The 72,089-nt window shown below is 41.7% G+C and overlaps 1 protein-coding gene across 1 annotated transcript; it reads left to right on the top strand.

The window, feature by feature from the left end:
- Positions 1-17,362: 17,362 nt before the first annotated feature.
- il17ra1a (interleukin 17 receptor A1a) lies at positions 17,363-71,555 on the top strand. The gene is made up of 13 exons (XM_060839421.1): positions 17,363-17,640; positions 25,116-25,140; positions 33,554-33,700; positions 41,144-41,268; positions 43,742-43,868; positions 47,763-47,810; positions 48,756-48,913; positions 50,522-50,596; positions 54,233-54,308; positions 60,525-60,563; positions 66,215-66,319; positions 68,500-68,529; positions 69,689-71,555. Exons 1-13 carry the CDS (start codon positions 17,548-17,550, stop codon positions 71,113-71,115), a joined length of 2,475 nt encoding a protein of 824 aa, XP_060695404.1. The 5' UTR covers positions 17,363-17,547; the 3' UTR covers positions 71,116-71,555.
- The last annotated feature ends 534 nt before the right edge of the window (positions 71,556-72,089 follow it).

Raw genomic sequence — 72,089 nt, 5'->3', positions numbered from 1 at the left:
GGAAATCCACAGCCTCAGGAGAGAAATGCCTGCTCCTCCAGAAGCTACCTCCCCAACCTTTGAGGACAAGAATTCTGAGGCCTCAGAGAAAGTACCAGCAAAGCTGCCTCTTGCTGTCTCTTCCCCCAGCAATTCAGATACAGACACATCTGTGAAAATCGTGGTTAAAGATGCCCTCCAACGCATCTCATCCACATCTCCGCCCTCAGACCCCACCCCTCCAACCGTAACAAGGACAGAACGCCCCTGGTGCTCACCTTTCACCCTACCAACCTTCGCATAAACCAAACCATCCGCCGACATTTCCGCCACCTCCAAAAAGACCCCACCACCAGGGATATATTTCCCTCCCCACCCCTTTCCGCCTTCCGCAAAGACCGTTCCCTACATGATTACCTGGTCAGGTCCACGCCCCCCCCTACAACCCACCCTCCCATCCTGGCACCTTCCCCTGCCACCGCACCTCCTCCCTCACCTCTATCCAAGGCCCTAAAGGAGCCTTCCACATCCATCAAAGTTTTACCTGCACATCCACTAATATCATTTATTGTATCCGTTGCTCCCAATGCGGTCTCCTCTACATTGGGGAGATTGGGCGCCTCCTAGCAGAGCGCTTTAGGGAACATCTCCGGGACACCCGCACCAATCAACCACACAGCCCCGTGGCCCAACATTTCAACTCCCCCGCCCACTCTGCCGAGGACATGGAGGTCCTGGGCCTCCTTCACCGCCGCTCCCTCACCACCAGACGCCTAGAGGAAGAACGCCTCATTTTCTGCCATGGAACACTTCACCTCCAGGGCATCAATGTGGACTTCAATAGTTTCCTCATTTCCCTTCCCCCACCTCACCCTAGTTCCAAACTTCCAGCTCAGCACTGTCCCCATGACTTGTCCGGACTTGTCCTATCTGCCTATCTCCATTTCCACCTATCCACTCCTCCCTCTCCTCCCTGACCTATCACCTTCATCCCCTCCCCCACTCACCTATCGTACTCTATGCTACTTTCTCCCCACCCCCACCCTCCTCTAGCTTATCTCTCCACACTTCAGGTTCTCTGCCTTTATTCCTGATGAAGGGCTTTTGCCCAAAACGTCGATTTCGCTGCTCCTTGGATGCTGCCTGAACTGCTGTGCTCTTCCAGCACCACTGTGGAAATGTCAGGCTGAGAAAGTTTGGCAGCACAAGCTGATGAAACCTCACCTCGATTGCTCTGCAACTGACTGAGGATGAAACATCCCAGACCACCGACTCGACAGGCTGTGGAGACCGTGCAGCTGCTCAGTCCCATGCAGGAGTGAATTCCAACATATCAGAAATCAGCGATGTCACCCGCACGTATAGGTAAGGACAGGAGCAGCAAACAGGAATGTGGGAGGCAATGTCCACCCCCAACACTGAGACTCCACCATGTGGATCCAACTGCCTCAAACATGAGACTGCCTGGTGCCTCTGTGGGCAGGTTGGTGGCTGGCATGAGGAGCCAGGTCCATTGCCCTCAGTGTCTGCTGGAGAAGGTTAAACACCTGCACTCCATCTGCCCAGCCATTATTCCCAAATATTAAAGGCACAACAACAGTGGTAGGGAACATGTTGCACATTGCAGGTGTCCCTTCCTCATAAGGAAGCTCCCAAATTTCCACTCAGGACACTCCCAAAGTGAATGGGCCCTCAACCTCAAGCCTGTCTGTACTCTGTAGCACGAGCTTTGGAAACTGCCACAAATGGGTCACTTGCCTCTGCAAGAAAACCTCAGTGTTATTGGGCTATAGGAAACAAACACCACCAGGATCAGCTGACAAATCTTTCAAGGCTAAAGGCCTCCATTGTTGCGTAGTTTCGCTCCACCCCAGCTGTGGAACTTGACAGAATACTGAGATGTAGTGGGAGGAAGAGGAAGAAGAAAACTTACTGAGGATACTTTGGTGGCACAAAGGACAGCACATTGCATACAAAATGCTCAATTCTGTATAAGTTTGATTCATTTTTATGAGATTCATTTAGTTCAGTCTCTGTGTGGCCCCAAATGTAACTTTGCCAGGAGGTGCCATGGGTCTGTGTTGAGATGCAGCTGCAGCATGTGGAAGTTAGATTAACCATTCTGATTGTATAGCATTGCTCTTCATCCTGTAATGTCCCTCGCTGCAACATCCTGCAGCCTGGCTGAACTGGAGCAGTTCATCAACTTCACCCACAACTTCAATCCCGCCCTCAAATTCACTTGGTTCACCTCCCTCCCCTTTCTTGACCTCTCCATTTCCACCTCCAGCAGCAGTCTTCAGACAGATGTTTACTATAAACCCACAGACTCCCATAACTACCTGGACTACACCTCTTCCCACCCAGTATCCAGCAAGAACTCCAGCCCGTTCTCCAAATTCCTCCAACTCCACCACACCTTCTCAGACGAGAACAGCATGCGTCTCCCCCATTGCACTTCCTCCATTCCTCAATCCCCCCACAAAATTCAATAAAAACAGAAATCCCCTTGTCCTCACCTGTTACCCCACCAGTCTCCACATCCAACATATTCCACCAACTCCAACTAGACCCCATCACCAAGAACATCTTCCCCTCCCCACCCCTCTGCCTTCCACAAGGATCGTTCCCGTCGCCAATCCTTGGTTCATGCCACTCTCCCCATCAATCCCACCAAGCCCCCAGGTACCTTCCCCTGCAACTGAAAAGATGCAAAACCTGCTGGTACACTAACCCACCCCCCCCCCCCCTCCCCCATCCAGCGTCCCAAACAGTCCTTCCAGGTGTGACAGTGGTTCACTGTATCCGGTGCTCCTGATATGGTCTTCTCCACATCAGGAAGACCAAGCGTAAACTCAGAGGACATTTTGCTGAGCATCTCAGGCAGGCCTGCAGGGGCCGACCTGATTTCCCAGTCATTGCCCGTTTTAATTCCCCTTCCCATTTCCTTTCTGACATGACCATCCTCTGCTTCCTCCATTGCCACAGTGAATCAGGCAGCAAATTAAAGGAACAACACCTCATCTTCCACCTGGGCAGCCTACAACCCAAAGGACCCAACACTGAGTTCTCCAATTTTAAGTAACCTCCCTTCCCATCTCTTAACTCCCTTCCCTCCTCCCCCTCCTGATGCTGCCTGGCTTGCTGTGATCTTCCAGCCCTCCTCTTGTCTACCTTGGATTCCAGCATCTGCAGTTTTTTTGTCTCAACCTATTCTTCCCCTGGACTCTGTGTCTAAGCAGGATAGGGGAATGAAGTGGCCAGTAATGTGGGGGCAGGGGAGGTGTATAGCACATAATGCCTTAGGATTAGGGGACCCACCAGTCTGTGCCCTCCACACTGTGTGAGTTTGAGTGTAATGCTGCTGCTTCCTAGAGACCGTCACATAGGTTGGATCTTACAGACCCCTCCTTCAAGTTCAAGTCACTCTGGGTGTGGGCATAGCCATTTCCTTCCACGTTACATGCTTTTTATTTCCAGCACAATGGGAGGTGACAGTGAATGCTCCTCGACCAATAGTTTCCAGCCTCCAGTTTCATTTGTCAATGAGGCACTCAACCTCCACAGCCCCTTTGTAACAGACCTTTTTGTAAACCCCACAGAACTCATACCTCTCCACATCTTCACTCAACCTGTCTACATGAGGTGTACGTGTCCACCTTTCCCCCACCCCAACACCCCCTTCAACCCCACACCCAAGTCCATTCCATAAGTGAATCATGCCAGTTGTGGTCATACACTCCCCCGCACCCCTCCCCCCTCCCACCCCAAAGCTAAGTGCTTCTGACCGTGGACAAAGCCCCCTCCAATGTTACCCCATTCCCATTCACGCTTTACCATAGTTCCCTTTGAAAATACAGTTGACCCCTCCCCTCCCCTTTATGACTGTCATCTTGCATCCTCCCAGCCTTCAACCCCTAACTTTCACAAATAGGTTCCCAAGTCCCCTTCCCATCATCTTGATCCCAACCCTTTTTCCCCTTAGTTTCCCCTTCATTAAACCTATTCCCTCCAGTCTGGCCGCTATTGAGCCTCAGAACTTTCTGAGGCCCACTCCCTGGATCGTCAAGGCTCAGATCCCCTGATTGGGATCACCACGACCTGATGCCTGAGCCACATAAACTGCTGGCAAAATGGTGCAGGAGTGAGATTGATATAGCAGACTGCCTTTTATAACAGCATCCAACTTCCATTTGTAATCCAAAAAGAAACAATTGTGCGCCCTTTCATTCTGCTAAAGCAAACCAGCGACCTCCTGTGTATTTCAAAAATCTCACTATTGGGACCAAATGGGAATCCTGAGTGTGCACGTGCCAGGGAACAGAAGGAGACAACCATTTTCCCAAAGGTAGATTTCTAATTGGCTGACTCTACACACTCAGTCCAAACAAAAGATAGAAATTAGCTTTGTAAATCAGTGAACTGCAGCTCTCAAGGTTTGTCAGCCCAATAGAAAAGAAGAAGCTGCTCAGCTGTGTAAAGGACATCAGGGGTATAAAGTTAAAGTAAATATAGATCGAACCTGGCAGGCCCCTTGGACATTGGGGAAGTCCTTCTGGTGGTGGCTGTTAGACCAAAGGTACAATCTTGACTGCTGGCATCCTGCCACCTGGCATGGAGACCCTAGCTCTGACTCCTCCCCTACACAATCCCACCCCATCCAGGTGCTCGGTGTCTCTTTCATCAATGTGGCAATCATCCCACGCAACAGAGAACTTCCACACTGTTGCCAAAATGGCAGTAGGCCTTTTAAATCATCCTAATCAGGACTTGGTTAATTTCAGCAAACGGTTAAAAAACACAACCATGACAAGACACAGTCTTTCCAAAGAATGGTCCTAAAACCAGGATTGCTGCATGTTTTTGAAAGCAAGTGACCTGACATTCATTGCAAGTTTTGTGTACACAGCTGCTGGGTTAAGTAGTTGTGGGAGAAGATTCCATTCAAACTGGAACTGAAGATTGTATACAAATGGAGCTTTGTTTGGCAACACATTGTGGATTGATTTCTGGACTAGTGACCATTTACCAGTGACAAAGTTCTTCTGCTTGCCAACAATTATGTGATTGGTTCTCAAATCACTGAACAACATGGGACTGTGAGCAAGTTACTGAGAAGCCTTTGGATCACCATCATATTGGAAGCTTTCACTCTGCACTCTGCAGTAAGCCACAATAAATCTGAAGAAAATAGCTTATCTTTCATTTGGTAGTTGCTGTGAGCTGAGACTTTTTAAACGTGAACTATCCACTCTGTACTACTTGCAAATCATTGAAAGAATCTGCAGAAGGAAGTCTGAGAAGCAGCATTCTGATCAGCACAAGATCATTAGACTCATCTTAGCAATCCTACTAACAGAAATACTGACCTGTTTTCTTAGTTTTTCCTTCCATTCGTTACCCATGTGATTTTTTTCTCCCTGTGTGTGCATGTGTATGTGTGTACAAGGAGGACTTATAAGGGGATTAGAGTTTTAATTAATAGAGTTATATGCCAACGGGTCATAACTGAGAAGATGGAAGTGAGATGCCTCCTTGAAATGCTGCAGTTGATTTGGTGTCGGTGTATCCACACTGCTGGGAAGAAGAGACATACCGGCGTATTTATTTCATTTTGATTTCTGCACATGTCAGCGATATCATGTGATCCTGCTTATAGGTTCCTAAGTTTGCATTTATATTTGTGTATACTGCCCATTAGTGAAATGCTTTCCAGTTGTCTGAATTCATAACTGTGTCTTATGCTTACTCACTGAATCATTCCTAATGACTTGTGCACATATGGCATCTTACTCATACAGGTTCGGTATGGCATTTTGTGTGGTCCTTCCATATGCTTTCTGAACCACTCTTACTCTAAACCCAGAAAAGTAATCAAGAGTCTTTCTAAAAGTATGAGTTCAGAATGGTTTCTTCATAGTAACCTGCATGGGACTATTGCGACATGTCAGAACAAAGCCCATGTAAATATAACATTATTGGACTGAAATGACAGACTGAACGTTGTACCCTGACTTTGCAGCAGCATTACAGAATAGTGATTATTCTCAGGAGGAGAAACCTGATTTATTGTTTCCCTTGATTACAGTGTTCTGCTGATTTTCCCTCGTTGTTTTCTCAAAGGCAATAATTTCTGCTTAAGTATATTGCTTGGTGCAGTTGCTGTTTTCTTAACCATGTCAGGATGAGATTTGTGTCTGAATCACAGACTATTTAACCAAAACTAATCCTGACAGTGGCCCTCTTGCATCATTCCACATTCACAATCCAGTACACAAAATTCCTTACTGTACCCTCTGCCCTGATATGGTTGTCTACTGCATTGATTTCTTCACTGTTACTTCCCTCCTCTCTACCCTTCCCCGCCTTCACCCTTTTTGCCTTACATTCCACTTCCTCCATCCTTCTTTCGCATTAATGCTTTCCTCCACACCTTACTATCTCCTTCATATGGATGGATAATTGAATGACAGAGTTAATGGGTACAGGAATGTCGAGCTGAGGATGCAGGATCAATCAAGATTGGGAGCAGACTTTAGAGGCCAAATGTCACATACTTGCTCTCAATTTATATGTTTGTGTTTTCTTTTCCCAGGTTTCTCTCATCTTGCTCAGTTTTCCCCATCCTGCTCAGGTGAGGAGGCGATGGCCCAGTATTATGATCACTGGACTGTTAATCCAGAAACTGAGGTGATGGTACCAGGGACCCAGGTCAAAACCCACCAAGGCAGATGGTGGAATTTGAATTCACAAATTATCTGGAATTAAGAATCTAATAACTACTATAAATCCATTGCCAATTGTCAGGAAAAACCCATCTGTTTCACCAAAGTCCTTTAGGGAAGGAAACTGTCATCCTTACCTGATTTGGCCTACATGTGACTCCAGACCCACACCAATGAGGTTGACCCTCAATTAGGGATGGGCAAAAAATGCTTCCACTCCAATAAATGCCCTCGTTCTGTTACAGAATAAAGAAAAATAAATCTGTTGCTTCCATCTTCCCTTCCTCGTTTTCCTTTACAACTTCCTTTTCTCCTTCCACTACCCTCATCGTCTCTTTCCTTTCTCTTTCCCCTTTCCAAGAGCCCATTAATTCATTCCAATGTTTTCCAGTTATCCCAATACCTACTTCTGCTTCATTTGAAAAGTGCTATTGGTTTGAACCCTGCAGGAGAGAAACTAATACGCATTTTAAAAATACAGACCTTTGTTCAAACAGTGGGTGTTTTTGCTCATGACAAGAAAAGGCTGCTTGAGGAACTAATCCTGGAAGAGTATCTGCCCAACTACTTTACATAGACGTTCAGAATCATCGTTCCCTTTGCACGGCTGTATCACCATATAACATAGAAGGATGAGGGTCAGTATCCCTTTAACATAGAGAGGGGTATCAGGGTCACTGCACACTTTATACAGGGGGAGGCGCATCAGGGTCACCATGCACTTTATACAGGGGGAGGGGCATCAGGGTCACCGTGCCCTTTATACAGGGAAAGGGGCATCAAGGTCACCGTGCCCTTTATACAGGGGGAGGGACATCAGGGTCACCGTGCACTTTATACAGGGAGAGGGGCATCAGGGTCACCGTGCCCTTTATACAGAGGGAGGGGCATCAGGGTCACCGTGCCCTTTATACAGATGGAGGGGTATCAGGGTCACCGTGCCCTTTATACAGGGGGAGGGGTATCAGGGTCACTGTGACCTTTATACAGATGGAGGGGCATCAGGGTCACCGTGCCCTTTATACAGGGGGAGGGACGTCAGGGTCACCGTGCACTTTATACAGGGAGAGGGGCATCAGGGTCACCGTGCCCTTTATACAGGGGGAGGGGTATCAGGGTCACCGTGCCCTTTATACAGAGGGAGGGGCATCAGGGTCACCGTGCCCTTTATACAGATGGAGGGGTATCAGGGTCACCGTGCCTTTTATACAGGGGGAGGGGTATCAGGGTCACTGTGACCTTTATACAGATGGAGGGGTATCAGGGTCACCGTGCCCTTTATACAGGAGGAGGGGTATCAGGGTCACTGTGACCTTTATATAGGGAGAGGGGTATCAGGGTCACCGTGCCCTTTAATCAGGGGGAGGGGTATCAGGGTCACCGTGACCTTTATACAGGGAGAGGGGTATCAGGGTCACCATGCCCTTTATACAGGGGGAGGGGTATCAGGGTCACTGTGACCTTTATACAGGGGAAGGGGCAGTAGGGTCACCGTGCCCTTTATACAGGGAGAGGGGCATCAGGGTCACCGTGCCCTTTATACAGGGAGAGGGGTATCAGGGTCACTGTGACCTTTATACAGGGAGAGGGGTATCAGGGTCACCGTGCCCTTTATACAGGGAGAGGGGCATTAGGGTCACCATGCCCTTTATACAGAGGGAGGGGCATCAGAGTCACCGTGCCCTTTATACAGGGAGAGGGGCATTAGGGTCACCATGCCCTTTATACAGAGGGAGGGGCATCAGAGTCACCGTGCCCTTTATACAGGGAGAGGGGCATCAGGGTCACCGTGCCCTTTATACAGGGGGAGGGGTATCAGGATCACCGTGCCCTTTATACAGGGAGAGGGGCATCAGGGACATCGTGCCCTTTATACAGGGAGAGGGGCATCAGGGTCACCGTGCCCTTTATACAGAGGGAGGGGTATCAGGGTCACCGTGCCCTTTATACAGGGAGAGGGGTATCAGGGTCACTGTGACCTTTATACAGGGAGAGGGGCATCAGGGTCACTGTGACCTTTATACAGGGGGAGGGGTATCAGGATCACCGTGCCCTTTATACAGGGAGAGGGGCATCAGGGACATCGTGCCCTTTATACAGGGAGAGGGGCATCAGGGACATCGTGCCCTTTATACAGGGAGAGGGGCATCAGGGTCACCGTGCCCTTTATACAGAGGGAGGGGCATCAGGGTCACCGTGCCCTTTATACAGGGAGAGGGGTATCAGGGTCACTGTGACCTTTATACAGGGAGAGGGGTATCAGGGTCACTGTGACCTTTATACAGGGAGAGGGGCATCAGGGTCACTGTGACCTTTATACAGGGGGAGGGGTATCAGGGTCACTGTGACCTTTATACAGGGGGAGGGGTATCAGGGACACTGTGACCTTTCTACAGGGGGAGGGGTATCAGGGACACTGTGACCTTTATACAGGGGGAGGGGTATCAGGGACACTGTGACCTTTCTACAGGGGGAGGGGCATCAGGGTCACTGTGCAGGATTCGAGATCACCTTCCCCCTTACACAGGAAAATCATATTCCCCTCCTTTAAAAAGAGGGAAATCAGGGTCAATACCCCCTTTCCACAGAAGTGGTCAGGATCACAGTGCCTTCACACACCGGGATCAGGATTACCATCCCCTTTACATTTAGACAGTAAAGTGAGCAGCTTAAGGTTGTGGTTCATAAATGTACCATCAACATTGATAAACAGGATGCAGGTTCTGTAGGCAGTGTCTCTCGATAACTCAATGTAATATTGTTAACTTCAGAACTTTAATAACTGTTCATAGATTACTCTGTCTAGAATAAGCTGTTAAGAGACAAGGACAAACTGTTCTAGAGGAACTGAAAGCAATTGGCCATGTTGAAGCTACATAGAGAAAAAAATTTTAAGAACTACTTGATAACTGGCTGTCTTATGCCACAAAAACGAAATAAATATCGAATATAAATCAATGTTGGAGCAGCAGGCATCATTCAGACGAAGTTTCAAGGGGTTCAGAGGAAATATGTTCCCACCAGGCACCCTCTTGACATAAAGAATCACAGCAAAAAACGAAAAGCTTGTTTCAGACAAGAAACCCGAAAGGGTCTAGAAACGATTTGCAAAGATGTTGCTAGGGTTGGAGGATTTGAGCTACAAGGAGAGGCTGAACAGGCTGGGGCTGTTTTCCCTGGAGCATCGAAGGCTGAGGGGTGACTGATAGAGGTTTATAAAATCATGAGGGGCACGGATAGGATGATTAGACAAGATCTTCCCTGGTGTGGGGGAGTCAAGAACTAGAGGGATAGGTTTAGGGTGAGATGGAAAAAATTTAAAAGGGACCTAAATGTCAACTTGTTCATGCAGAGGGTGGTGCGTGTATGGAATGAGCTGCCAGAGGAAGTGGTGGAGGCTGGTACAATTAAAAGGCATCTGGATGGGCATATGAATAGGAAGGGTTTAGAGTGATATGGGCCGGGTGCTGGCAGGAGGGACTAGAGTACGTTAGGATATCTGGTCGGCATGGACGGGTTGGACCAAAGGGTCTGTTTCCATGCTGTACATCTCTATGACTCTATGACTCTAAATCAAGATGGCAGAAAGCCCAGAGAAGTATAAAAAGTCTAGTGGTGAAATCAAAGAAATCTAGGAAAGCAAAAAGAAGGCATAAAAAAATTGACAAGTAAAATAACTTTAGGTTCTCCTTGATTTTATCAGTGCATTAACAGTAAGGTGATAGCTAAGAGAAACGATAGGGTCCAAAAAAGACATAGAATCATACAATCCCTTGTTACGGGGAAAACCACCAGCCTCAGTGTCAGAGTCAGGGTTCAATAACAGAGTTTATTGCATGAGGAAATACCGGAGCTCCGGGGACAGAAAGACACCAACAACACAGTGGTCAGCTGTGAGTCTTCTCTCGACCCGAAATGCATGTCAAGATACTTTTATACACCTTGTGATACAATAGATCAGTGATGAGATTATGATCTTTGTAACATGGCTTGTTTATGGTAATCATTACAGAATAGCTGATATTTCAATAAGGTCATTGTCAGTTCCAGTGCAGCCTTTGTTAATTTCAGCATGGTCATTGTCAGTTTCATTGAGTCATTGTCATTGAGATGTACAGCACAGAAACAGATCTTTCAGTCCAACTAGCACAACCATTGTCAGTTCAATGTCTGTGCAGAAGTCCATTGCTGTAGTAATGGGTGCTAATCACTCTTCCTAAGAAGGACGATTACTGCAGCCCTGGCTATTAGCACTCTGTATTGAGTCTGCATCAAGTTGTTAGAATTTCTGTCAATGCTGGTGGCTGGACCCAGACACTTCAGCAGCAGTGTATGTTATTCATGTGTATTCCCCCCCTCCTCCTCACCAACCCCCCCAACCCCCCACCCCCCCACCATCCACCTTAAACTAATCAACTGGGTTGTGAGTGCATTGTGCTGGCATTCTGGTGGTCACAATCTTCGAGTAAAAAGTGAGGTCTGCAGATGCTGGAGATCAGAGCTGAAAATGTGTTGTTGGAAAAGCGCAGCAGGTCAGGCAGCATCCAAGGAACAGGAGATTTGACGTTTCGGGCATAAGCTCTTGTGTGTCCATGTGCCTAATGTCACCTATCCCGTCCCATCTCCTACTTCACCCTACAGTGTAGAAGCAGGCCATTCGGCCTATCAAGTCCTCTCCCTTACCCTATCTCTGTAACCCTGTATTTCCCATGGCTCATCCACCCAACCTGCACATCTTTGGGCTGTGGGAAGAAACCAGAGCACGCAGAGGAAGCCCACACAGACACGGGAGAACACGAAAACTCCACACAGTCCTCAGAGGTTGGAATCAAACCTGGGTCCCTGGTGCAGTGAGGTAGCAGTGTTGACCATTGAACCATTGTGCCATCCCTATAAGATAGCCTGTATCTAGAGATGGAACATATGGGTTTGCTTCAAGCAGAATCTTACCACATTTTGGCCAGGTGAGACTCAGGTTGAGTTTGGAGCCAAGAGTGTGGTGCTGGAAAAGCCCTGCTTTTGCCCGAAACATCGATGTTCCTGATCCTCAGATGCTGCCTGAAGGGCTGTGCTTTACCAGCGCCACACTCTTGGCTCTAATCTCCAGCAAATGTAGTACTCACTTTTGTCTTGTCAGGTCAAGTTTGGTGAAGTGATTCTCACCAAGAAGCCAAGCACGAAGGTGAGAACCTCTCTGTTCTTTATGTTCCCAACTTAGGTGGCTGCCAGCGGAAGCTACAGGTGAAATGCTGGTCACAGTGGTGGCCTTGCTAAGAAAATGAAGGTAAATGGAGGAAGAGCATCAAGCTGCCACAGACGACCCAGTGCAGCAGCTAAGTTTCCTGCCTGTATTTTACTCTACCTTTCACATTAAATGTTGTCTGAGCCTTTCTGGGAAGAATCATAGGGGATCTCCACCTTACCTTACAACATGCTACTCTTACAGCAACTCACCTCTCACAAAAGATCCTGAAATTGACCAACATGCCCAGCACTGGAGCCATACATGCACCTGATATGCACTGTCAATCTGGAGCTGCACTGAACAGTTCCTGACATTTGCTTCAGACCTAGCAAACAGGGAAAGCTTCGCCTTTCATTGTGGGTATGGTGCTGGAAATCCAGCTGGATGGGGTGAAATATAGGTTTGGACTTCCTCTTTCCCCAGGGGAGGCCTTGACACCAAACCATGCCAGTCTGGTCCGAGGTTGCAATTGGTGTTGAAGCAGTCTCAACCACCTTCAAGAATTCCCAGCCTGTAGGAAGAAGATCTATATTCTCCATGCTGGCAATGTAAGTGCCACTATTTCCATGCAATACATCACATTTGCTCTCTCTCTCTCTCTCTCTCTGCTACTGCATTCATCTCCTACCAAGGCTTGTGCACTATCACTCTCACCAGTCCGTGCAGCTTGTCCTCATTCACCCTCATCCACTCCAAATTGTGACACTACTAACATTACACTCTCTCTGCACTGCCTGTTCACTCACTGCAGTGAACACCTCCCTACCTGCAGTAACAGTAATAGTTGTGCCACCTACTATATTGTCTCTCTTTCATTCCAGCCCACAACAGGGAAAGAAATGGGCAAAGCAGGTGATGTATTAGCTGCCATTCAGTTCCTCTCCCCTAAAGAATAGAGGATACTGCCCCAAGTAAGTTCTTGACTGCAACCAGAGACCGTGCTTAACTTACTGTGCCAGGATCCCCATCACACCCGCACACACACTTTCTCAGTCTCTACTCTCTTTCTCTCCCTCAGACACACACACATTTAAGTCTATGGGGAATTTGCATATGTATATTCGCAGATAGATTCCATTTTCAGGTTGTAAGTTTGCTCACAGAGCTGGAAGATTTGTTTTCAGACATTTCATCACCATACTAGGTAACATCATCAGTGAGCATCCGGTGAATCACTGCTTTCTATTTATTTATGTGTCTTGGTCTCTTAAGGTGGGTGATATCATTCCCGCTTCTTTTTCTCAGAGGTGGGTAAATAGGGTCCAAATTGATGTGTTTATTGATGGAATTCCAGTTTGAATGCCAGGCCTCTAGGAATTCTCGTGAGTGTCTCTGTTTAGCTTGTCCTAGGATGGATGTATTGTCTCAGTCAAAGTGGTGTCCTTCGTTTGTGTGTAAGGATATTAGTTAGAGAGGGTCATGCCTTTTTGTGGCTAGTTAGTGTTCATGTATCCTGGTGGCTAGTTTTCTGCCTGTTTGTCCACAGATGCTGTCGGACCTGTTAAATTTCTCCAGCATTTTATACAATTAATCCATGGACAACGAAGGTACAAAAGACTATAATGACAACAACTAATACACTAACATAAAAGACCAACACATATACAAGTTGAGAACAACCAAGTGTGAAGTATAAATCTCTGGAAGTTTATCATGAGGTTTTGAGGATTGTTAAAACACTTGTGTGCTATATAGACTCTAAGGCAAGGGTAGGAAGAGTTTACAGTACATGGAACAATTCCAATATATTATTATATTGATCATCCAGACATTGCAGCAGCTTTATGTCTAAGCACCTTTAAGTAAACGGTTATCACACAGAGGGGGAAAGTGAGGACTGCAGATGCTGGAGATCAGAGTTGAAAAATGTGATGCTGGAAAAACACAGCAGGCCAGGCAGCATCCGAGGAGCAGGAGAATCGACGTTTCGGGGATAAGCCCTTGAGAACACAGAGTCTTGAGAACACTATAAATGATCCTCACTGTGTGTCCAGTTGTACAGAAGAATATATGATGAGAATATCAGCACTAGGTCACAGAGATGTACAGCACGGAAACAGACCTTTCAGTCCAGCTAGTCCATGCCGACCAGATATCCTAAATTAATTGTGTTCCATTTGCGAGCACTTGGCCCATTTCCCTCCAAACCCTTCCTATTCACATACCCATCCAGATGCCTTTTAAACGTTATAATTGTACCAGCCTCCACCACTTCCTCTGGCAGCTCATTCCATACATGCACAACCCTTTGTGTGAAAACGTTACCTCTTAGATCCTTTCTATATCTTGCCCCTCTCACCCTGAACATATGCCCTCTTGTTCTGGATTCTCCCAACCCCAGCTTCATCTATTTATCCTATCCATGTACCTCATGATTTTATAAACCGCTATAAGGTCACCCCTCAGCCTCCAACGCTCCAGGGAAAACAGCCCCAGCCTATTCAGCCTCTCCCTGTAGCTCAAATCCTTCAACTCTGGCAACATCCTTGTAAATCTTTTCTGAACCCTTACAAATTTCACAACATCCTTCCTATAGGAAGGAGACCAGAATTGCACGCAATATTCCAAAAGTGGCCTAACCAATGTCCTGTACAGCCGCAACATGACTTCCTAAACTCCTATACTCAGTACTCTGACCAATAAAGGAGAGCATGCTAAAGGCCTTCTTCACTATCCTAGCTACCTGAGATTCCACTTTCAAGGAATTATGTACCTGTACTCCAACATCTCTTTGTTCATCAACACTTCTTACCATTAAAGTGTATAAGTCCAGCCGAGATTTACCTTTCCAAAATGCAGCACCTCACATTTATCTAAATTAAACTTCATCTGCCACTCCTCGGCCCATTGGCACATCTCATCAAGATCCCGTTGTAATCTGAGGTAACCTTCTTCCTGTCCACTGCACCTCCAATTTTGGTGTCATCTGCAAAATTACTAACTATCCCTCCCATGTTCACATCCAAATAATTTAAGGTAAGAACCTCTCTGTTCCCAACATAGGTCTCTGCCAGCGAAAGCCACAGCTGGTCACAGTGGTGGCCTTGCTAAGAAGTTGAAGGCAATTGGAGGAGGAGCAGATGTGGATTAAGACCAGGAGTGACATCAAGCTGCCACAGAGGACCCAGCTGAAGCAGAGGTCATAGCTGCAAGGCCTGTTGGGATGCCTTGGGGCCTCAGGAATGCTAAAGTCCTTTACCTTTAATCCATTTCCTGAGGATCAGTGAGGCACAATGTCCATATGTCCTCCAATATTGTAAGAGAACAGTGCCAACAGTGAGACTGGAAGCAAAGGAGGCCATCCTCTCCTGGTGGCTGTGAAAGTGACAGCCCCTTTCAAATTCAATGTAACTGGCACTTTCCAGAGAGTAATGAGTGAGTTATGTGAGATTTCCTAGCAGCGCACTCACAAATGCATCAACAATAACTACTGTCATCTGTGCAAGATCAAACAAGTTGAGTTAGTTTCCCAATGACAAAGTCAGTGCTGCAGCCGGCACCTTGACCAGTGCGTGTTAGAAGCTGCTGTGCCAGTACATTGCTGGTGAAAGTTAACTCCAAAATGCCAATGTTTAACCAGATGTTTGGCCAGGGTTTAAATATGGCATGGGCACCAGGGTTGAGTCTATTCTGATGAATTCTTCCAGCTACAGAGAGTGGAAGAATCAAGCTACCATCGGGTGAGAGGGGCGTTGCAGGGGTTGGATAGGTAGTTAATGAGGAAATTTTGGGATTGATAGCTAGAGAATCTCTCCATGAAACTCAACAGAATTGATATGACCAAAATATAAAGATATAGCCCTTAGACTCTAGTAATTTTTATGATCCTTGTATCTGTGTAAGACGTTTTGCAACTACCTTATGTGTTTCATTCAGTATACCTTATATTTTTCTGGGGAAAAATTTGTAATCTTATTGAGTTCTTCAAAAAGGTGACAAAACAGATGGATGAAGGTAAAGTGGTTGATGTGGTATAAATGGACTTTAGTAAGGCGTTTGATAAGGTTCCACATGGTAGGCTATTGTACAAAATACGGAATTTCAGGATTGAAGGTGATTTAGTGGTTTGGATCAGAAGTTGGTTAGCTGAAAGAAGATATCGGGTGGTGGTTGATGGGAAATGTTCATCCTGGGGCTCAGTTACCAGTGGTGTGCCGCAGGGATCTGTTTTGGTGCCACTGCTGTTTGTGATTTTTATAAATGATCTGGATGTGGGCATAGAAGGATGGATTAGTAAATTTGCAGATGACACTAAGGTAGGCAGAGTTGTGGATAGTGTCAAAGGACATTGTGCAACATAGATAAGATGCAGAGCTGGACTGAGAAGCGGCAAATGGAGTTTAATGCAGAAATGTGTAAGGTCGTTCACTTCAGAAGAAGTAGCAGGAATGCAGACTACTGGGCTAATGGTAAAGTTCTAGGCAGTGTAGATGAACAGAGAGATCTCAGTGTCCAGGTGCATAAATCCCTGAAAGTTGCCACCCAGGTTGATAGGGTTGTTAAGAAGACATACAGTGTGTTGGCGTTTATTGGTAGGGGGATTGAATTTCGGAGCCATGAGGTCATGCTTCAGCTGAATAAGACACTGATAAGGCTGCACCTGGAGTATTGCATGTAGTTCTGGTCACTGCAATGTAGGAAGGATGTGGACGCTTTGGAAAGGGTTCAAAGGAGATTTACTAAGATGTTACCTGGAATGGAAGGAAGATCTTACGTGGAATGGAAGGTTGTTTTCGTTGGAGAAAAAAAGGTTGAGAGGTGACTTAATTGAGACGTATAAGATAATCAGAGGGTTATATAGGGTGGACAGTGAGAGCCTTTTTCATCGGATGGTGAAAGCTAACACAAGGGGACATAGCTTTAAATTGAGGGGTGATAGATTTAGGACAGATATTAGGGGTAATTTCTTTACTCAGAGAGTAGTAGGGGCATGGAATGGGCTGCCTGTGACAGTAGTTGACTCACCAATGTTAAGGGCATTTAAATGGGCATTGGACATACATATGGATAATAATGGAATGGTGTAGGTTAGATGGGCATCGTATTAATTTCACACATTTGGCACAACATTGAGGGCTGAAGGGCCTGTATTATGCTGTAACGTTCCATGTTACATTTATATGTAAATCCCAGAACCTTTTTTAAGGTTACATTCTCAAGTAAGCTTTAACAATAGGTGCTATGTTGACCCAGATAATGAACTGAAGGTGTGAGTTGCCCTGTGTGAGGCAGTCTGTGCCCCAATATTCTATTTCTTTAAAAAAAGGGATTTACAGAATCTCACATGGATTCACGCAGCTTTTGAGCGAAAGCTGGTGTAGGTGAAAATTGAACTCAGATCTACCTAACGCGAGAGTTTCGGGACACACCTACTGTAGCACAGGAACCTTCCCTTTTATGAAATGTGCGGAAACAGACTCAGCATCTGCTCTGGACGGGCGGCTCCGTCCTGGCTGTTCCAGGAAGCGGAGCGGCCTAGAGACCGGGACTGAGATGGGGATCTCCACTCCGGCCCTCCTGCTGGCTTGTTGAGATATTGGTTGCCCCCCAGGGAAAGTCCGTTTCCAACTTGTAGTCGGGCAGGTGTGGAGCAGTCGCATGGATCTCCGGGAATTCATCATCACCTTTGTATTTCTGCTCTGTCGAGCTGGACCTGGGAGGTTGGAAATTCTGGGAGACTGTTCACAGCCGGTAAGATGGAGGGGATTGGTTATCACTGAGGGGGTTAATCTGGTATTCCAGAGGGAAAACATAGTTTCAAAGTCATGAAAATACCGGAGCACCGTGCTGAGGTATAGGAGACCAGCAAGTTGATTGCATTTCCTTTTGAGATTTATTCTGGGACGGGTTTAAAACGAAACTAATCGGGACAGTGTACCTTTTAAACTTTAATATGAAGTGTCAGTTTTGGGTTAATATTTGTTTCTATCCCTAATTGCCTGGATGATCAGCTGCTCTAAGTGCTTTCGACACAGCAGGAAGTTACAAAACTTTTGACCCAGCCACAGTGAAGTAGCTCTCAGTCAGGATGTGGTTTATGTCCTCCATTGGTAACAAAGTTAAAAATCACACAACACCAGGTTATAGTCCAACAGGTTTAATTGGAAGCAGTAGCTTTTGGAGCGCCGCTCCTTCATCAGGTGGTGAACCTGATGTGATTTTTTTTAACTTTGTACACCCCAGTCCAAGACTGTCACTTCCGTATCATGTCCATTGATAACAGTCACCATTTGATGGCTGCCAATCTTCATTGGTGATGTTTGAAGATGTTGATTGTTAAGCAGTCAGGTGGATACTGTGAAGCTTCTTGTTGTTTGAGTCACCCTCATCTCAGCAGATGGGGAGTATTCCATCACACTCTTGACCTATGTCTTAGAGGTGGTGGACAGGCATAGGGGAGTGGAGAGGTGAGATACTTGCAGCAGAACTCCCAGTCTTTGACCTGGTCTTATAAGAAAAGTATTTGAAGTCCCCAGGCTGAGGTATTGGAGGATTTGGCAATAGTAATGCCATGCCCAATGTTGTTGTGAAGTGGTCACTGTCTGTCATCTTGGTCATATGAATATTGTATCACGGATGAAAAGAGTGGTGCTGGAAAAGCACAGCAGGTCAGGCAGCATCTGAGGAGCAGGAGAGTCGATGTTTCGGGCATAAGCCCTACTTCAGGGTGTGGAGGGATAAGGATCTGAGAGATAAATAGGAGGGTGGGGCTGGGAGAAGGTAGCTGGGAATGTGAGAGGTGGATGTAGGTGGGGGGGTAATTGTGGGGAGGGTGGAGTGTATAGGTGGAAAGGAACATGTAGGACAGGTGAAAAGGGTAGTGGAGGGTTGGATCTGAGTTGAGGTAGAGGGAAGGGAAAATTGGAAACTGGTGACGTTGATGCCTTGTGGTTGAAGGGTTCCAAGGTGGAAGATGAAACGTTTTTCCTCCAGTTGTCAGGTGGCTTGGATTTGATGGTGCAGGAGGCCCAGGACTTGCTACAGATGGAGTGTCCTTGATGGAGTATCCTCAGGGAGGAGGAGTTGAAGTGATCATCCGCAGGGTGGTGGGGTTGTTTTGTCCCGGAGATGTTCCCTGAAACGCTCTGAGTTGGCGTCCTGTCTCTCCAATGTAGAGGAGACCACATCCAGAGCAATGGACACAATAGATGAGGTGGGTGTGCCAGGAAATCTCTGCCAGATGTGCAAAGATCCTTTGGGGCCTTGGATAGAGGTGAGGGAGGAGGTGTGGGTGCAGGTTTTACACTTCTTGTGGTGGCAAAGGAAGGTGCTGGGTGTGAAGGGTGGGTTGGTGGGGAGGCATGGACCTAAAGAGGAGATCACTGAGGGAATGGTCTCTGTAGAATGCAGATGGGGTAGGGAGGAAAATGTATCTCCTAGTGGGATCTGATTGTGGTTGGTGGAAATGGCAGAGGATAATGCACTGTGTCCAGAGATTAGTGAAATGGATGAAGATCGGGAGGGAGTTCTATCCTTGATGTGTTTAGAAGGGTGGCGTTCGAGGGCGGAGGTGTGAGAAGTGGCGGAGATAGGCTGCAGGGCATTGTTGATCATGTGGGACGGGAAACTGTGGTCATTGAACTAGGGCATTGGAATGTTTTAAAGTGGAATTGCTTCTCCTATCCATCAAGTTCACGTACATCTTGTTGCTTTGAATATGAACTGCTTCAGTATCTGAGGAATTGCAAATGATGCTGAACACTGCAAACTCTCATGATCATCTTCACTTTAGCCCTTTTGATCGTGGGATAATGATTGATGAAGCAGCTGAATAGCTTTTGCTCTTTACCTCTCTTGAGCTAGTATCGACATGGACAGACCTTGGGAACCATTTGAGATTAAATAAAGGTTGAGATTTCTGTTACAACTTTTGCTAAAGTTACCCCTTCCATTGAAAACTTTAAAAGTACCTCTTGTTAACTATAAAAACAATTACTTATTAACTCCACATCAAACACATCTAATTCTTCCATGACTTCTTTGAGTTGTCAGTTTATATAGAAATCCCGATGTGGTCATTTGTAGCTTGTAGAAAGCAGCCAAATGTTAATCATGCAACAATGATCGTTCTTGTGATAATATCATTCAACAGCTATTATAAATGCTAGGTATCTTTTTAAAGCTCTCAGACAGACTTAGTTTTTTTTCTATTGTTATAGTACTGGAACTTAATTGCTTGAGAATTTCATGAACCTTTACATCTTCATAAATAAACTCCCTCATTAAACGTTAAGTCCCTTGCTACAGTAGAAATGGAATCTGTTTGAATTCAACACTGATTTGAAGTTGCCCTGTTAAGTTTGGATATCTGTCATATCCTTCTTCTCCCTATTCATTAAAAGATCAGGAAATCCATCCAGATCTTGCCCCTATCTACTATTTTTCAAAGATCTGCAAACTTGGGAAGGCATTGTAAATATTCTAACCAGTATCTCCATGTACCTCCGTGTCATACTTTGGTATAATACTCCTGTGTAATTCCTTTTGGATGATTTCAGTACATTAAAAGTACTGATTAGTCATGTTTTTGCTGAACTTGTGCCATGCTTGATCTCAGCAAGGTTCTAGTCCCTAGGTGGATGTACAGAGTACTCTGATGATGTACATTCTACAGCTGCTGAGACTCCTTGGCATTGTTTGCCTGAGATATACATAGATTTCATTTTTACTGCTTTGTGGTTGATCTGTTGAGATGTCCTAACTTATGATCACAGACGAAATGTGGTTTTATTTGGCTTCCTGTGTGTACACAACACAGCCGGAAACAATGAAACAAAACAGTGCTGGAGAAACTCAGCAGGTTTAGCAGTATCTGTACAGGGAAAAACAGAATTAATATTTCAAAATCCAATGACCTTTTCGGCTTTTGTTTCAGATTTCCAGTATTGCATTATTTTTAATTCACAGAAACGATGACTTTGATACAGCGGAGGATACAGGTGGTAGTTTGCATTTTGAGCCATAAAAAGATTTTTGTGGAAAATAGTACGTAGTGATTTGGTTAAAAATAACATTCATGACTCCTTTTGGGGTGCTATGTCCTGAATTGCTTATATACCTAAAATATCATTGTCAGTAATCTTTGTGAATTCTGCTTATGTATCAACCTGAAGTTACTAACTTCTAGCTAGGATGCTACGTATGGTATGTCACTGTTGTCTCTGGTGCCTTTTCCAAGTAATAATTAATATCCTCGTGTTTTTACTAAGAGATTATTTAATATGGATAAGAAATGGGAAGGCATGTTTTTATGAAAACATACAAATCTGCAAAGATAGGTCGAGTGAGTGGGCAGAATGTTCTGTGTGGAGTTTAGTGTAGGAAAGTGTGAGAGCATGCACTTCCATGGGAAGAATTAAAAGGCAGGCAATTATTGAAATGGAGAAAGACTTTTTTGAAAAAGTGTAGCAGAGAGGGGTCAGAATGTTCTTGTGCATGAGGCAAATTTAGAATGCAAGTACAGCAAGTAAATAAAAAAGTATGTGGAATTTTGGCCTTTTTTGCTAAGGAAGTCATGCTGCAGCTGTACCAGGTCCTGTATTGCCCCTGGAGAACTGTGCATAATTTTGATCCTGTATTTAAGGAAGGACGTACTGGCATTCTTAAGCAGTTCGAAGTCTGTAGGCTCATAACCAGGAGTGACAGAATTCACTTCTAGTTAAGTTAGGTCTTTACTCGTTAGAGTTTAGAAGGATGAGGGGTCATCTGATTGAAATGAGATTCTGAGGGAGCTTGACAGGCTAGATATTGAGAAGATGGGGGAATCTCAAACTAGGGAGCAAGCTTACCGAGTAAGTGTTCATTCATTTAACACTGAGCTGCAAGGAGAGTAATAATGCCTGGAATTCTCTACCCCATAGAAGGTAGGAAGGTAGATCCGTCTTTAATGAGGAAGTTGACTTTTGAAATATCAGGGAGTTGAGGATAGGTTGCCATGAATGAGGAGATGAAGTCTGGGGTTGATCAGCTATGATCTTATTGAGCGGCATTCAGGCTTAAAAGGTACAATGGCCTACTCCATGTCCTTATCATGGGTTGAGATGTAATTTATGCAGGGCTCAAGAAAGCAGTGATGATGTGGTTATATCAGAAAGTTTTCATTTTGGATTTCTAGAAGTAGAAGTGGAACTTACTCAGAACAATGAGGTACAGTTTAAAAGAAGATGGTTAGTGGGATGATGTGGTTTCTTCCTGTCCCACCAATAGTAGGTGTGAAGAATAACAGGTGTTACTGACTCTCTTTCAGTTGTGTCAACATTTTAATTAAGTAAAATTTCAGCAAGAAAATGTGACAGAAAATAAAAAAAATTATTTTGCTACGTTGCTTGGTAATCTTATGTGATTGCACGTGGCAGTTGAGAGCACGTATAAATTTCCAATGGAACAGGAATAGGAGAAAAGAGACCTGAAATTCGAGTTACTCCTGCTCAGTAGAGTCACAACATTCCTGAAGGAAAAATGGTATTTTCATCATTAGGAAACTGGCACTGTGTACTCCACTTCCACCAGCACAATATTCTGCTAACAAATGTCGTCGTCTTGTTTAATTCATGCATGGGGCAAAAGGGACCAAACTACCAGGATTTCTGTTCCATGACAATATCATATTAATCTTGCCTGGTTTGACATTGTCAGGGAAATCAGTACCTTATTTTTCTCTGTTGGACTTCTTTAATGTCACAGACCTGTTGAAATCCTTTGGTCAAAATTTTGGCTGTTCTTCCCTGGCATCAGGGTCTGCAAAACAGCTATGTATGATAAAAGGTACTTACTAGGTATGAGGAGGACAGAAACATGCTCATAGTTGATATATTTTAATTATTTTGACAGCGAAAGTATAATTTGGAAAGGATTGCATTCTTGCCCCTTTCTTTCACATTGGTGCTGCCCTTAGATGCTCCACAAAAGATGTCACGTACTCTTCAACAATAGTTCCTGTACAAATTGTCTCCACAGCAAACAACATACCAAGTATTATCGGGCACGTAGGCTCGATGTACTTTTTCCTGGTTGGATCTAGAAATGATTTAATTGTAATAAGTATCAAGTTAATTTTTTTTTCTTAAAAGCCATTTTTTATTAATTACCGGTAAGTGAGAATCGTGGTTGAGTGATGAGTTGAACAGTTGACTTATTGTCTCATACCTATATACAGTGAAAAGTTTTGTTCCGTGGGCAGTGTAAACAATGCATTCTTCACTCTGTGTTGCCCTAATGCACTTGATATGGAATGATCAAAATCCAGCTGCAGAGAAGGCGCACAAAGAGGGAGATTAACATTTTAAATGTAAAATTTGAGGTCCATTCCGAAGTCTAACAGCAGGGAAGAAGCTGCTCTTAGATCTGTTGGTATACATTTTTAAGCTTTTGCATCTTCTGCCGACTGGAAGAAGTAGGAAAAAGTTTATAACCAGGTTGGGAGGGATCTTTGATGTTGGTTGCCTTCCCAATGTAGCAAGAAGTATGGATGGAGTCAATGGATGGAAGGTTGGCTTGCGTGATGATTTAACTGTGTTCACAACTCTGTAGTTTCTTATGGTCCTGGGCACAGTAATATCGCCCAAGCAGCGATATATTCGGATAGAATCTTTCTGTTGTGCATCTATATATTAAAAAAACTGGCAAGTGTCTTTACAGATGTGCTGAATTCCCTTATTCTCATGAGGTGTTGTTGTGCTTTCTTGACCATGGCTTCAACGTGAGGGCACTGGGACAGTTTGGCGGTCTTCACTCTTAGGAACTTGTCGCTCTTGATAATCTCCTCCTCAGCACCATTGATGTGGACACGGATGTGCCCTCCACTGTATTTCTTGAAGGAAATGACCAGCTCTCCTTTGCTGACATTGTGGGAGAAATTGTTATTTTTACACCACACTATTCTGTCTCGTTATTGTTTGAGACTTGGCCACCATTATGGTATCGTCAGAAAACTTGTAGATGGAGTTAGGATGAAATTTGGCTACGTAATTGTGTATGAGCAGTATAGTAAGGGGTTGAGTACATGGCCTTGTAGGATGCAGATGTTGAGGATTACCATGGAGGGGTTGTTGCCTCATCTCCCTGATTGTGGTCTATGGGTCAGGAAGTAGAGGATCCAGAGGGTAAATTTGAGATTTAGTTTGGTTGGAATTATAGCGTTGAAGGTGCAACTGTAATCAATAAGTAGGAGCCTGATGTAGGTATCATCGCTTTCCAGATGTTCCAGGGAGATGGCATCTGCCGTGGACCTGTTACAATTTGGCTACAGATGCAAGGGATCAAGGCAAGCTGGTCCCTTATATTCAAGATTAGAGTGGTACAGGATATGCATAGCAGATCAGGCAGCATCTGAGAAGCAGGCATTCCTGATTAAGGGATCCTGCCCGAAACATCGATTTTCTTGCTCCTCGGATGCTGCCTGGCCTGCTGTGCATTTCCAGCACTACTCTAATCTCCAACACCTGCAGTCCTCTGTTTCATCTGGTCCCTTAAACTGTCATGCCAGAGCACTACTTCAACATGTGGGGAATTTCCAACACTCGCACTTTGTGTGTTAAAGATTAATATTGTACTTATTGTGCAACACTATTCCTAGAACATGGTGTTTTGTTGAGCTCAATTAAAACCTGCTCATCAAGAAGGTTTCAGATTCAGACATGAACGTCATAATTGACTTCCTTAATTCTCTTATTATTGTTTCAGGCTTGGTGAATAGCTCTCCCGTGTGTGGATCTGAAAGGTGTTGATTTGACCAGTAGTCCAGAACTTAGACACTGTCAAAACTGACCCCTAATACAGGATTGAGCAGGAAGTATTAAATCAAGGTTCAGTATTCCTGAGCTAGTGAGCATGATCAAAAGGCAAGAAAGGGGATTTCCCAGTGTTCCAGCCAACAGTCTCCTGTGAGCATTAGTATCAAAAGCTAGTCATTTGTCACTGAATTTGTTTGGCTTTCAGTATGCATACCTGGATTAATAATGCTCTACTCCATTGTTTGTAATGTATTGTATATGTCCTGTGAGCAAAAGGACACAAATGCATATCATATGGATACTGTAGCAAATGTACTTCCTGTTTAAGTATAAAGAGACCAATAAATACTCAGTGTATAACTCAGACCTATAATTACATTAAACAGTGTTGCATTTGCTCTTGGCTGAAATTTCTCATTTGTCTTTTTCAAACAGGGTTTGAATTGTACTGTTCATATTGGTAAGTACAGTTCTCATTTTTAAAAAATTATTGCTAATACCTATCCTTGAAAGGCTTTCAAATCAGAAGGTAGTGCTTCATAACAATACATTCAAATCTTATGGTCCCAGCTGTTTCATAGTTTACATGTTTTTGTTTTAAAATGAGGTGCTCCTTCACAGAAAGGAATCAACATAATGCTGCAGGTTTGGTTATTGTAGAATCCCTACAATGTGGAAGCAGACCACTGAGTCCACATGCACCTTCCAACGCCAACTCCCTACCCTATTCCTGTTACCTGCATTTCCCCATGGCTAATCCACCCAACTGTCCTGGATACTATGGGCAGTTTAGCATGGCCAATCGGCCTAGCCTGCACATCTTTGGATTGTGGGTGGAAATCCGAGCACCAGGAAGTGACAGACAGATACCTGAGGTGGAATCTAATCCAGGTCCCTGTGCTATGAGGCAGCAGTGCTAACCACTGCCACCATACTGAAGTGAAGATAAAATGGATTAAACCAAGCTATTTACAGAATATGCTTTGGAAGATTGAAACATGACAAAATGCAATCCTGCCTATCACAACTCTATCAAGTTATAGTACTCAAACACCAGGAAATTCCTTTCTCTATCACATCTATAGATTTACTTTGTTGTTTCTTTCTACTCCTGGTCTTGAGGGATTGAAAACCTTTTTCTTGTCACACACTAACCTTAAACTCTTCACTTTAAATAAACATGCAGGGTTCTACCCAAATACTTCTGGATCCTTCACATAAAACCGTGAATCTGCAGCACTTCTTGTACCTAGTGTCAGTCTTGTGTTATCCCTGCACACCATTTCTACTTAAATAATCATCCAAGTTCTCCTTGAATGCCTTAATTGAACCTGCCTCCACCACATTTCCAGGTGGTGCAATAGACATCCAAACTACTCACTGTGAGAAAGAATACTTTTTCTCAGCACCATAGCTTTGTTTAAACATCACTTCCTTGTTGTTATTTTTCTTTTAGAGAGCAGCTGTTCCTGCTTGAATCTACTGTTAAATCTGCTCATGATTTTGAAAACCTCAATCAAATCCCCTCTCAGCTACCTTCTGTCCAAGGATAACATTCCCAACACCTACAATCTAATCTCATTAGAAATGTTTTTTGTTCTGGCTTTCTATTAAAGAAAACACTCCAGAAATGCCAACAAGTTGAACATTAAAGTCACTGTTACACACAGACTAAAACAAGTAGTTCAAATCTAAACTGTAAAATAAATGGTAGAACGTATGTATATAATCACACCTTAAGTATCTGACTTGATAGGCTACTTAATTTTAAAGATTACATTAATGTGCTGCACTGCTTGTAAGCTTTGTGTTAAATGTGAAGGAAATGAAAGTGTGAGCCCGTTGTTTGTTTCAGTAAATTATTGTACTGGCCAACCTACTATTCAGTAAACTGAAAAAGCAGCAGTGATCAGTAAATTCGTAATATTGCTCCACAGTAACATGGAGTATTAAATGATATTATTCCAAACACCCATCATGGGTGTGCCAACAGGCTCATGAATGCACCATCATAAGCCGCAGCTTTTGTTGGCTTGTTCTCAACTCAGCTATATTCCTTTTGATACTGGCTCAGGTTTTTGATCTCATCTCTAAAACAATTACAAATGTCACAAGTTCCAATTCCCAATAGCATTAGCAGACATCCAGCTGCATTTAGGAGTGTGGCATTGAGCAGTTATTTAAATAATAATCTTTTTGGTCTTATTCCTTTTATGTTCTGTTGAATATGCCCTGTGCCCTCGCCATGATGTGTTTCCATGGGGGTTGTGGATTGTACTTCTAGGTCAGGCTGCAGGCTCTAATATCTGAATGTGCCTGAGCCAGCCATCAGTAGTTGCACAAAAGATGCTGGGATAACTATTTGTTTCTACTTTCTCCCTAATGAATGAAACTATTTAGAACAGCTGAATATGGAGGGTGCAGAGGAAAGATAGTGATAAACTGCCCTAACACAAAATGAATCCAAAGTTTGTTTGAATATATATTAAAAAATTGGAAAAATGTTAATTAAAAAATTGGAGTGGGCCTAAAGGGGACTGGTTCATAGAGACAGCTGAAGAACTATTTGAGCACTGTAGAATCCCGACAATATGGATCCAGCTCATTTGGCCCAATTGACTCCACACTGACTTTACAAAGATCATCTTAACCAGACATCCCTGGACACTATGGACAATTTAGCATGACTAATCCACCAAACCTACACAGCTTTGGACTGTGGAAGGAAACCGGAGCATCTGTAGGAAACCCACCCTGACACAGGCACATTTGCCTTGAGGGTGGAATTGAATCCAGGTTCCCGGCACTGCAAGGCAGCGGTGCTAACCACTGAGCCGCCAGACTGCTGCTTTAGTGCACACAAGCATCGGAGCCTGTAGCCCTACCTCTTAACTTTAATCCATGACCCCACTTGGAAGCAATCATGCCGAGGGTACAGGCCATGTTCAACAGACAGACAATGTAAAGGAATAAATACTCTTGAAGATGACATTGCCCAAGGTTTAGTGAAAGAAGGAGGAGTCGGGATGCTGTGGGCTAAAATAATTCTAAACAGGATCAATAGGCTACACATAAAGGGCTGATATGATACATCCAAGAATAGAGGGGAAAATTGTGGTGGTACTAGTCATTAATTAGGGACATGGTGCTAACAGACTGAAGAATTGCAAATGTTTGCACTGTCTGAACAGTGGTGTCAATAAGCCCATCAGCTACTGAAAAGACAGTTTAATCATGGTGATGGGAATGTTTTCAGAAATGATTATTCAGCACATTGTTAACAGTACATGAACAAAGAATTATCAAAAATCCAACATGGATTTGTCAAGGGTCAATCATGTTTACCCAATTTGCATGAAATTTTGGTGTGGTAACAAGTTGAAGAATGAAATGCAGGTGGATTCCCGAGAGATATTTGAAATGTACCACAAAAACTTTGCTTTATAAACAAAGTTATAACCCTTGGAATAAGCAGCATAGGTACACATTTGGCAGCATGTTAAGAAACAGAAGAAGTGGAGAGTAGTTTGTCAGACAGGAAAACTTTTAAATAGGGGGTCTTCCCAGAGTACAATTTTAGGACCACTGCTTTTTTTAAAAAATCTACTAGTTATGCAGGGCACAGTTTCAAAATTATGGATGATACAAAACTTTGGTTTATCAAAATGCAGAGAAGTGGGAAGAACCAGGAAGAGAAATAAATGGTACAGTACTGAAAATGAATGTCAAAACAAACTTTGGAGCGTGTGTACGATTAATTGAAGGTGGCAGCACAGGCTGAGAAAACAGTTAATGTCTTATGAAAGTCTGCACTTTATAAATGGAATGATAGAGTGCAAAAAAAAGATAAAGCTGCACAAAGCAAGCAAAGAAAACTGTGCAGAAAGTAGAGCGTGGGATTAAAAAGGGTCGTTCTCAGAGCGGCAGCCGGTGACAAGTGGTGTTTCACAATGCTCATTGTTAATGCGTAGAAAAGTTGAGGTCCCAACAATCTAGTTAAAAGAACTGAGGGCATTCTGGCAAGAATAGGTAGAGGGACAGGTAGCATTGAGGCAGCAGGGAGGCTGCAAAATGATTTGGCCGATTTAGGAGTGTGGACAAAGTGGCAGATGGAGTACAACATGGGAAAGTGAGGTCATGCCGTTTGGAGGAAGAATAGAGGCATGGACTATTTTCTAAATGGGGAGAAAATTCAGAAGTCTGAAGTGCAAAGAGATTTGGGAGTTCTGGTCCAGGATTCTCTCAAGGTAAACTTGCAGGTTGATTCAGTAATTAGCAAAAAGGGAGTGCAAACGCCCACACCCAATATATACGTGGTTCACAGACTCCACAGCACCGCAGAACAGGCAGTTAGGCTGAGAGTCCATGAACCACCGCAATCTGCGGTTGCAGGGCACCGCTGCGTGCAGCACCCTCCACCCCAGATCCCCAAGAGAAAGGGGGAGGAATAGGGATGGAAAAGGATAGACCAGATCCAAAGTTGAAGTTCTAAATTGGAGAAAGGTCAATTTTGACAGTATTAGGCAAGAACTTTCGAAAGCTGATTGGAGGCAGATATTCGCAGGTAAAGGGACGGCTGGAAAATGGGAAGCCTTCAGAAATGAGATAACAAGAATCCAGAGAAAGTATATTCCTGTCAGGGTGAAAGGGAAGGTTGGTAGGTATAGGGAATGCTGGATGATTAAAGAAATTGAGGGGTTGGTTAAGAAAAAGAAGGAAGCATATGTCAGGTATAGACAGGATAGATCGAGTGAATCCTTAGAGTATAAAGAAAGTAGGAGTATACTTAAGAGGGAAATCAGGAGGGCAAAACGTGGACATGAAATAGCTTTGGCAAATAGAATTAAGGAGAATCCAAAGGGTATTTACAAATATATTAAGGACAAAACGGTAACTAGGGAGAAAATGGTGTCCCTCAAAGATCAGCGAGGCGGCCTTTGTGTGGAGCCACAGAAAATGGGGAAGATGCTAAATGAATATTTTGCATCAGTATTTACTGTGGAAGATATAGACAGTAGGGAAATAGATGGTGACATCTTGTAAAATGTTCAGATTATAGAGGAGGAAGTGCTGGATGTCTTGAAACGGTTAAAGGTGGATAAATCCCCAGGTGTACCCAAGAACTCTGTGGGAAGCTAGAGAAGTGATTGCTGGGCCTCTTGCTGAGATATTTGTATCATCGATAGTCACAAGTGAGGTGCCGGAAGACTGGAGATTGGCAAACGTGGTGCCACTCTTTAAGAAGGGTGGTAAGGACAAGCCAGGGAACTACATAGACTGGTGAGCCTTTCCTCGGACAAGTTGTTGGAGGGAATCCTGAGGGACAGGATGTACATGTATTTGGAAAGGCAAGGACTGATTCAGGATAGTCAACATGGCTTAGTGCGTGGGAAATCATGTCTCACAAACTTGATTTGAGTTTTTTGAAGTAACAAAACAGATTGATGAGGGCAGAGCAGTAGATGTGATCTATATGGACTTCAGTAAGGCATTCGACAAGGTTCCCCATGGGAAACTGATTAGCAAGATTAGATCTCATGGAATACAGAGAGAACTAGCCATTTGGATACAGAACTGGCTTAAAGGTAGAAGACAGAACGTGGTGGTGGTGGTGAAGGGTTGTTTTTCAGACTGAAGGCCTGTGACCAGTGGAGTTCCACAAGGATTGGTGCTGGGTCCTCTACTTTTTGTCATTTACATAAATGATTTGGATGCGAGCATAAGAGGTACAGTTAGTAAGTTTGTAGGTGAACCAAAATTGGAGGTGTAGTGGACAGCGAAGAGGGTTACCTCAGATTATAACAGGATCTGGACCAGATGGGCCAATGGGCTGAGGAGTGTCAGATGGAGTTTAATTCAGATAAAGTGAGGTGCTGCATTTTGGGAAATCAAATCTTAGCAGGACTTATAGACTTAATGGTAAGGTCCTAGAGAGTGTTGCTGAACAAAGACCTTGGAGTGCGGATTCATAGTTCCTTGAAAGTGGAGTCGCAGGTAGATAGGATAGTGAAGAAGGCGTTTGGTATGCTTTCCTTTATTGGTCAGAGTATTGAGTACAGGAGTTGGGAGGTCATTTTGCGGCTGTACAGGACATTGGTTAGGCCACTGTTGGAATATTGCGTGCAGTTTTAGTCTCCTTCCTATCGGAAAAACGTTGTGAAACTTGAAAGGGTTTAGAAAAGATTTACAAGGATGTTGCTAGGGTTGGAGGATCTGAGCTACAGGGAGAGGCTGAACAGGCTGGGGCTGTTTTCCCTGAAGCGTCGGAGGCTAAGGGGTGACCTTATAGAAGTTTACAAAATGATGAGGGACATGGATAGGATAAATAGACAGTCTTTTTCCTGAGGTCAGGGAGTCCAGAACTAGAGGGCATAGGTTTAGGGTGATTGGGGAAAGATATAAAAGAGACCTAAGGGGCAACTTTTTTACGCAGAGGGTGGTACGTGTACGGAATGAACTGCCAGAGAATGTGCTGGAGGCTGGTACAATTGCAACATTTAAGAGGCATTTGGATGGGTATATGAGTAGGAAGGTTTGGAGGGATATGGGCCAGGTGCTGACAGGTGGGACTAGATTGGGTTGGGATATCTGGTTGGTGTGGACGGGTTGGACCAAAGGGTCTGTTTCCATGCTGTACATCTCTGAAACTCTATGGCTGCCACATAAAGAGCCCTCCACTGGGATCTCTACGGCCCGGTGGCAAATGGGCACGCCAAGGCATGTCCAGACGGTGGATGAGGGATAAGAGTTGGACGGTGTGCAGCAGCAGTTGATACAGGGCCCGCCTTTTTACATCCTTAAGAGGGACAAAACTAAAATTCCGGAGGCGGCTCAGGTTGTGGGGCACAGGCTCCCACAGGAAGTACGGGACCTTGGGGCCGATGTGAAATTCCGTCCGGGCAGGGGTGAACGCAGACGGGATTCCACCGCACACCTGAGCATCCTCCAACTGGTGCATTACATTGGGTCTGAGCACCGCCGTTTTAAATCGTTTGGCGGTGGCCACGTACCAGACGTCTACTGCTGCCCTGCACGCTATATCCTGCGGCAGCGTCTAGCCCAGGCCCCTGCCACCCAGCATGTCCCCAAACCTGGTCACCCTCACTGCTACGGCCCTCCCCTCCGACAGCCACTCGAACCCGCAAGCACGGAGGTGCGGATTCCTAAGCAACGGCTCCCTGACGACAGCCGATACTCCTGACGGAGGGTAGGCGTGGCGCGATTCGACTATGTTCCAGACAGTGATCAGGTCCTGGTAAAAGACAGGCAGCACCTTGAGGGCGACCTCCAAACTGTCACGGTCGACGAACAGGAGCTGCATGTCGTAGTTGAGGTTACGCACCTGGCGGAAAAAATACATCGCCAGGGTGCACCACCTAGCAGGAGGCTCGACGTAAAGGTATCACTGCAAGATCTGAAAGAGGAAGGTCACGACCTGGGTGCAGATGCACACCAGCGACTGACCGCCTTCCAAGAGCTAGGTTTATACCACAAGTGATTCGGTGATGGGAAACAAGATCCAATGAGCATCACTTGCTCTCAAATTAACTCTGGAACTGTTCCATTTTACCCTTAAAGGAACTACATTTCTGATATTGTCATTGCATGCAGCATTTTTGGAAGGGTATGAAGGCATTAGGGAGTGTGCAGAAAAATTCACAAAAGTGCTTCTAAGAGCCCAAGTTGTGTGTGGGAAAGAGAAATTGGAGAAAATAAAGTGCAGATTTAGGAGCAGGTGTAATCATTTTTCATTGCTGAAAATGTGTTGTTGGAAAAGCGCAGCAGGTCAGGCAGCATCCAAGGAACAGGAAATTCGACGTTTCGTGCATAAGCCCTTCATCTTATGCCCGAAACATCGAATTTCCTGTTCCTTGGATGCTGCCTGACATGCTGCGCTTTTCCAGCAACACATTTTCAGCTCTGATCTCTAGCATCTGCAGACGTCACTTTCTCCTTTAATCATTTTTCATTGAAAGAGTTAAGAAATAAACTGAATTAAGGCCAGTAGCAAGAACTTTTTTTAAAACCTAGCAGATAAGAGCTGGAGTTCACTGCCCAGGAGCATGGTGGAGATAGATTCATACCAGATATTAAAATAGAATTGAATAATTATCTGAAGAATAAAAATTTGTAGGGAAACAAAAAAAAGACTAGTTACCGGAACTCTGAAATATTCTTGCTGAGAGCCAATAAACAGTCAGACCTTCCATGCTATAACTATTCTACATTCCATTCCCGGATCTGCACCCTGTTTGAGCACTCACTTGTTTAGATCTGTTTGCAGATTTTTTTTTCTTTTGTGTATTCCTCACAGCTAAGATTCCCACCAGCTCTATATCTACTGAAAATGTGAATAAATTACCCTTGGTCTCTTCATCCAAATCCTTAATATATTGTAACCAGTTGTAAGCAGCCAAGGCCCCTACACTATGTTAAGTGTAATTATAAATTGTTTGGTGTTACACATTAATTTGTCAGGATTTGCTAAAAGCATCTTCTTGAACTCATGTCATTGTCCTTCCATGATCAACTGACTGCAACACGGTTCCAACTACAACCTGACCAATTGGAATCAGGGGCAGCGCAAATAGTTTTCCCTTCAGTTTCATACCTTCAGTCTCTTGTGGCTGAGGACAACATGGGCAGCTGACATTGGCATCAATGCCTATCCTGAAATACTGACCAAAGATTTAAGTTTTCACCTGTGGAAATGTTCTAGACTGTGAGGAAAGACTGAACCTTTTTTAACTGTACCCATGTACCCTAGTAGCCCAATCAAAAACTAGAATGTGGCTTGTTTTTAAAAAGGTGATTAATTTTCCAGTTGGAATTTGCTGACAAAAAGTTATTTTCTTCTTCATTGCCATGATCAGGTGGCTGTTTGGATAGCAGTTGGTTGAGCTTTTCCCGTTGGACACCTTCATTTCCCAAGGAACTACACGTTAATCTTGCCAATCAAACAAATGCAACTGGAGTCTCAGTGCCTGTACTATCCATCAGCTGGAGATTAAGCACAGATGGTAAGCATGTAACATAAAAGTTTCTTATTTTAAAAGATAGCAGATTCTAGTGATCCTCTTTGTTGTCGTGTGTTAACTATCGGTCTTGTTACTAATAGTCTGAAGTCGCACGCCACCAGGTTGTAGTCCAACCAGTTTGTCTGAAATCACAAGCTTCTGGAGCACAGCCCCTTCGTCAGGTGTAATGAGAGAGAAGAAAACACAGACATAATTTATAGGCAGAGACATCAAAGGATGGTGCGAGTGGAGTGTTGAATGATAAGTCTCTGCAAGTGACCAAGAGTGTTAGACAGGGAGTCAAGTGTCATCAGCTAGCTGACTAACAAACAGGGATGACCTATAATCAGATTAGATGAGGCAGAGATAATTACAGGAAAAAAGGTGCTGGAGATAAACCAAATGATTTGAAGTAACATGATGAGTATAAGTCATATGCCAAGGGTCTAATCAAAGTAAGTATTCCAAAACTACAAACTTATTAAGGTAGAAAGATCTGAACTTATCAAGATGACAGGTGTCAAAACAGGACAGTAAGGAAGATGTTAAACACACACAGAACACCTGTAGCAAGACACTAACCCAAGATCATGATTGAGGCTGTCGTCATGAGTACGGAACCTGGCTATCAGTTTCTGCTTGGCAATTCTGCATTGTTGTGTATCTCAAAGTCCACCTTGGAGGACGCATCCCTGAAGATCAGAGGCTGAATATCCTTGACCACTGAAGTGTTCCCCAACTAGGGGGACCGTTCCTGTGTGATTGTTGTGTGGTGTCCATTCATCTGTTTTCATAGCATCTGCATGGTCTCCATATACCATGCCTTGGGGCATCCTTGCATGCAGCGTATGAGAAACGACATTGGCCGAGTCACATGAGTATCTGCCATATAAGTGGTGTGTGATGGTAATATCCATGTCAACAATCTGACATGTCTTGCAGAAGCTGCCATAGCACAGTTGTGTGGTGTGGTTGATGTCCTAAAGGCTGTGAACAATGGTCTGTTTCTTGCATAGAAGACTTCTACTGCCTTCTGAAGGTATGCAAAACCACCACATCAGGACGTCCCATCGTATCAGGCAATGGGATCTTGTGTGAGCACCTCTCTGGCTGTGTTGACGGCTTGCTGAAACCCATTATACAAGGAACCCCCAGCTTTTGTCACGACTCTTTAGATTTCTTACAGAAACTCAGCAATCCTGGTCCAGTCGAACCACAATTCCTTATCACAAATGATGTTTTGGCACTCTACACCAGCATCCCCTCAACAGCCTCAACACTGACCACTGACAATTTCCAGACATCCTACAATCCATCTGTTTCATCTTCTAAATAGCATCTTCACTTTTGACAACCGGTTCATCCAGAAACACAGTACATCTATAAGGACCAAATTTGACCCCAGTGTGTCAACGTCTTCATGCACAAGTTTAAACAAGAGGTTTTTTTTTGCTGTACAGAACCTCTGACCAGTGCTATGCACCAGATATATTGACTTTTTTTTTCATTTGGCCTTGTGGAAAGAAATCACTGAAATGACTACATAGCAAACCAGTTTCATCCCACCAGACTTACCATGAACTACGCTTCAGAATCAGTCTCATTCACCTGACACTCCTCTGCATCAAGATAGACACCTCAGTACTTCACTCTACCACATGTCCACGGTTAACCTCATGATGCTGCATTCCGCTAGCTTCCTCCCCAAACATATTAAAGAAGCCAGCCCCTACAGACAAGATACATACACAGGATCTGCTCAGATGAGGAATGTGACAGATACCTAAAGATTTAAGGATGCCTTCATAACAGCAAAGTTAAAAATCACACAACACCAGGTTATACTCCAACAGGTTTAATTGGAAGCACACTAGCTTTCGGAGCGACGCTCCTTCATCAGGTGATAGTGGAGGACTCCATCCTAAAACACAGAATTTATAGCAAAACTTTGTCAATTTTTGTTGTCAACAGTCAATCAAGGTATTTTTCAATGTATAATTTCAGTTGCATCACACTGTAAATCTTTGCTCTAAATTCTGTGTTTTAGGATTGAGTCCTCCACTATCACCTGATGAAGGAACGACACTCTGAAAGCTAGTGTGTTTCAATTAAACCTGTTAGACTATAACCTGATATGTGATTTTTAACTTTGTACTCCCCAGTCCAACACTGGCATCTCCAATTCATAAGAGCAGGATACAATTGGGACAACACACACATCCTAGGACAGGTGAAACAGACATGCAAGAGGATTCTCAGAGGCATGGCATTCTAACCAGAACTCCAGCAATAAATACACTGATTTAGATCCTATCTACTTTTCCTTGAAAAAAAAACTGGAAAGGACATCACCCATCTTAAGAAACCAACAGTTATAAATAGAGCAGGACATACCACCAGCACTTCTCCGGAGACTCACTGATGTTACCTAGTATGGTGACGAAATGTCTGAAAACAAACCTTCAAGCTCAGCGAGCTGACTTACTTAGCAGGATACATACTCAACTCATCAATCGCCAGTTCCCATGTGACACAGCAAAAAAAAAACCAAGTCTCCTCAGAAGGCACACAGAATATGGCTTCGTCATCCAGTACATCCCCAGAGCAAAGAGACTACACCACGTTCTTCGCAGCATCAACAGCGAACACCTTACTAAGATCTTCCCTTTCAACAACTGCCAAACCTCAAATAGACCACTGTTTGCAGCAGGAGAAAGTGAGGACTGCAGATGCTGGAGATCAGAGCTGAAAATGTGTTGCTGGAAAAGCACAGCAGGTCAGGCAGCATCCAAGCATTCCTGAAGAAGGGCTCATGCCAGAAACATCGACTCTCCTGCTCCTTGGATGCTGTCTGACCTGCTGCGCTTTTCCAGCAACACATTTTCAGCATTGTTTGCAGCAATCTGTCCAGCCTTCAGGACAACATCAACCACAACGCATAACCCTGCTATAGCAGCTTCTGCAAGACATGGCAGATTGTTAACATTACCATCACACAGGGGAACACCACACACCACATAAACAGCAAATACTCATGGGACGCAGCCAATGTAGTCTCTAATACATTGCAGGCAAGGAGGCCCCAAAGCATGGTACATTGACAAGACCCTGTAGACACTGCAACAGATGAATGGATACTGCAACAATCCCCAGACAGGAAGGTTCCCTCCCAGTCAGGGAACACTTTTAGTGATCAAGGACATTCAGCCTCAGATCTTTGGGTAAGCTTTCTCTCAGGCAGACTTCTATATATGCAACAATGCAGAATTGCTGAACAGAAACTGATAGCAAAGTTCAGTACCCACTAAGACAGTCAACATTAATCTTGAATTCCTATCTTGGTACTTGTGACCCCACCACACCTCTGCATCCTTAGTCCGGTTTTGACACCGTCACTTTGACAAATTGTAATAATCTCTCCACGTTTATTAGTTTGGAGTTTTGAATTACTAATTACTTTTGTTAGACCCTCCGCATGCAACTCTTATACCTATCATGTTATTCCAGTCATTTAGTTTGGCTTCAGCACTACCTTATTTTTAGTTTTCTGTAAATATCTCTGCCTCATTTAGAGGTGTAGAGACTTATTATTCAATACTCCGCTCATGCCAGTTGTATGATCTTTTTGATCTCTCTGCCTAGAAATTCTGTGTCTGTGTGCTCCCCTCTCTCCCTACACCTGACAAAGGGGCTGCACTCTGAAAGCTTGATATCAAATTAACTTGTCCCGTGACTCCAGGTTATAGTCCATCTGACTTTGTCCACCCCAGTCCAACACTGCCACCTTCACATCATTGTTGTAATAGTTGAATGAAAGGTTGGTTGTGTGCTTATAGTGGGCTGTCACTTTGAAGCCAGCTGCAAGAATTGCTCAGGATTGACTTTTGCCTCCATGAGTGCGGGAGAGAGGAGAGAAGGTATTTTGATGGTTTATAGTATCAATAGGGTGATCCATGAACAAAGATGCATGGGTTTTTTATTTTTCTTTAGACTAGTTTTTCAGATCAGCATTGAATCACCTTTTTTTATTAAGCAGACCTTTATTAGCATCGTAGAATCCCAATAGTGTGGAAGCAAGCCATTTGGCCCAACCTGTCCACACTGAACCTTTGAAGGGTAACCTACCCAAACCCATTTACCCTTGACCCTAATGCACTAACCTACACATGCCTGAATACAATGGGCAATTTAGCATGGCCATTTCACTTAATCTATACATCTTTAGATTGTCCCTGTGTGAGTTTCCTCTAGATACTCCAGTTTGCTCCCACACAATGTGCAAACTCCACACAGTTAGTTGCCAGAGACTGGAATTGAACCCGGGTCCCTTATGCTATTAGTTATCTATATTTTTGATCATGGGCTGAAATGGAAAAATTATTGTTTTAAAACTGAGGAATGTTTTAAAGAAGTACTGAAACTCCGTACCATATTTATTGTCCTTCACCACAACAAGTGAACAGATTGAAGAATGTAAGCAAAATTCAGGGCAGACAAAGCTTCTGTAATCTCCTAGGTTTTAAGGTTACAATTTAAACTTCATTCCCAATATCCATGTTTGTTTGAGACTTTATATCCTATTGTCTAAATAGTTCATCTGGTGTTTTAACTCCAATGTAAACTATAAAATTAATAGTCATCAAAGTAGGGCTACAAACATCACAGGCATATTTTGGTTTTTGTTTCTTATTTTAGACACTCAGTCTCTGGTCTCTTCTGATATCTATGGTCTTCTGCTTCCAGCTGGCCAGCAAGCTCTGCAAACTTCATTTTCAAACTTGGTGTGCACATTTCTTGGTTACTGAAAGGTGCTGCTTGTTAACTTTTTCCAAGCCACATCTTGATCAATGGCATTATTACATTTTTATTGGGCAAGGGGAGGCCATGAGACAAGAGCAGAAGCAGGTCATTTCAGCCCATTGAGTCTGCTCCACCATTCAATTAGATCATAATTGATCTGATAATCTTCAACTCCACTTTCCTGCCTTTTCCCCATAACTCTTAATTTCCTGATTTTTAAATTGCAGTCTTGAATATGTTTAATAATTCAACATCAACAATCCTGTGCTGTAAAAACAATCTTCCACAGTTTCACTCACTCTAAGGAATTCCTCCTCCTCTGCCTTCAATGTGGAGTCGCTTGTTCTGAGATTCCCACCACCCTCCTCTCTGAAACACTCAGACACAGGGAAACCACCTTTCCACATCTAACCTGTCAAGTGCTTTAAGAGTCTTGTATGTTTCAATAAAATCATCTGTTTTCTTCCAAACTCCAATGACTACAGGCCCAACCTACTCAACTTCTTCTCATAAGATAGTCCTTCCATACACCAGATCAATATTCTCTGGACGTCCACCAATGCCTCAATATCTTTCCTTCAAGAAGGGGACCAGGGCTAGTCACAATTGTCATCTGACCAATGCCTTGTATAGTTCTGGCAAAATCTCCCTACTTTTATACTCCACTGCCTTTTGAAATAAGGGCTAACATTCTATTTCCTTTTCCTGTTAACTCCTGAACTTTGCTGGCATTTGTGATTTATGGATGAGACCTGAGGCAATCTGCATTTCTAACTGACTCAAACTGCATGATCATTTGTAATTGGTTCCTAAGGGTGATGTAATTCCCTCTGATCAATCCTCTAATTTTGTACCTTAAATAACAATTACTTATAGTTATAGTTGGTTTGTTGCTTTATGATTCCTTGCTATAGTAAAAAGATATTTCATGATATCTTCCTTGTCCAATTGTTTAGGGAAGGGGTATATGCTGTTACCTTCTCAGAGTCAGAAATGTACGGCATGGTAATAGACCCTTCGGTCCAACTCATCCATGCCAACCAGATATCCTAACCTAATCTAGTCCCATTTGCCAGCACTTGGCCCATATCCCTCTCAACACTTCCTATTTGTATGCCCATCTAGATGCCTTTTTCAGTGCTGCAATTGTACCAGCATCCACCACTTCCTCTGGGAGCTCCTTCTGTACACTCACTACTCTCTGCATGGAAAAAGTTGCCCCTTGGGTCCCTTTTTATATTCCCCCCCCCCCCCCAATTCACCCTAAACTTATGCCCTCTATTTTTGGACTCCCCCACCCCAGGGAAAATACTTTTCTGTCTATCCTATCCATGTCCCTCGTGATTTTATAAACTTCTATAAGGTCATCCCTTGGTTTCTGATGCTCCAGAGAAAACAGCTCCAGCCTGTTCAGCCTCCCCCATAGCTCGAATCCTCCAACCCTGGCAACATCCTTGTAAATCTTTTCATGATTGATAGCATGAGCTCATCAACTGAATTTTGCTTAAGTGGTACAAGTTCCTCATCAAGGTCACCTTGTTAGATGATGATTTTCCCCTCTGTTCTGTGTGCTTGGAACAAGTCCTTTTATGTTAAAAACACAGTAAAAGGAACATGGTGAAAAAGTTGGTTGTAACTTTAAATCTATTTAAAATTAATGTGGAAAGTTACAAAATATTACAACAGAAAAATTACAATGTATCACTTTGAAAATTATAGTGTGTGCAAAGTATAAATGCTTCATGTATAGTGAGTGAGGAATCAGGCAATGAGATACTTTATAAATTCAGTCACTGCATAGTTTTGAGTGATAAAGGTCTAAACAATTACACAGTTACAAGCTTAAACACATATCGTTACAAAGTTTAGCTCAAATACAAAGAATTGCATATAGCCACAAACAGTTACTTCTCTTCTAAAACACTGACTTAAAAGAAAATTGGAGAGGGCGCAGAAGAGACTTACAAGGATATTACTGGGACTGGCGGTTTGAGTTATAAGGAGAGGCTGGGGACTTCTTTCACTGGAGCACAGAAGGTTAAGGGTTATAAAATCATGAGGTGCATAGATAAAGGGGATAGCGAAGGTCTTTTCCACAGAGCATGGCAGTTCAAAACTAGAGGGCATAATTTTAAGGAAAGATTTAAAAGGGACTTGAGGGGTAGCTTTTTCCATACACTAGTTCATACGTGGAATGAACTGATAGAGGAAGTAATAGATACAAGTACAAAATATATGAGATGCATTTTTAAAAATGCATGATCTAATACACTATCTATTTGTGCTTTCTCCTGGTAATTCATATGTTTAAGTGGAAACTCTTGGCTAGAAACAAAATACTTCTCAAAACTGCAATATTTTTGTGTTTTAGTCACTTGTCTGCTCCAAAGGAAAACCAGTCTGAATGTCTGATTTATATCCGCTGTACGCCTGGCTCATTTTGACTGTATAATGTTAGATATGTTTTGTCTGACCCTGATGCTGGACCCAAAATGTGGAGAAAAAAAATTACAAGTGCACTTAATGGTTCACAATGAGTACTGACTTCATTCCTGTTTAATAATATCATCCTTGAACATCGACATTGAATAATGTTTTGAATTTGGTACATGTATTAATCAGTTTGATTCATTTTGGGTTTTGCAGCCAGTATAAAGTATTCTCAAGGAGTAGAGGTATCTGTGAAAAAACTGAGCAACGGAGAGGAGAAATGTGTTCAATACCGATTCCAAAACAAGATCAGGAACCAACTAAATCCACAAGGAGAGAAGGTATGTACTAAGGAGTACCGTGTAGATATTACAGCTCAGGTTTTCTCCTTGTGTTTGTACTTTCCATCGGCCAGTGCTAACAGCAGCAGCCAGTATACTACGTTAGTGCAACTTTAAGTTGGGAACTCCTTCAGCATCAGGCTTGAGGAGCAATAGATGCTGGAGATCTGAAACAAAAATTGCTGGAGAAGTTCAGTCGATCTGGCAGGATCTGTGGAGAGAAAAACAGTTAACATTTCAAGTCTATTGATCCTTCCTCAGAGTTGGGGAAGTGGAGGCTGAGACTCCTTGACCAATAAGGACTGAATAGGTCATAGCTTGGGCTTGATTGTCTGGAAAGGAAGAGAATCTCCTTTGCAGCCTAAGCAGGTCGTCTTCTGTTGAAGAGGGTCTTTATAACAAAAGGGGGTTAAGGGGAAGGGAGAAAGCTCAATGTAGGCTGCAATTGAGCTGGGGTAGATTCATCAGGTAGTGGATCAGGAATTTGGTCCAATGCAAGTGAATGGAGCTTTTATTATTGTTAATTTTTGGGCTGTTTGTATCAAAAGCAAAGGTGTAATTTATTTGCCATTCCTACCTGGTGGTGAACTGCCTCCTTCAGATACCATAGCCCACATATTGAAGTTACTCCCAGATGGCTGTTGGGAGACAGTTTCAGTACTTTTACTGATGATGATGAAACAGTGTTCAAGTTGGGATAATATGGGAGTTGAAGGGAAAACTTGGACTTATCCTAGGAAGTTGAGATTGTGGGTTTGAGCACTGAACCAAAATGAGCTGCCATATGGTCAAGCATGGAGGCATCACATGCCAGGAGCATGATGCAATGTTGCCCACTAGCCTGGATGAGTTCAGCTCTAACAAGTCAAGAAACCAAACACTATCCAAGGAAAAAGTGTCCCACTTGATCAGCACCCTATTCACCACAATAAACAGCTTCCACTGTGAGTTCACAATGACTATTACGTACATTATCTACAAGGTGTTTTGCAATGACTCTCCAAGACCCGTTTTACAGTACCTTGCAAATTCTAACCTCTACCCCTGGATGATCAAGGGTGGTAGACATGTAAGCAAAGTACTTTGGATGCAAAAGATCTGAAATACAAACAAAGTACTGGAGAAACTCAGCAGGTATATCAGTATTGTGGAGAGAGAAACAAAGTTAACATTTTGAGTCCAAAATGACTCTTCAGAATTCCAAAGAAGTATTATGTTGGACTCAAAACATTAACTTTATTTCATTCTCCACAGATGCAACCAGACCTGCTGTGTTTCTCCAGCACTCTTTATTTCTCTTTCAGGGTAACAAACACATGGGAACATCACCACCAGAGGCAAGATCCTGCTCTGTTGTGTCCTGGCTTGGAATTTATAGCTATTCCTTCATGATCATCTTGTCAAAATTCTGGAATTCTCTTCCTAACAACAATGTAGACATACCAACATCACAACAACTGCAGCAAATCAAAAGAAGTAGCTCACCACTACCTGTCCAAGGGGAAATTAAGTATGAGAAACAAATACTGACCTTATCAGTGACACCCATATCTCAGGAATGAATAAAACAGAATGAATGTAGTGCTCATCTGCAACTTAAATATTGGTCCTTTTGACCTACTGCATTTTTCAGTCTTTGTATGCCCTTTGTTTGGGGCAGTTAAAATTTAATTTTTCAGACATTGGTAAGATTTTGCTAGGCTTCCCACTTTTAAAAATTTTTTTTTGTTCAGTCACAGGATGTGGGAGTGACTAGCTGACCCAGTCTTTATTGCCCTTGAGAAGTTGTTGAGCTGCCTTCTTAAACCTCTGCAGTTCATTTGATGTAGGTACATCCATAATGCTATAAGGGAGTGACATTGAAGGCATGGCAATATATTTCCATGTCAGGATGTTAAATTGCTTGGAAGGGAATGTGCGGATGGCGTTTCCATGAATCTGTTGCCCTTGCCCTTCCACGTAGTAATGGTCAAGAATTTGGAAGGTGATCTCTAAGGAAGCTTAATGAATTACAGCGGTGCATCTTGTAGATGGTACGTTGCTGCAACTGAGGGTCTGTAGTGAAAGGACTGAACTCGCCATTTCCGCAAACAATCAAGCATGCTGCTTTGTCCTGAATGGTGTCAAACTCAGTGATAGAGCTGCACAAACCCAGGCAAATAGTGGGTTCTATGCACCGTCCACCCCCCTCCCCCACACACTGAAAAAAAGCTGGATTTGGGAGTCATGAGGTGAGTTAACTGCTGCACAATTCCTAGCCTCTGACCAGGTCTTGTTGCCACACACTTAGGACTAATACAATTTAGTTTTTGATTACACATCTGAAAGACATACGCAGCAAGAATAAAGTTTTAAATAAGGCAATAGTGAAACTTTTTAAAGATGATTTTGTTGTTTATCCCAGTTCTAGTTGTGTGAGGTAGTGTAGAATTCATTCTGATAGCAATTGATAGTATGCATTTTTCTATTACAGTGGGCATTCTCACTGGAGAGACTTGAGGCAGAACCAGAGCAGACCTATAGGGTGGCTGCATGCAGTTTACCAAGACCTAACATCAATCAAGATAATGATTGTCCAGCAATCGTTTTCACTGTGCCTGGTGCGTCTTACCCAGTTGCTGGTGATAATCATAGCACTGTTAATAGAAAATGTAACTTGTTGGCTTTTTTCATGTCAAATCCTTTAAGTCCTTCTTGCACCAATCTTATTGGGTTATGCATCTTCTTCGGTCTGTTGAGCAACCTATAAATTCTATGGTGAGGTAGTTAGCTCAGTTGGCTGAACAGTTAGCACTGCTTCCTCACAGCGCCAGAGACCCGGGTTCAATCCCCGCCTCGGTCAACTGTCTGTGTGGAGTTTGCACATTCTCCTAGTGTTTGCATGGGTTTCCTCTGGGTGCTCCGGTTTTCTCCCACAAACACAAAAACGTGTGCAGGTTAGGTGAATTGGCAATGCCAAATTGCCCGTAGTGTTAGGTGAAGGGGTAAATGTAGGGGAGTGGGTCTGGATGGGTTGCTCTTCGGCGGGTCGGTGTGGACTTGTTAGGCCTAAGGGCCTGTTTCCACACTGTAAGTAATCTAAGCCAGTTTGCGATGCAGAGTGATACCAAGTGTGGGTTCAATTCCTGTACCAGCTGAGATCTCCCTGAAGGACTCTCCTTCTCAACTTCTCCCACTCACCTGAGGCATCATGACCCTCAGGTTAACCCACCACCAGTCATCTCTAATGAGAGAGCAATCCTATGGTTCAGTAAGACCTTGACAAATTTAGGGTTTAGGTTTGATATCCAGAAGTTTTATTACCTGGCTAGGTTACATCATCAGTGGCGACCTCCAAGTGAAGCGAAGCTGTTTTTTCCTGCATTCTATTTATATCTTTCTCCTGGGTGGGGTTCCTGGGGTTTGTGCTGATGTCATTTCCTGGTTGTTTTCTGAGGAGTTGATAGATGGTATCTAGATCTATGCGTTTGTTTATGGTGTTGTGGTTGGAGCGCCAGGCCTCTAGGAATTCTCTGGCATGTCTTTGCTTAGCCTGACCCAGGATAGATGTGTTGTCCCAGTCAAAATGGTGGTTTTTTTTTCATCCGTGTGTAGGGCTACGAGGAAGAGAGGGTTGTGTTTTTTTGTGGCTAGCTGGTGTTCATGTATCCTGGTGGCTAACTTTCCTCCTGTTTGTCCTACGTAGTGTTTGTGGCAGTCCTTGCATGGAATTTTATAGATGAGGTTGGCTTTGTCCATGGGTTGTACTGGGTCTTTTAAATGACCAAATACTTAACTACACCAGCAATCATCCCAACACACACAAACGAAGCTGTATCAGAATACTATTCCAATGAGCCACCACACACTGCAGCACAGGCGAACTTTGGAAAACAGAGGAGAACCACCTATACAACGTATTCAAGAAGAACAGACACTCAAATGATAGTCTGCAGATTCCTCAAGAACAAACCATGTCAAGCAGACCAAACACAGCCAGAAACCCTCACCACCTTACCATACATCAAAGAAGTTTCAGAAATGACAGCCAGACTACTAAGACCCCTCGGAATCCTAGTAGCACACAAACCCACCAACCCTCTCAAACAAAAACTAACAAACTTAAAAGACCCAGTACAACCCATGGACAAAACCAACGTCACCTACAAAATTCCATGCAAAGACTGCCACAAACACTACATAGGACAAGCAGGAAGAAACTTAGCCACCAGGATACACGAACACCAGCTAGCCACAAAAAGACACGACCCTCTCTCCCTCGTAGTCCTACACACGGATGAAAAAAAACACCATTTTGACTGGGACAACACATCTATCCTGGGTCAGGCTAAGCAAAGTCATGCCAGAGAATTCCTAGAGGCCTGACACTCCAACCACAATGCCATAAACAAACGCATAGATCTAGATACCATCTATCAACCCCTCAGAAAACGAACAGGAAATGACATCACCACAAACCCCAAGAACCCCATCCAGGAGAAAGATATAAATAGAAAGCAGGAGACATCAGCTTCGCTTCACTTGGAGGTTGCCACTGATGATGTTACCTAGCCAGGTAATGAAACGTCTGGATATCAAACCTACAACTCAGTGAGCAAACCTACACCCTAAACCTCAACCTGAGCTACAAACCTTCACAAACCTTGCCTTGGCAAATTTACCATCACCTTTTACCTTTTAATTTTCTGTCAAAAACATAGTTTGCCCAACTGTGATGTCTGTTTTCACAACAGCATATGGTGTCAACTAGGAGGAATTAGTGATTTCTTAAGCTGTGCATTTACATGGTATGCTTTAATAATTATGACATTTCAGCTGCTGCCCTGTTATGATCCAAATTCTTGCAAAGCGCCACCTACAATTTATGTTAATATTAAACCAAAAGAATTCAGATTTTGACAAAAATAAAGTAAACCAAGTTATTCATAGTTTTAGTGTTATGAAGTATTGTTGCTAATGTGAATCTAATTCTGGGTTAGGGATCAAATCAGAGTAGACTAATATTATACCTCATTGTTAATTCAGTCACCAGGTTCAAGGTCTCATATAATCTCATTTGAAATTTTTTTATATTACTTTTCTTCACAAGCCCGATACGGAACACTTCAAAAGACTTTAGAGGCACTGCTTGAGTAGGTTGGATTTAGTTATTTAGAAAATTTGAGTATGTTATTGAGTGACCAGGAATATTCACATGAATTATCCAATTTTATAAGTTACTTTGCATGTGTATCTGTATAAGAGAAACTCCATCTTTCATTGTATCTTGTGCTTTATGTTAATGAAAACCAGTTTTCAAATAGGATTAATTGAGGAATAGGAATTGCGGGAGTATGCAGTCAGCCATGTTTCTATCTCTTAGTCATTTATCAGACTTGAAAATCTTTTAAATCGTACTTAATAACTTGGGTGGACATTTGAGAGTGTGAGGAAGGTTTCGATATGTAACAGGACCCATGCTCTGCAGTTAAAGATTCTTCATAGGGCTCACCTGGCCCAAGACTGTCTTGCAAAATTTAAACAGGGTGCATCTTCAATGTGCCCCAAATGTAAAATTAATACGGGCAGCTTCATTCATTGTTTGTGGTCCTGCCACAGGCTCCGTACATATTGGAGCGTTGTGGCAGGAGTAATAGAGAGGGTCTTGGGGACCGAAGTCAAGGTTTCTCTTCTGGGTTTGTCGAATTTATCTCACTTCAATGTATGTAGGAAAAAGCTTTTTAGTATCTTCACTTTTTGTGTGAGGAAGAACATTCTGATGTGCTGGGTGTCTGAGAACCCCCCACCCCCACCCCGCGTCTGACACAGTGGCATAAGTTAACTATGAAACACGTTCCTTTGGACTTTCTTACAAATATGGTGCACCAGAAAACGGACAATTTTTATAAGACATGGCAGCCTTTTTGAATTATTTGGAAGCAGATCTGTCCATCATTTTAATTCGGGCTTTTGTCTAGCCATGGTGGTTTGGTTTAATAAGCCAAATGTCCTTCGAGGAAGAATTTTGAGCAAATGTGGGTTTAAAAATTGATGCTCTTGAAGGTTGAGAGCTGAGGTTACGCTGAGCGGCATTATTTATTTACTTGATGTGCAATGAGTGTAGTTGAGAGTTCTTTTGTAGATAACATAGTAGTTGGTCTGTTGCTGTCATGTTATTTTCATATTTTTAATAGAGGATTTTTTCAATAAAAATATTTTTTAAATCATACTTCATGCAAATATTCTCTCATGACTGTTTACTTTTATTTCTATTGATGTCTGAACTCTATTGGTTTTATACTGACAGTTGTAGGTGTTTTGCAGGAGTTTGGATCATAATAGGGCAGAGCAGCTGGAATTTCACAACAACTGTGTACCATGTAAATGAATAGTGACAGCAGGCAATTAACTTCTGTGAAACAGCACCACCTTTTTGTTTTACAGAGTTATAGAAGATTTATGTAATCTGATTTTATCCTGGTAGAGGGCAAGCTAACCTGCATATTTTCCTTTAGGATGTGAGGATGACCAAATTAAGTATACAGAGCCCTGCAAATGTCGAGGTAAGTGAACTTTACTTCAAAGAGACGCTCAGCAAATCTCACCACAGCGTAGCTCTGATTCACAGCTTCACAGTAATTATGAATCCCTGCCAGTTCCTTTACCTTAAAACCTATCTTCCATGTGCTCTGTATTTTTGCAGTCTTTTCCTTCTCTCTGCTCCTCCTTTTTCATCTGTCTCCTTCACCTCCCTCTTCCATCTCTTGGTCCTCCCTCCATTCCATCCATTCTCCTCCTCCTCCCTTTCCCTTTCCTCTTGCTCTCCTCAGCCTTTCTCTCCACTTCTCCACACTCAACCCTTCCTTGTTCACCCACCTTCCTTCCTTGGTCTCTTACATGTCTTCTTATGCTCTGATTTCTCCCTCCTTCTGAGGAAGTATTACTCTCCAAAACTGAGATCTGACATCTATGGCCACTTACATCATAAAGTTTGTAAAACATGCCATGTATGAACCTCCAGGATGGAGATGTTTTTTACTTCTCCCTCTCTTTCCTGCTGCCATACCCCACCCCACAATGATCACCCACATTGTCAGCCTCCAAATCCTTAGGTGCTGGAGGACTTGGCTATCCTGCTTCCAAAACTCACCCACCGTCCTTAATTGGACACTGGGCAGGCCTTCCAACCATTAATAGATATTTTGTTTAAAAATTCATAACAGACCGTGTTATGCTGATTCCATGCTGGTTTAGGATCTGGGATTTATCTTGCGGTTGGGGTCCTAACCTGAAAATGAAAGTCTGGCCCGTAGAGTTTGATATGTTGTGAGTCGCAGTATGCTGTGGTTATTGCTTGATCAAGGGTGGAAATCCAATCCAGCAGGGAGGACACATAAAAGACATTGAATTTTGACAATTATCACGCATATGTATGGTTGTTTGACAGACACTTTTTATTTTGAAAGATTTTACTTTTCCACTTTTTTTTTTGCAATTATTGTCAACAGGCAGTCTATGGAATCCCAACATTACACACATTAGAAGTGAAATGAGAACAATCATCTTCTTCCAGACTGCCAAGTATGCCAACAAATACCTTGTCTTTCTGAATAGTTATAGTTCAGAAGGGAAACTCTGTGACAGCGATCATCAAAGAATCTTGCAGGTAAAATCTTATTTTTCTTTAGCTTTCATGTAGCGTTTGCATTTACTTCAAAATAGTGAGAATATTGTTCATAAAAAGAAAAGTTTCAGGTGCTGGAATTCTGGAATACATTAGTAAACACTGAGTATATAGAGCTGATCATCAGCGTCTTATGGTAGATGACAACTTAGCTTTTCAGATAAAGATTCTTCAAAATTAGTGTCCTGTGTTTTCAATTTGAGTTGCTGTGCATTTCCAACTACGTTTTCCTTTGCTATTAATAAATGTGAATTCCTTACAAAGTTTGAAGGATTTTTTCCCCTTATATTTCTAGTATTACTGAACTTCATTTGATAAGTTAGTTTTGATTTGAAAATTTTATGTTTTGGTAAGTTCATTGCTCAACACCTGTCAATCTACTGACAGCAAAAAATAAAATAATACTTCAATTACCTCTTAACTTGATAGTAAAGATGTAGGACTAAACAAATTTGCAGACTCACTATTCACTTTATTTTGCAGGGTTAGCATCGTTTTTTTTTAAATTCCAAACTTGTAATGAGTAAAATAACATTTGCATGAGAATATCAGATTCCCAGTTCAGATTCACAACTTTTGAATTCCAAGTTCAACAATTATGTTCTTTTTAATCATTATAAGTTTTAACCACCTAGAAGAGAATCATGGCATGCTGAAAATCCACTGTTAGGGAAGTGTTTCAATGAAGAAATATTTGATCTTGTTTGCATTTGGGAGGACAATTAGATAGATCAACATGGTAACATCATACATGTGGTCTTATATTTTGATATAATTATTTACACTAATTTAGTATAGAAGTAGGCCATTCAGCCCTTCAAGCTTGTTTCATCATTTTATGAAAAAATGGCCGATATGTAAGGCTTGTATGTTATGAAGACATTGTTCTTTCAGCAGTTTCAGCATGATTTAAAATAACAATTTTTGGTTGTGTGAGTGCGACTGTGCTTGTGCCTATGTATTATATCCTTTCATTATAAAACACACATTAGAATGGTACATTCTCTTTTCCCAAGGTTTCACACGATGCGATTCACATGCACCAACTTCTGCAAACAGTTAGAGTTTATTAAAGCCTGTATAAGCTAGGTGACCCCCTTTAACCCTCTTCGCAGGCGTGCAAAGTTGAGTCAAAAAAGGCCCCAAATGAAAGAAACACATTCCCTTTTTATACAGGTCAGTTGGTAATGCTCACAGGTACTCTCAAATACTCACAGGTTATGCAAACAATTTCCTGTTTCACTGATTCCCCAAGACAATGTAGGTGTGATATGCCCGAGCCTCGGGGAATGGCTACAAAAGCATTTCTGAATGGAAGGGACTGAATAAGAGTTTAATTTGATAATAGTGGGAGAGTAGTATTAAATGACAGCCTAGATGAAGTGGGAGTCATCCACATTCCTGCATGAATGTCATATCCACCCACTTCCAGAATGTTCAGCTTCTAGAGAAAGTACAGTTTAATCCTTTAACATTAATATAATGTCCAGAAAGATACTAAATTTAATCTTTTAACACTACAAGAAGATTGCAATTGTCTGAATGTACATGAATGTGAAGAATCCTATTGTAACATTATTTTTGTTAAAGGAATCTGAACAACAGGTCAATATAACCTTTTCAACTGAACACTGGATGCAAAGCTGCAGAATTTATCGTTTTGAGGTGAGACATTTCAGAAATCCAATGATATTTTAGACTGACTTTGTTGCTTGATCTCCAGAATGTTGAGGATAAATTCTGTAAAATTACAGCAGGGTTAAACACTGACATGCAGCACTGTTTTGTCAGCATAGAATGTGCTTTGAGTCTAATGAAGTCTGTTATATTGATGTGTCAATTTGAAATGAAATTGTTCGTAAGGTGACAGTACTTGGATCTGATCGTGACGAACAATCATTATGATGTCAGGCCGCCCTGTCAAATGTTAACTTCTAATGGACCCAAGTTGTTTTCTTTTTGGTTTAATAGGCAGATGTCTAAAGTATTTGAAAATTAATACGTTAATATTTGTAGCTTAGATGTATTTGATAAACTGATGGATATCACGAGGCACTTTAAAAATCCTTCCATGTTATCTGGTGCCATTATCAACTGAATAATGCATCAACAGTCCTACATTCATTGAGGAGAGCATGAAGTTCTAGCACACCAGCACCATGTGTTGGAGCACTAGCATGTATCTCTGAAGTAAAAAGTTCAAACCTAGTCATGTTCCAGACCAGCATGTTGTGGGAAGGGAGGAATTAAATTAGTCATTGCCAAGCATGGTCATGATTTTAAAAAGCCTCCTGGGTTCCAGCTGGAACACGAATTCCTTCAATGTGACCCTTTAATTACACTAGTCTGTAATAAACTATGGTACCCTTCAAATGCAATACCCACCAATACATCAAGACTATGTTATCCACACATCATCTTAGTTTATTTTCAAGAGGTGAAACTTAATACTATATGGAATACTTTTCAGATATTGTTTGCAAACATGCAACAAGATGCTGAAAAGTCTGAGTGCTACAGTTAAGATGCATTTTGCTGCCAGGTAACTGATGTTCAATAGCCTCCATACAAACTGGATGCAGGTTAAAATCATCTTGGAGAAAGTGAGGACTGCAGATGCTGGAGATCAGAGCTGGAAAAGCGCAGCAGGTCAGGTAGCATCCAAGGAACAGGAGAATCGATGTTTCGGGCATGAGCCCTTCTTCAGGAATGAAGAAGGGCTCATGCCCGAAACGTCAATTCTCCTGCTCCTTGGATGCTGCCTGACCTGCTGCGCTTTTCCAGCAACACATTTTCAGCAGATTAAAATCACACCACCAGAATAGGTGAGTCTGAGGTACATGTGCTACTTGGTCTCAGACCTGATTTAAAGTAGCCAGGTGAGCTGTGGCTGTCTAATGCATATATAGGCAGCTATACAGTAAAGAGAATTTAAACTTTAAGGACTGTTCGATAATCTGCATGTAAACTTGACTATTTTGAGTGCAGCTGGTTCCACACCAGTTTGATTCCAGACAGTGCAGTTGTAGGAATGTGTCTTCAAACTGGCAATAGACTCCTTGCTGGCATATTTGAGTACAACATCAATAAATTTCTAAATTCAGTATCATCAATTTGTATTCCTACTTCAATCAAGAGTATCAAATTGTCATCAAAACCTTTTCCAAGGGCCAAGGTATCTGTAGCATTCAGTTGACCTCTGTTAATCCAGTTTTTGCTTATACAATTAAAGATTTTAGCCTTAAAGGGACAAATACCCATAATATAGTCAATATGAAAATGTTCATGAGATTATTGGAAGAGTTTTACCAACTGGGTGGAAAGTTCATATCATTTCATATATGGGTGGTAGGGTGAGAAATCCCCTGAAATATTATCATTTTTCATGACTTGTCTTCATTCTTTTTATTACTTTTGTGGTAAACTTTTGTTGGTTTTTGAGTTTTCCAATCCTCCAGCTTGCTACTGACCTTTGCAGAGGTAAAGATTTTCTGTAAGTATATAAAAAGGAAGAGTAGCTAAGGTAAATGTTGCTCCCTGAGAGGACAAGACTAGAGAGTTAATGGGGACTGTGGAAATGGCAGAGGCACTAAATCAATACTTTGCCTTAGTTTTGACATAGGACACACACCATCCTAATAGCAATAGGTAATGCAGAGGTTATAGAAAAGGCTATACTTAATACATTCACCATCACTAAGAAAGAAGTACAGAGCAGACACGTCCCCTGGGCCCAAAGGCCTTAGGGTATTAAAGGAAGTGACACCAGAGGTATGGATGTACTGGTTGTAATATTCTAAAATTCAGGATCCTGGAAAGGATCAGTAGAAATGTTCCAGTGGATTGGAAAATGCTAACTGAATGTGTTTTTTTTTCAAAAAGAGCGAGGCAGATGATAGGAAACTATAGGCCAGTAAATTTAATGTCTGTCATTAGAAAATTGTCGGATACTATTATTAGGGAAGTAGTCATGGCACATTTGGAACGTCTAAACAGAATCCATTAGAGTAGCATGGTTTTATGAAGGCTTAATCATTTGACTAATTTGCTAAAATTCTTTGATCTTGCAATAAAGAAAAGTGGAGTCCTGTAAATATACTATATCTTGACTTCCAGAAGGTTTTTGACAAAATACCTCATAAAAGGTGAATACACAAATTAAGGTCCCACAGGGTTTTAGTTAATATATTAGCAAAGATCAAGGAGTGGCTAACCACCAGAACACAGATAGTCAGAATAAATGGGTCTTTACCCAGTTGGCAAGCTGTAACTAGTTGGGTTCCTCTGGGTTCAGTCCTGAGACTCCAACTATTTATAAACTATATTAATGACTTGGCTGCAGGGGTAGCATGTATTATATTCACATTTAGAGATAACATTTAGGTGGGAAAGTAAGTTGCAATGAAGACATTTTACAAATGGATAGGGATATGTTAGGTGAATAGGCCAAAATTTGGTAAAAGATGTTTAACATGGATAAGTGTGAGATAATCTGTTTTGTTCAGAAGAATGAAACAAATTGAATGGTGAAATGAATAACTGGATGGCGAAACAGTTGCTTGCCCTGTTTACGTATGCCACAGACCTACTGCCACAATTAATATCTGATGGCAGACAGCAATCCCTGATAAAGAGCTTATGCCCGAAACGTTGATTCTCCTTCTCAGATGCAGCCTGACCAGCTGTGTTTTTCCAACACCACACTTTTGACTCTGAGCTCCAGCATCTGGAGCCCTCACTTTCTCCTGACAGCGACAAGTCTGCTCAAAATCCCATGAATATTCTGTGGGCAGTATTGGGTACCAGCAAGTGCTGTTTATTCATTGTCAATCACAAAATCCAGGCTGATTTATATTTTTTCTGACGTGCAAAATTGGATACAATGCTTTATTTGGGATCTGACAAACTGTGGTATTATTCATTGTTAAATTCCAAACCTTTGAGATAAAGGCCAAAATTCCATGAGCCTTGTTGATTGTCCTTGTACTTATCCAGTAGTTTTCAGCGATTTGTATATATGGACACCTCAATAGTTTCTCTTCTTTGCAAAATATTGAAGGCAGGTTGTGTTCAGCACTATCCAGGACAGAGAATGTATATGTCAAGAGTAAATTCTAGCTTGCTTTCTTGAGCAGCCTAATGGACAAAATCTGTAACAAGATAATGTGGAAGTTCATTATCAAATTAACTTCTCAGATTCATTTCATAAAATCCTTTACGTTAATCCCTAAATCCCCTGTGCATGCTATGGAAAACTGCTGAAACCATTTCTAAATAAGTTTTTTTTTGTTTTTATTTCAGATTCAACCATTTTTCATTGACTGCGACAATGATTGCAGAAGGATTCGTAAAGATATCCCAGGTCCAGAGTATGAAGGTAAAGGTGTAGGCCTAGCCATTGTAACCTTTGCACCATCCCTCTTTACCCCAGCCTGAAACCTGGCCTGTTTGAGCTCCGAAAACTTGCTCAAATGATCCTATGGAATTACATAGAGGAAACTTTCAGGTGCTCTTATTCACTTGGATGAAATAATCAGTCTTGAGAGTGGAGCTACCTCTGCATGCCCTATCAAACATTCCCAGGTCAGAATGTGGGTTACATACAAAGGAAAGCTCCCTCTGTAAACTGACTCCAACTGCAGTGCAGCACGGGATTAAATACAAAGTGAACCACTCTCTAAACTGTCCCTGTCAAAAGCACCTAGGGGAGAGTCCATAGACCTCGTAACTTGTCATCCAGCAGCAAAACTTTTTCAATCGTCAACTTTCACATGTATGTCGATGTTCAGCTGCCCCTTTCCATGAACTCTCTTGAGTCCTTCCCTGCTTTGTTTTAAGACTGCTTATTTAACATGTCCAATTTTTAGTATTGCTGAAAAAAGACACATTTTGTCAAAATGTTTTGTTTTATTCTCATCAGAACAGTTTGTAAGAAAAGCCAGTGTAAAGGGAACACAAACATTTATACTGTGTAGTAGAACATGCTAATTAGTTGGCAAGCAGCCTCTGGTAGTGGCATTGCTAAGGAGATTTCACCAGTTAGATCGTGACTGATTTTTGTCTGCCAAGCTTTTTTCAAAATTAAACCAGTCAAATTGACTTTGGGTCAGGCTATTTCCTTCAGAAATGAACTAGACAATTGCTGTTACCTATTTTGTTGAGTTGAAACAGGTGTAATCTGTGTGCATGTTCTTTGTTTCTGCAAAAAACACCAGGCTCTGTATATTCACATATGTAACTTCCTGTGTACACAAGTGGTATGTTGTGAGCCTGATTTGACAATCCTAAATTGGTTGTCAGAGTAATTCTTTGTACGTGTCATTATTTATCTTGTATTGTCAATTTGCAGGATCTCATCTAATGTTGGACACTGTTTTCCAAGCGCAGACTGGTTGTGTGTGGTCGGTACCTTGCCCTCTGTGAACAGTCAAATGGATAGGCCAGTCTTTGGAACCTACATCATATATATGTAGCATATACTAGTTCCAAAATTCATACATCACATTACTCATTTGTTTGATAAACAGAGCTTCATTTTGGCCTGAGGGCAGCATTCGTTAGTGGTGAACATAATCTTTTTTTTGCTTTGTACAATATTACCGTGAAGCAGCTTGCTCCACCTGTTGCTCAAAAATTTGAGACATTGCCTATCTGGGGTAGATTTGGGCATGTTTCAGGACCAAGAGTAACATTCTTAGGCCCTTTCAAGAGTTTGTGCGATATACAGCAAGAATGATTTGTTCGAGGCAGCCATTATCCCTCACGTTGCTTAGATGGATTCTGAAATTGGACAATACTTGCTAAATAATTGAGTGCATGGAGATTTACATTTAACCGTTTACAAACAATTTTAGGATTGTCAGTCAAGTACACTTGCAAATACTGGAATATATTTATAAATAGGGTCTTCATCTTGGAATGCAGAAAGTATATATATACTCTGTGCTTGTTCAATTTAAAAAAAACAGCAGATGAATCTTTCTCTGTTTTATTTCTCAGGGCCATGTCTTGACCAATCAGAGCCAACCTGATTGATTTAAAATTTAAACAGATCTCGGCAGTTAGTTGTCAGTCTTTATCTGACTGTGTTCTCCATGGCAATGCCTCTACCAATCACAGTCTACCTGCCAATCAGTCAGCAGGCTCGTACAGTATTCATGTTGTTTACCCTTTGAATTGATACTTCTTACTCCGATGAATGAATGCAAGATGAAAGTCTCAACAAAATATATATTTTTTCAGCAAGTTCTGTACTGACAGAAGTAGTTCTTTTGGAAGTCTCCGCGTTATATAAACCCTGAGCTGAGCTTCAGATTCCATAAACACATAATCACAAAGACCTCCTATTTCTAGCTCCACAACGTTTACATACATCTGAAGATATGACCTTCAGAATGTATCCCCACACCACCACACACTATCCATTAACTGTATAAATCCTCAGAGTTTTACAGCATGGAAAGTAGCAGTTTGGCTCATGGTGTCCACATTGGAGTCAGACTAGTTTGTGGACCAATAATTCCATTGCATATGCCTTCCACACATTGTCAGCCACCTTATCTGAGTGTTCTAGCTATGATCAGAATGCAGGAGAAAGTGAGGACTGCAGATGCTGGAGATCAGAGCTGAAAATGTGTTGCTGGAAAAGTGCAGCAGGTCAGGCAGCATCCAAGGAGCAGGAGAATTGACGTTTCGGGCATGAGCCCTCATTCTTGAAGAAGGGCTCATGCCCGAAACGTCGATTCTCCTGCTCCTTGGATGCTGCCTAACCTGCTGTGCTTTTCCAGCAACACATGATCAGAATGCAACAAAGTTTTACCAGACTGATTCTTGGGATGGCAAGATTGATGTATGAAGAGCCTGAATCGTTCAGGACTTTATTCATTACAGTTTGGAAAAGTAGGAAGGGTGAACTTATCAAATTCTATAAAATTCTAAAATGAGTTGACAGGGTACATGCAGTTCCTGCTGACTGAGACACAAGGGTCACACTCTAAGGATAAAAGATTGGCTATTTAGGACTGAAAAAAAGAACTTTCTTAACCCAGAGAGTACTGAGCCTGTGGTATTCTCTGCCACAGAAAGCAGTTGAGGCCAAAACATCGAATGTTTTCAAGAAAGAGACAGTGTTTTTAGAGCAAAAGGGTATGGGGTGAAAGTGGAAATAGGGTACTGAATTGGATGATCAGCCATGATCTAATTAAATGGTGGACCAGACTTGAAGGTCCAATTGACCTACTCCTTTTTGCTATGGCCCTCACCTCAACCAATCCTCTGGATGATGCTAACTCCCTGTCACATGCTTTACTCTTCACCTGTTCCTTTGTGGTGTTTACTACCAGAGATTTTTCATCTCACCTCCTCTTTTTAAATAATGCTGACTGCCCACTCTCCTTGGTCATATTGACTGTCTGACACCGGGTCTTCCGCTCCCCTGCTACTCTCCATGCCTTTGTCATTTCCTGACCTTATTATTTCACTTTTCCAATGGAAAGCCTCCCATTCTCCACTATGAAATTTAAATTGTCCAAACGTCCTGTCACAAACATTACCAACCCAAAACCTGCTTACTCATCATCCTAGTACCCTTACATAGCATACCCTTGTTTTTTTTTTATAGATATTTTTATTGGGAATTTAACATTTTGACAAATTTACAAAAATAAGCAGAATTTTCAAGCACAAACATTAATATAAAAATAGATCTTAAATATATAATCATCAAAATTCAACTAATCCTCAATCATCCAGAGTGTATAGTTGAGTCGCTTACATCCTTCAAATAAGAGAAAATGTTCTCTAATACACTCATAACAGTATGATAAAAAGGAAGCTATTTCCAAACATTAAGAACAAAAAAAAATTAAACATGTTTGAATGGAGATCTTCCCCCTTGTTCTCAGGGGGCCTTACTACCTTTCCAACGTTCCACCATATCCTCCCCCAAACAGTGTCCCACCCTCGACCCGGGCGCTCCTTAATAGGATTTAGATATAATACCGAGCTAGAGTTAACAGTGAGCGCCGCACCCCCACCCCTCCCCACCCATACCTGAGTATATCTAATAGCATCAATGCCACATACAAACACACATAACTATAAAATTACAACTCCAACAGATTACAGTTAAGTATAATAACATAGCAAGGAAGACAACCCCGCTCCCAGAGGCAAAAGTAAAGTAGAATAAAGTATCCATTTCTCCCCACGGAGTGTGGGAGAGGCAAGCCAACATAAATTGTCTCTTACGATTTATTTAACCGAGTCTAAAAGTTTCTTGGCCTCTTCCGATGATCTAAAATTATACTCGGATCCTTCGTGGGTAAAGCATAACGTCGCTGGGTAGCGTAAGGTGTATTGAATATCTAAGTCCCTTAAACATTTCTTCACCTCATCAAACGCCTTCCTTCTTCGTGCCAAAGCCGGGGAGAAGTCCTGAAATAACATAATCTTGGATCCTTCATGAATCATAGCTTTAGGATCCTTTCCAAGCTTTCTGGAGGCATCCAGGAGTATCTGCCTCTCCCTATAACTCTGCAGCCGGAACAGGACCGGGCATGGGCGCTGGTTTGGGCCAGATCCGCGTACTGCGACCCGGTAGGCCCACTCCACCCTTACCCGATCAGTTTCAGCCCCCAGGTTTAAAAGCTGGGGCAGCCATCGCTCCAGAAATGCTGCTAACTGTCCTTTCCCTTCTTGTTCTTGAAGGCCCAGCAACCGAATATTCTTTCTCCGATTTCTGTTGTCAATATCATCCATGTAGATTTCAAAGGCCCTGATTCTCTGCTCGAGGGTTCGCACCTGTTCTGCAGCTGTTTGAGCTGCAGCCTCGGAGGTCGTGGCCTTTAGTTCCGCCCCCTCCACTCGGCCCTGTAATTCTCCAATAGTTTGATTCTGTTTCTGCAGCTTTTCTTCGAATGCATTCCATCTCTGTCTGGATTCTGCGATGAAATTGACGAGTGTCGATTCCAATCTAGCAATCATCTCTATAAGGCCTGTTTTTACATCAGCTGCAGCCGGAGGAGAGGAGGGTGGGGGAGGGGTCTTTGTTTTCTGAGAGCTGCGGGGTCCCTTTGATTTACTCATTATCCACTCAGTATTAGACTATTTAAATATAATATTCAGCAGCTAATTAAGATTAAAGAAATTTTTTGGGTGGTTTGGCAAGTGTGGTGGGGGCAGGAAACCCACTTTACCCAGGTTTTGGGAAGGGCTCTGTAGACTCAGACTTGCTGAGTCGCCGCCATCTTGGATCTCCATACCCTTGTTTTTAAGCAGTCAAATCTGCTGATTGATAAAGCTTTTGGTCAATCCTCCAAAAATCTCTTTTTTTTTGTTTGGATACACTTTCTGAGAAAGCAATGACAGTTTAACATTTTTACTCTTATCGGTCCAGTCTAATCATCTTAGAGAAGAGTAGAATTTCTTCAAGGTGAGCATGCCAAGAAGAGATCTTAAAAATCTCACAACACCAAGTTATAGTCCAACAGGTTTATTTGGAAGCACTAGCTTTTGAAGCGCTGCTCCTTTGGGTAACTGTGGAGCAGGATCATAAGACACAGAATTTATCGCAAAAGATTGCAGTGTCATACAGCTGAAATGATACATTGAACAAACCTAGATTCCAGGTTTGTTCAATGTATCATTTCAGCTGTATATTGTAACCTTTTGCTATAAATTCTGTGTCTTATGATCCTGCTCCACAGTTACCTGATGAAGGAGCAGCGCTTCAAAAGCTAGTGCTTCCAAATAAACCTGTTGGACTATAACTTGGTGTATTGTGATTTTTAACTTTGTCCACATCAGTCCAACACCAGCACCTCCACATCAAGAAGAGAAGTGGCAGTGAGTTAAATGCTAAATAAAAGCCAGAAAAAATACAGGCGCTAAAAACCAGAAACCAGAATAGAAAATGCTGGAAAAGCTGAGCAGGTCTGACAGCATCTGTGAAGAGAAATCAGTTAACATCCCCTCCTCAAACTCCTGACCCTTCTGAGGAAGGTCACTTGACCTGAAAAGTTAACTCTGATTTCTCTCCATAGATGCTGCCAGACCTGAGCTTTTCCACAATTTCTATTGTTGGTAATGATCTAAGAGCACAGGTTCAATTACCACCATGGTAGCTGTTGGAGTTTAAACTCCATTAATTTATCTGGAGTACAAATCTAGTCTCAATAATGGTGTCCTCCATATTGCTTCCTAAATTTAGGGAGTGAAATCTGCCATCCTTCCTTGGACTGGCCTATGTGTAACTGTCGACCCATAGCAATGTGGTTGATTCTTCACTACCCTTTGAAGTGGCCTTGCAAGAACAATTAGAGATGGGCAGGAAATGCTATACAGACTATCCCATGAAAGAATAAAAGAAAAGGAGCCTTGGGATATTTTTAATGCTTAAGGTGCTGTACAAATGCAAGTTGGTACTGTCTCTCATGAACTGGAAATAATCTTTCTAATGAAATTTTCAGCTCCAACGGCCTGAGTCAAGATTCAAGCCCAAGGCCTACAGCTGAAAGGCCAATTCTAACTATTCTGAACTGTCATTTGGGATTTCTCTGTATAAGTTTCTAAATTGTTTGTATTCTCCTTTCAGAAACAAATCCACCAAAATTGTCTACAACATCAACTGAAGGTGAGTTTTAAAGAGCTCCCTGGGGCCACACTGGCTCTGTGGTTAGCACTGCTGCCTCACAGCACCAGGGACCCGGGTTCGACTCCCACTTCTGGCCACTATCTGTGTGAAGTTTGCACATTCTCCCTGTATCTGCATGGATTTCCTCCGGGTGCTCTGTTTTCCTCCCACAGTCCAAGATGTGCAAATCCGGTGAATTGGCCTTGCTAAATTGCCCATAGTGATAGGTCCATTAGTCAGGGGTAAATGTAGGGGAATGAGTATAGGTGTGTTACTCTTTGGAGTGTCGATGTGAACTTGTTGGGCCAAATGGCCTGTTTCCACACAGTAGGAAATCTAAACCTATCTTGAATGTGTATGCTAATGAATGGACAGAAGGCTATCATTTATTTGGTGTAAGTGGTAACACTTCAGAGGACACTAGATGGACTGGTGAAATGGACTGACACAGATTAAATTTAACTAAGTAGAAAGCATGACTGCACTTTACAGAATTCCAATTGTGTAGCGTGTTTTGTTTACTCATGTGGCCTCCAAAAACCTTTAGGAGGAGAAAGTGAGGTCTGCAGATGCTGGAGATCAGAGCTGAAAATGTGTTGCTGAAAAAGCGCAGCAGGTCAGGCAGCATCCAGGCAACAGGAGATTCGATGTTTCGGGCATAAGCCCTCCTTCAGGTTTATGCCCGAAACGTGGAATCTCCTGTTCCCTGGATGCTGCCTGACCTGCTGCGCTTTTTCAGCAACACATTTTCAGCTCCAAAAACCTTAGGCTGGGAATGTACAAAAGACCAGAACCAGAATCGGAGGATTGGAGAGTTTTAGTGGAGTTGGAGGGATGGCATTTGTCAAGAGGGAACTATTAGAGAGGGGTAAGACCACAAGGACGCTTAAAGATGAGAATGAGAAATTAAGTGCACACCAGTCCAACACTGGCACCTCCACATCAAGAAGAGAAATGGCAGTGAGTTAAATAAAATCCAGAAGAAATAAAGGTGCTTAAAAACAAGAAACATGGTCGTGGAGTAAAATTGATATGGCAACAGATTTGGATGAGTTAAAGAATACAGTGAAGGAAGTGAGGCCACTGTGAAGAAATAGAATCAACTAGTCAGGAAATGACAAAGGCACGATTGAGGATTTAGATGGCAAATGCATTGAATAGGGAAATATCTTAGCACATTGTCTTATTTTAATCTGTGCTTTATTTTATTGAACGTGAAATAGTAGCAACTTTGTGCTCCATCAATCCATTTGAAGAGCTTTGAGCAGAATAAAAACAGTAATAAAAACAGCTTAAAAGGGGTATTGTACTCCTGGTCATCAAATCACAACAACCGAGATGTTACAAAGTTAGAATTAGGATCATAGAATAGTATAGTGCATGTGTATTTCTTAAAAGTGCTGTCAAATTAACCCCATCTGTCCTGTTCTTTCCCGATAAATCTTCCAACCTGAGAATCTGTCGAGTTGTCTTCTGAAACTGATTGACATCTGCTTCCAGCACTTTTTTCAGGCAGTGCATTCTAAAACATTATAACTTACTGTATAATGTTTTCCTTCGTCCTATTACTCGAGTTCTTTTTGCCAATCACCATCTATCAATGTTCTCTGTTTATTGATGCTTCTGCCTCTGGAAATAGAGTAAATAGGGAGAATGATCAAGACACTTCAAGATTTTGAACACCTATTAAATCACCTCCTAACCAAAGTAACATTGCTTGATCAGCTGATGTTATTACTAGACAAGTCCAATATGTAGCTGAAATCTAGTTTAATAGATCATATTTACTTTCTTTTATTTTAAAGAGGTGGTCTTTCATTGAAAGAGCACACTTTGCTGCACATTTTGATTTTTATCAATAAAACAAGTTTGTCATGCAAAAGAAATGAAGCCTTTACAGTACAGTCGCCAGAGAAAATTCCTTTCCCTCTGACATTTATGTGGATGCTTTAACTGTGCTTCATTTCCCAATCTCAAAAATCTGACAGCCTCTTCCACGAGTCTTCATTTAATTGAGTTTAGACTTTCTCAAATTACCCCTTCTGGGTTTTTTAACAAGCCATTTCTAGCCTGGACCTTTCAAACTAAACTCCTTAACTAAACATATAACTTATTTCCTTTCTGTCAGAGCAACTGTTTATCACATCCAGCTTTACCCAAGGCTTCAGCAAAATATGAAACTGAAACTCAAGTCCTTTTCAAGTTATGGGTGCTTCCCCTAAGCTTAAAAAAACAATTTCTCTAACCTTCTAACTGAAACCAAATGTCTAATACTCAGTTTACTCTGTGCTTGTAAAACCCTTCCAATGTAAACTAATTCCCATTAGCCTTCAATGACTTTTTCTCCTGTACTTTTTAAAAAACAAATCACCATGGCCTCAGAAATAGTTACACTTAAATTATTAAACCTCTCCACATTTGCCACACACCACTAGCTCAAAGCCCTAAAATACAGACTAAGTGCTATAAAAACAAATTCATACACCTTGCATTACTAATTATTGTATTACTGTATTCTATTGCATCTCATCAACACACACTCTAACTGAAAGTGTAATGCCTAGCATCGAATGCATTTTGTAAGGCTCAGCAAATTTTTGTTTCTCATTTTATGCCACTATCTATAAACGTTGTTTTTCTGTACATTTTTTAACAGCTGCTTTAACTTGTCCTATTACCTTCATAGACATGTGTATGTGTAGCCCAGATCTCTCCAGTCCTTTACAATTGTACCATTAGTTTATATTCCCCATTCTCATTCTTCATAGCAAAATGATAAATTTCATATTTGTGTTAAATTTAATCTGCCATATGACTGTCCATTTCACCAGGGCACCTTGTATTCTGAGAAAACTATTTAAATACCCCGTCAATGTTTACCTTTTTTTAAAAGTTCTTTCACTTCCAAACTCGGAATTTACACTCTATATAATAAAGTTTGTTATTAATTTACATCAAAAAGACAGTTGGAAACAATGTTGTTCATTTCTGTTCAGACTGAAAAATAACCATTTGCTACAACACTCCGCTTTCGATTCCTTTAGCCAATTTTGTATCCATGCAGTTATTGCCCTTTTTGATCCCATATGCTTTAATTTTGATATCCAATCTATTGTGTGGTAATTTTTCAAAAACACCTTTTGAAAGCCTACATGCACAACATTGATCACACTATACTCATTAGTCTTCTCATGACATCACCAAGGAACATGTGATACTGTAAACTTTAGAACTTTTAAGTGGTCACAGATTGAAAGAATCAGCAAAGATAAATTGTTATACAGGAAGGGATCAACAAGAACTCTGTCTGGAATTAGCTATTAAAGGACAAGGACGAACTTATACATAGCCTCATCTGGGAAAAGAGGGAGTTGAAGCTACATGAAAAAATTGTTTTGATGTGTGCTTGACAACTGGCTGCTTTATAACACTAGTATAATTGATTGTCCTGCAGAGGAATTTAAGGAGTTAACTGCAGGAAAGTGGTGCTTCAAATAGGCAGTCAGTGCCAAATGTAACAAGGAACAAAGAAGTTACTTCTGATAAGAAGGCAAGCTGCAGACTTGCAATATTGTGGATGAAAGAATCCAAAAATCCAAATTAGTACCGTCCCACCACAAATTAAAGGATGAAAATCTGTGTAATAATTCATCACCAAAACCCTTCATTAACAAAACTTTGAAGAACAACACATACGAAGATCAAACCTTTGTGACACAGATACTGTTGTTTGGAATTGTATCTAAATGCCACCATTAATTGGGTAATGGCCACATTTGGTTGCGAGGCTTAACTTGTGACTTTGAGGGGTTTTATTTCCATTGCTACATGCAATAAAGTTGAAACATTTGTTTCAGCAATTGATAAGCTGTGGGATTTCTTAAGGAGACTAATTAAGGGTAACTTATGGTGATTTACCCATAATGTACATAATTTAGTGGAACCCAATTTGCCTTCACCAATCTATAGTGATTGTCCATAATTAAGAAAAGGTTTTTTAAATGCTGATTCATTTTGCCTCTAATGAGGCTGATTATCCTTTTACTTGAGGTGTTTGTCTTACCCACCTCTTTTCCCCCACTGCCTCCCCAACCCTCTTTTTTTGAACTAGGACATATTACATTCAAATTCTCCAGTTCTCCAGCACAATTCCCACATCTAAGGAAGATTGAAAGATTGCAGATGAATCCACAATTCACAACTTAGAAATGTCACATGGTCTCAATTCTATTTTGAGCACTGAGATCCTTTCAAATACTTTTTTTTTTAATTTTGATCCCATCCTATCCTATTTCTATATAACAACCTCCTTACTGTGACACTTATTACATTTTTTCACAAGACGTGTAAAGTTAACTATATCTGCTGCCTCCACAACATTAAGTCCTTTTTGTTGTTAATCAAGCCTACTGTTCCTCTGACTACCCTTGATATCATTCATAATGTTTAACAAAGCCTTTTTAAAGTTTTGTTTGTGTTTCCTGCTAACTTATTCTTGCATGCATTCCTTGTCCCCCTCTTTTCAGGTCTCACACCTTTTTCTATTTGGCTTGGTCCTCTCCCAAATTATAAATCTGATATTTATTGTAAGTCTTTCTTGGTTTCATTTTAATTGTATATTTTAATCATATATTTTCAGTCAACTGCGAACTCCAGCTTCTAATCCGATGCCTTTCCCTGTTGTGGAGATTTGCCTAGTCTGTCCTTGAAATATCCCTTTTGAAGAGCTCTCATTACGCATCAGGTTTTTACATGGCCATCTTCTGTTTTCAGTTCATCAGGGCCAGCATCATTTTTCAACTTCCTCCAATTGAATATTTTAATTTTATTTCTCATTTTCCAGAACTCCTCTGAATATTACGCTCATCACTTCTCAAATGTTCTCACACTGAATCATTCTCCCTATTTGGCTCACATGATTTCTGATAACTAGATGCAGCATTGCTTCCGGCTTGGCCTAGAAATATACTAAGAAAGTTCTCATTCGCATTTCAAGAGTTCCACAACCCTCCAACCCATTGCTGTCAATCCACATGGATTATTCCTGCATGGAAATGATCTAACTGATATTCCAGGTCTGGGGATCTCCAAATATAAATAATGAACTTTTATGAAAAAATATCAATCTATCTTCCTGGGAATTTAATCCAACCAGGTCATTGTTGTAAAATCATTTTAATTTTCAGTTGTCATTTGCTTTTGGTCATTAAAAACTCTTTATTGATGTCTTTATTTTTAGCCATTGAATATCCTCTGTGAATCAGTATTTCTTTAGCATTATGAATTACCTCTTTCAACTCAAGAAGTCTAACCAACGTTATTTTTCAAATGCAATAACATGGAAGCTGTTACCTTGCTGTTTCGCCAGCTGACTTGCTCAGATGTGAGGTATTCTGGAGACCTCTGACATATTATCCAAATCTGTGAAATGTTATTGTAGTTCCCAGGAGCTGCTCGTTTCCTATGCTGCAGAAATCCCCAAGTTAAAATACAATATTACCTCTGTGTGCTCTGATTCCACTCACTCATCTCTGTTGAGGCATGCACTGAATGACATGCTGTAGAGGTCTGATTGTGTTAGTAGTCTGATTTTGTTGATTGTATTACACTGTGCAACTTGGGGAATTTCACTTCTGTTCTGGTTGTTGCAGGAGGGTCATCTGAGAGAACCGGTTTCTTTGCTGTCATCGGTGTTTTGGTTTTCCTTTTAATCTGTGTCTGTATCATTTGGGTACGGATAAAATCCAAAGAAAATGGTAAGGAATTAGGATTTTTTACATTTACTTACATTTTTAAAATTGATATCACCGTTCTCTCTTTTATCACATAATGTACATTCATTGAAACAATTGGTTGACTTTTTGTTTCCAGACATTTACATAAAGTCCTTCAATCCCACCCCCTGAATCCCTAACATCCAGTTAGGACCTACCTCGGTTCAGAAATTGAAATCTAATGTTTGGGCTTGGCACATAGAATTCCATGTGTGTCCAGTAACTGATGGACAGATTTAATGAAGGACCATGCAAAATACAGGATGAAAGATTCACTGCTGGTGTAGGAGTGCAGCCCAGACCCTGTCCACGGGGCACAATCTAATCTGCTTAAGGCAGGAAGACCCTTGAGGTGAAGAGAAAACAACTTTTAAAATATTGACCGAATGATGTAGCTTATCACGTTGTCACAGAAGAAGAAATCCCTATACATTTTGTCCTTTTTCTGACCAATTAGCATGCACAGATTAGAACTGGAAAGGAGCTGACAGAGATATTCCCTGCTTGTTTTTGAATGAACGGAAAAGAGTGGCCCATGCAGCTTTTCAAAAGTTGATGGTGATCAACTAGCAGCATGCCAACCCTCTTGATCGGGGGGAGTATTTATTTTATAGAGTATGATTAAGGGAAGACATAACACACACAAGCTTAACTAGATGTGAAAGTATCACAGTAATATACAAAAAAAACTTTAAGCAACGTGAGAGATCAAAGCAAGATTGAGTGGTGTGGAAAGACTGCCTCTTTCTATCTTAAAAAGGGTCATTCCAGCAATTTTAGTTTTCATTTCAGCTTTCCAGCATCGATAGTTCTTTTGGCTTTCTGCCTGCTTCTGGCTACTATTATTTCAGTCTTAGACTTCATTTATGCTACACTTGCAGTACAGTTGTGGCCGTGGAATATGTCACATTGACATCCCCGGAGGTCTGTTGTGGGAGGCCTTGCATTTATCAATTCAACAACATGGGAGGTCATTGACTGGATGGCCAAATTGGAATCTCATTTTACATTCTCTTGTTGTGCAAACATGATAGCTGGCCAGGAAACAAAATGTTTATTGAAAAATGCATGTGATAAATCTTGATTATTTAATGAACTTAATCGTAGATTTTATAATTGTAGATTTCAAATGTAATTTTAATGTAAATTTAATTCTATTCAATGATCCAAGTTACTGAAACAAGGCTTCAGAGACTGAGAGGGATGTGGGATGAGCCGAAGCATCTTCGCATTATAGAATGGTACTGGGTTATAGTACACCCAGTAACGGTTACATATAAGTTGCTCTAAACAAAAGGCAAAATACTACAGATGCTGGAAATTTGAAATAAAAACAAAGTACTAGAGAAACTCAATAAGTCTGACAGCACCTATGGAGAGAGAAATGAGTTAACATTTCGAGTCCAGTATGACTGGTCTTCGTTAACTCTTTTTCTTTCTCCACAGGTGCTGCCAGACCCCTCATTTCTCCAGGACACATGTTGCTTGCTGACCAATCTTATTACTCTCATCAGTTACTTCTCAATCAGTATTTCCTTGGCTTAGAATATTGAGTCATCCCATGGAATCAAGTACAGATCTTTCTGCTATAACATGCATTTTGTTAACATCAATTTGCAATAACACGATTGACGAATTGGGGACACTTCCTAAAGCACAAAGATTTAAAGTGTGTATTGGCTATAACATGATTCTGGCCCCATTAATTTAAATGGTGCTGCCAATACACAATTTTCTTATAACATGGGATAGCATAAGAGTGAAACTACTGAGTTATAGCAGAATTGACTGTTAATGTTTCTCTGTACAAGTTGGGTTTTTTTTGTACATTTCAATTATTTTATATAACACTTTGTTCAGCCACACTAGCCATTCTTTATCCTTCCTTACTTTCCCCTATTTCTCACCATTTTGAACTTTTTAAAAGTATAGTACTTGATGCTACAATGTGACAAACTATGGTTAAGTCAACACATTCTATAATGCTCACCGAACCTGTGTTTAAAACATTGTGTTCATTTGTTAACGGAGGAACAGGAGATTGAGGAACAAATTTTGTTCTTTTGGAGTGACAGATCTTGAGAATCTGCTTGTTACTTTAAAAAAAATTCTCACTGAAGGCATTGATATCAAGAATTATAATTATCTTTTCTATCTTTTAGAAACAAAGACGCTGCCTAAAATCCCAAATGGTAAGTTAAACAAGTTAAATTAGACAAGCTTTATATATGTAATATATGGAACAGAGAGGTTGTATTTGTCATTTTCATTTCCATATGTTCACATTTGTAATGGAAACTACTTGTATAGGCTATCCAGCTTTCAGTTTTTATTTTCCCTTACCCCTGTCAATGGCAACAGGATGTAATTATGACAATGATCAACCCCTTACCCGGCAAAGACAAGTTAACTTTACTTCACCCAGTTTGTCTTTTTCAGAGTGCGACGAATAAACTCGTCCAAAACATATAATTTCAAAAACAGCCACAGACGAGTTTATACGTCAATTCTCAGCGTTTCTGGGCCCTTCTCAGCTAGAAATGAGTATACTCAGTGACTCATACATCTGGTAGCTGTTATTTCCATAATCAGCATTAAAAATACTATTTTTTAAAAAAAGCAATTAAAAAATTTGTCTGAAAATGAAACGTTTTCTCCAAAAAAAGTGGCCAGGGAAGGGGTTAATGTTGTAGAAAACAAAATAGCAAAGGACAAATTGTCACTCTATAAAATGATAACTGGTGTTTGTAACCCTAGTCCGATAGTCGTCTGCCCTCTAGCCCCATGAAGACACTCACATTTTTGACTCCATGTATGAATTTGACATATTTACTTAAAATCTTTGTACCAAGTAAATAATCCTCTTTAATTCTTTGCCATTGATAAGTAGAACATGTCTTTATGGCAATGATGTGAACTAGTTTTCCACTTCCCCTGAAAGAACACTGGAAACAAAGAAGTAGATTTTTAAAAAGTAGATCAGCACACCTCAAGTTATTCCAAAATTGTCATTACCTGGTTACAAATAATCTGATAACTAAAATGTAATTCTAAACATCAATCTTCAATTTAGCTTTCACTAGTTTTGAACTGGTGTTCTATTGTCACACTGTCTTGTTTTGATTTCAAACATTCTGGTCTTTACTACTAGCCATTATCTGTGTTCATGTACAAAACACCTTTTATGTACCTTCATCTTCAGGCAAATTTATCATGTTGATTTTCATTCACTGTAACTAGCTGCAATTAATTCACTCATCAAAGATAGCCTGGTTTTCTTGAACCAATTGACAACTTGTCATTTATTTCTATTTATATGTAAATGAATGAATGAAACTATTTTTGTTCCAGATGAACCAGCAGTTGTATATCCAAAACTTCCACAAGTGAAAAAGAAAGTTCTGATAATTTATTCATTGGACCATGAACTCTACAAGAATGTTATCCTGGCATTTGCACAATTCCTAATGACTAACTGTGGTACCGAAGTAACTTTGGATTATTTACAAGTTAACAAGGTTGCAGAGGTGGGGCATATCAATTGGCTCACATTGCACAAAAGCAAGTCAGACAAGATTTTTATTTTATGCTCTCGTGGAACAAGGTTGAAGTGGGAAGCCATGCTGCGGATTAAACCGAACCAGATTTTGCTCAAAAGTGATGAGCGTTCACCAATGCGTGACATGTTCACTCCTGCCATGAGCTTGATTTTGCCAGACTTCAAACGGCCAGCTTCATTTGGGAAGTATATTGTTGCATATTTTGATGACATCAGCAGTGAAGAAGATATCCCTGATCCATTTAAGATTGGTGTGAAGTACAAACTAATGAAACAATTTGAAGAAATATATTTCCGAGTACAGGACTTGGAGAAACATGAACCAGGGAAAACTTACCGTGTGGTAGGAATAACAATGGATGATTACCACAATAGCCCATCTGGTAAAAAATTAAAAAATGCTATTGAACAATTTAAATTGATACAAACAGAGCAACCAGACTGGTTTGAGAAAGAATGTATTCTATTCCCAGAGGAAGCAGAAGCTGAGCCACTCTTGGCTGATGAACATTGTGAGCTTCTACCAATGAAACAGAATATTGTTAAGTACAAACCCCTTGATGATATATCCTATACAGTAAATGAAGTGCAAATTGTAAAATCAAGTGATGAAATACTTGTGAGGAATCCAGTAGGTTTTGAGCATAAAGGCCAAGATTACTGTTTATTCCAAAATCTGATTGGAGTAGACTGTAATGATGCACAAGTTCTAAACATGGCACATACCTTGGAACCACTGTGCAACATGTCAGTATCTGGCTGTAGTCAGAGTATGTTAATTTGTCCCAACTTAGGAAACTCAAAATCAGAAGGTGAACCGCACTTAGAAAAGCATTGGATGCTGAAGAATGATGTCTCAGACTTCCCTCAGCACAGTTGTGAAGGTGACATTACAATGAATGAAATCAGTGCACATTCAGGTGGTATTTCTCATGATGTAAAGAAGAGACTTGAAGAATTTCAGCAGATGTTATTGCGTCAGAGTTTGTCTTCACCGTATTCAACCAGGTCATCTGATTTGCAAAGTGGAGTTATTGGATGTCCACACTCTCTCTATTCTGACAAAGAAGAGAGTGTAGATTCAGACGAAGGCTATATCTCCAAACAGTCAGCCTCAGTGGTTGAAATCCCAACAGCAGGTGGGAGCACTTCTTCTGAAGCACTAAATGAATTAAAAATTCTTCAGATGGCTTTACTTAATGAAAGCATGTGTAACTGAAATCGAATGTGAATTTATAGAGCAAGATTGCTCAATGCATGTGCCTTATCGATAAGCCACGTTGATAACTGCAGATTGTAAATATCAGCCCCACAACAATGAAGGATGGTGGATTTTTCCTGTACTTCATACATGTGTCACACAAAATCAAACACATAATCCATCAGATAAATCACTTCAACACAAATAATTTGAAAGGCTCTTCATATTTGCACACGTTTCACTCCTAAAACAAATGTAGAAAGACAAATTATCACTGAGTCATCTGTAGCCAAAAGTGGATTCAGAATAAATTCTGCTGTTCTCATAATGTAAGAAGCTTCACTCTCTGAATTTCAGCCCAGTGCATTTCTGTAAAGACCATAATGGCTGTTAAAAGCATTAATAGTCAATGTAATTACAAGCTGCAAGTTTATGATGTTTGCTTTTTTAAAGTAACTTTTACAATAAATCCATCTCAACCTGTGGTGTTGTTTTCCTGTACCTTGAATTTATACACTAGGAACAGTTTTTCCATAACTCAGGCAATTTTGTGCAACATGATATAAAACTGCTATTGAACACTGTAGAAAGTTCATTATGCCAAAGGATTATTCTATCAAGGATTTGAAGTGGGAAATGGCACAGGGCAGGGTGACACTAGGCACAAGGACATACACGATGGTGGCCGGATCACAATATGAAGAGAGACAGCAGAGCATACAGACACTGCCTGGGCCACCAGAATGCCAGCATAATGTACTCTCAATCTCATTGATTAGTTTAAGGTGGGGGGAGGGAGGAGAGAATACACATGAGTGGTGTATACTGCCTGCTGAAGTGTCTGGGTCCAGCCCAACACTTCTGATAGAAATGCTAATAGTCTGATACAGACTCAATACAAAGGACTACTGGCTGGGGCTGCAGTACTTGTCCTTATCAGGAAGAGTGACTAGCGGCCATTAGCAGTGGACTTCTGCGTAGGGATTGAAACT

The sequence above is a fragment of the Hemiscyllium ocellatum genome, chromosome 19, assembly GCF_020745735.1.
Source record: "Hemiscyllium ocellatum isolate sHemOce1 chromosome 19, sHemOce1.pat.X.cur, whole genome shotgun sequence".
NCBI classification, from domain to species: Eukaryota; Metazoa; Chordata; class Chondrichthyes; order Orectolobiformes; family Hemiscylliidae; genus Hemiscyllium; species Hemiscyllium ocellatum.
Note: the sequence above shows the minus strand (reverse complement) of the source record. Positions and strands in the feature narration are given on the sequence as shown.

What these genes read in the sequence shown, in the direction of transcription:
- il17ra1a (XM_060839421.1), top strand. Translation starts at nt 17,548, where the DNA reads ATGGATCTCCGGGAATTCATCATCACCTTTGTATTTCTGCTCTGTCGA. An exon ending in GAATTGTACTGTTCATATTG is followed by an intron (nt 25,141 to 33,553) that starts GTAAGTACAGTT and finishes TGCCATGATCAG; the next exon opens with GTGGCTGTTTGGATAGCAGT. An exon ending in ATCATCAAAGAATCTTGCAG is followed by an intron (nt 48,914 to 50,521) that starts GTAAAATCTTAT and finishes TTTTTGTTAAAG; the next exon opens with GAATCTGAACAACAGGTCAA.